The sequence below is a fragment of the Rattus norvegicus genome, chromosome 4 (assembly GCF_036323735.1).
Source record: "Rattus norvegicus strain BN/NHsdMcwi chromosome 4, GRCr8, whole genome shotgun sequence".
NCBI classification, from domain to species: Eukaryota; Metazoa; Chordata; class Mammalia; order Rodentia; family Muridae; genus Rattus; species Rattus norvegicus.
The window spans coordinates 134,065,893-134,137,760 of record NC_086022.1 but is presented as its reverse complement, the minus strand read 5'-3'; the positions used below and the strand labels follow the sequence as shown (position 1 = coordinate 134,137,760).

The 71,868-nt window shown below is 47.2% G+C and overlaps 2 long non-coding RNA genes across 2 annotated transcripts; both read right to left on the bottom strand.

Annotated features, from left to right (window-relative positions):
* Positions 1–20,995: 20,995 nt before the first annotated feature.
* On the bottom strand, positions 20,996–27,116 carry LOC120102350 (uncharacterized). The gene is made up of 2 exons (XR_005503774.2): positions 21,602–27,116; positions 20,996–21,426 (listed from the first exon to the last, which is right to left on the bottom strand). It is a non-coding gene; the product is annotated as an uncharacterized LOC120102350 (long non-coding RNA).
* A 15,121-nt stretch (positions 27,117–42,237) lies between these two features.
* LOC103692198 (uncharacterized) lies at positions 42,238–59,333 on the bottom strand. The gene is made up of 3 exons (XR_001837651.3): positions 58,938–59,333; positions 57,212–57,287; positions 42,238–48,179 (listed from the first exon to the last, which is right to left on the bottom strand). It is a non-coding gene; the product is annotated as an uncharacterized LOC103692198 (long non-coding RNA).
* Positions 59,334–71,868: the final 12,535 nt, after the last annotated feature.

Here is a 71,868-nt window from a genome sequence, read left to right as displayed (position 1 = left end):
CCTTCAGATCCAGGTATAGAACTCTCAGCTCCACCAGCACCATGGCTGTCTACATGTGGCCATGTGGATAATGGTTTAAACCTCTGAAACTGTAAGCCAGCCCGACGAGTTGCCATGGTCATTGTGTCTCTTCCTAGCAATGGAATTTGACTAAGACAAGAACCACGAGAAAATAGAGTAGGGCTGCACACTGTTGTCAGCCAGGAGCCACCACCTCTAGATTCCTACATGTGGTTGTCCCCTTCACCCTACAGGAGCCACAAGTCCAAGGCTTTTTCCACACTCCTGCTAAGAATGAAACGGTACAACCACTTTAGAGCAGTTCTGATCAATCTAGCAATTCTGCTCCCGGCACTTACTCAAGAGCAATGGCAATATTTCACAAAAAGAATTGAGTAAAAATGTATCATTGTCTTCATAATACAGAAACTATATTTTTAAAAAATGTATCCAGCTGTAGAAAATCAAGAACAACAGCATAGAAAAGCAAAACAATGGAAAAATACTTAACCATGAAGAGGAATGTTATGGCTACATGCAATGTAAGCGGTGAGTCTTAGATGTCAGACTTGAAGAGGGATTTCCGTTTTGTTTGCATTTCTTTTATATAGAATCCAAGAAAAGGAGAAACTCATCTGTGGGGACAGAGATTAGATGGTGGTTAGGGTTGGGGTGGACACTGACTTGGGAAGGACAATAGGGAATTCGGTGAAGAAAGTTTCCCATGTCTTGTTCTGGTCTCATAAGCAATGCCCCTTCTTTTGCAGTCTTTGTTTCAGATGAAGTCTGATGGGAGGGTTTTTCTTTTTTAAGAGTATCATGAGCCCAGGCTGCCTGAAATTTGCCATGTAGCCAAGGATAGCTGCTCCTCCTCTCTGGATCCTTCTCCCCTCAGTGTTAGGATTATAGGTGTGCGCTACAATGCCTCATTTTATGTTGTGTGATGTGAGTGAACCCAAGGCTTGGGGCATGCTAGGCAAGCATTCTGCCAACTGCCAAAAGTGAGCTACATGTCCAACCCTAACCAGACGCTCTGTCTGGTAGAGAGGACGCCCCCTGCAGTTCTACTCAGCAAACCTGACCCTTCCCCCAGCTTTCAGCCAGCAGGAGATGCCCAATGGCTTCCTCTCCCACAGCCTCCTTTGGGTTGAAGTATTTTAAGTGAGAGTGGAAGCTACTTCTGAGTCACTCAGCTACTCCCCATGGCTACAGACTCACGTGCCCTGTTTGCTTTTCTCTGGCGAATCTGCCTTTCATTTGGGGAGGTCCCTGCTGGGAATTTAGAAGGCTGGAGGGAAACTGAACACTTTGACAATGTCAAATTAGGCATCTTGAAAGAAGAGGCAGGCCAGAGGGCAAATTCCATAGTTCTTACTGTCAAGAAGGGCAGGATGGTTTCTGCTCAGCAGATTTCTTGTCTCCCCTTTCCTTGCCCTGGGATGTCACCCAGGAGCAGCACATGGTGTCTCAGGCAGAGGGTCCTGACAAAGCTGGAGCTAGAATGTAGCCAGAAGCCTTATCACACACAGAACTCAGGGGCACCAGACAGGCTCCAGGAAAATGGTTGATGGGTGTTTTACATCAAACTAAGTGGCCATAAATATTTAATAACACGGCCGCTACTTTTAAATATATCACCTGCTACTCGGCAATGGTCTCTTCTGGCTTCATTTAGATACCTTGTAAGAATCGGCAGGAAAATGTAACAAGCACTCTGCAAGTATTCCCTGAAGCACTCCTGGCCACGCCCCCAGCCCAAATCTTGCTAATGCTCCCTGTGGTCCCAGAGGAGATAACTCTCCCCCACCCCACCTGCCAGTCGCAAGTCTGTGGCACAGGATTGTTGCAGCCTAGTGTCCCCCTGCCTCGGACACCATGCTACCATCGCCTGAGAGAAGAGGACTAAGAGAAGATTCTTCCTGGGACAGCTGAAGTTTGGAAGTGCAAAGTTGGGGCCAAAGTAGCCAAGCTTCCTCTATGATATGGGCCAGGGATGGTTAGAGACACTCAAAATAGGAGAGAGGGAACTGCAGAGAAGCTAGCCCTAGCCCTCCAGAGGACTTAGCTGAGGTTGGTCCCTCCCTTAATCCTTCCTGCTATGCTTGTTAGAGCTGCACTTCCTCAAAACCCAGAAAGGGCCATCCTCACCACTGACTGAGAACAGCATAGCAGGCCTACTAGGTGACAGTCTGTGAGAGATTAGGTGGCTTGGGTGATAGTTCAGTGAGTAAAGCGCTTTCAAGGCAAACAGGAGGATCTGAGTTCAGTCCCTGAGTCCATGTTAAAAAGAATGCGCTTGTAATCCCTGTGTTGAGGAGGCTGAGACAGAGAGACCCCCGAGGCTTCCTAGAAAGCCAGCTGTAGTGGTTTGAATAAGAATGGCCCCGTAGATTCCTATGTGTATGCTTGGCCCACAGGGAGTGGCACTATTAGGAGGTATGGCCTTGTTGGAGGAAGTTGTCACTGTGGAGACAGGCGTTGAGGCCTTATAAGCTTGTCTGGTCAGTGTGTCACAGTCTCTTTCCTTCTGCCTGTATACTCAGGTAGCTCTCCAGGCTCTCCAGTACCGTGCGTGCACACACAGTGCCATGCTTCCCACCATGATGATAACAGACAGAAGCTCTGAACCTGTGAGCCAGCCACAATGAAATGCTGTCCTTTATAAGAGTTGCCCTGGTCATGGTGTCTCTTCACAGCAATGAAACCCTAAGACATCAGCCTAGCTGAACTGGGTAAGCTTCAGGCTAGTGAGAAACCTTGTCTTAAAAAAGGGAGGCATCTGTCTCTGAGAAACAACAGTTGAGGTTGTCCTCAGCCCTCCACATGTACATGGATATGCGTACATGGACTCCCACCCCGGCACATGGGAATGCACCCACACACATGACTATGCACACACACAAGGACTAGAACTAGGAATGAGAGACTTAGTTCAGGGTCTCCACTGAGCTGTAGGATCCTGGACAAGGCCTTAATCGGGGTGGATTCAGTTCTGGACTCTTTGTATGGTGGCTACATAGACCAAGTCTTTAAGTGGTTTTTACATCAAAAGTGTCAAGAATAATGATGATAGGGGAAGCTCATTAGGGTCATCTGCATTCTGGGGCTCTTGGAGGTTAGGACACACCAAGCGCATAATTTATGACAATGTTTAAAAGTTAAGCAAAGTTTAAAAGAAAAATAAGCTGGTATATTTATTTTTCTTTTTTTTTCTCTCCCTTCTCCTCCTCCTCCCCTCCCCTTCCCTTCCCCTCCTTGTGTGTGTGTGTGTGTGTGTGTGTGTGTGTGTGTGTGTGCATGCACAAGTTCCCATATGTGGAGAAGGTTACATAGTCAGATGTATGTGCTTGTGAATGGATGCCAGAGCAAGTGTATTCCTTGAGAATTGTTCTCCATTGTATGTTTTGAGGTAGACTCTCTCACTGAACCTGAAGCTCCATTACTGGCTAAGCTGTCCAGCTAGTCTACCAGAGTCTCTCCCTGCAGCTCCTCTACTCAGTGTTGAGAGTGCAAATGTTTACCACCCCGCTTGGCTTTTTGTACAAGTGGCAGGAATCTGAACCCAGGTTCTCAGGCTTGCACAGTGAGCACTCCAACAACCAGGCCGTTTCCCTGACCTACTCAGCTTTCTTAAAGAACTAGGTTTTGACAGTAAAACTGTAAGGTGGTTTATGAGTGTGTGGTTTAGATTTAGGAATAAGAGGAACATAGGCATAGTTAAGCCCAAGAGCAGAAGCTTCCTGGTCCAAAGTTAAGACAAGCTGAACAACTGGTCCAAAGCTATTGTTGTAGATGGGCACCAGGAACCAGAACCAACCCAAAGACTTCCCTGCATTTAGTCCTTTTAAAATCTGTTCACTTGTTTCCCACTTGCAGATTTTTCTGAAAGAAACAGCTGATTTTATTCTTATCTTTCCCCCACCTCACCCCTTTACCTTTCCCCTTACTGATCAGTGTCTTCAATAACCCTGTCTCTTGCACTTTCATATTCTCAGTCCTTCACCCTTTGGTTCTTTGGTCCCATGACCCCATGGCCACAAGATGTCTGCCGCAGTTCCTGGCAACACACAGGAACAATACACAGGAAGTGACAGCAGGCATCTGGAGAGTTCTTTTCTCTTGAGACTCCTGATGATGGCTAAGAATCTTTTCACCAGAAGTTCCAACCCTGGGCACTGGGCCATCTGTGAATGTTCTGACTGATCTTGGAAAACACATCTGAATCCAGTGTTTTCAGCTCCTTCCTAACCAGATGACTTTGCTGGCAAGAAAGGAGACAGAGAGAAGGTGATGGACAGACATACACCAGAGTCTCCCATTCCCTAAAAGCACCTTCTCTTGTCACCTGAACTTAAGGTGAAATGTTTTGTCTATGTCTAGATGTCATCAGCATCACCATGTAAAAGTCCAAAAGCTGACAGGCCCACAATGCTGTGTTCTCTACAAAGGGCCATTGATACCCCTCAGGCACGAACTGAGCATTTGCAAGTGGCTAGTCCCTAAAGAACTTTTGAAGGTAGATTCTTCTTGGGGGTGGAGAGGTGGCCCAGCACATTAAAAGCACATGCTACTCTTCCAGAGGACCTGAATTCAGTTCCCAAACTCCATGTCAGGTGACTCCTAAACAGCCCGTTTCTCTAGTGCCATGGATCTGATGCCGGCTTCTGGTCTTCACAGGCACTCACACACATGTGCACATAACCATACAAAGACGCACACAGATGCATATGAATAAAGATAAAATAGGTTCTTCATGATGCATCATCCTACAGCTTAAAAACAAGAGAAGCATTTTGGTTTTTTTTTTAGGCACACTGTGCGTCTAGAGACTGAAAACCATACTTTACCCTCCTCCAGGTCAGGTTTCTCTCTAACTGCTCTGTGGCCCTACCCATCAGCCTGATTGTCTTAGTCAGGGTTACTATTATTGTGACAAAATGGCATGACCAAACAGCAAGTTGGAGAGGAAAGAGTTTATTTGGCTTACACTTCATATTGTTAATCTTCATCATGGAAGGAAGTCAGGAGGGGAACTCAAGCAGGGCAGGAGTCTGTAGTCAGGAGCTGATGCAGAGGCCCTGAGGGGTGCCGCTTACTGGCTTGCTTCCCATGGCTTGCTCAGCCTGTTTTCCTGTAGAACCCAGCCAAGGGATGACACCACCCATGATGGGCATGGCCCTCCCCCATCAGTCACTAATTTTAAAAAATGCCTTACAGATAGATCTTATTGTGATATCTTCTCCATTGAGGCTCCCTCCTTTCAGATACTCCAGTGTGTGTGTATGTGTGTGTGTCCAGTCAACACAAAACTAAGCAGCACACTGACCTCCATATCTGGAGTTCTTTCACACAAGGGTCCAAGTCTCTCAGTAATGTGGCTGTTATTGTCTGTCCAATCACAATGTCTGGATCTATCACCCAGTCATGAAGAGTGGCAGGCTCCATTTCTGACTTTTCAAACACAACTCTAAGCTGTGTGTGCTTTTATGTGGTGCTGAATGTGAATCCAAAGCCTCATCTCTGCTGAGTGCATAGTCTACCACAGATACACCAGATCCACCCCAAGGCCTTGACTCAGTGTTTACCAACCTCTGCCCAGAGTGCTTACCATAACGATAGCTGACAGAGACTGAAGCGGCACGAGAAACACACCGACATGTTGGAGGAGGCAGGCTGATGAGTTGAGACTGATTGGTTGCAAGAAATGGGAAGAACTTCAGTTGACTCCATAACAAGAGGGGCCAGGAGAGGACATTTAACTAATCTGATACTAAGCAGCTTCCTACAGCTACTGTAACAAAGCGCCAAGCACTACATGGCCAGAAGGTCCATTTCACAGTGCTGGGTGCTAGAAGTGGAGACTAAGAGGAAGATGAGGTGATTTACTCTGATGTCTCTCTTCATGGCTTGGGTAATCTACATCTTCGTGTGGATTTTCTGTGTACACACAGCAAGGAATATCAGGTCTCCCTGGTGCCTTGGTGTCATCTTCGTTTTATCTTTTTTCCAATCTTCTTTTTCCTTCCTATCCTTTGTTACTTCTCTTCTTTCCCCCTCCTTTCCCAATATTCTCTTCTCAACAGGGTCTTACTATGTTGCACAGGCTAGCTTCAAACTTGTAACCTCCTCTCCTCACCTCCCAAATACTGGATTGCAAATGTGTGCCATGAAACCTGGCCATCTCCTTGTCTAATAGTTCAGTCATATCGATCACTCTATTAACCCAATTAACGCCATTATCTCTTTAAGACTTGCTCTCTTAATACAAGGGCATCCTGAGGCCCCAGCGATTAGGACTTCTATGTATGAATGGGTTTAAGGGGTGACATCCAGCCCACAGCAGCCTCACAGCTCTGTCATTGGTTCCATTATCAGGGTGACTGTCTTAGTTAGGGTTTTACTGCTGTGAACAGATACCATGACCAAGACAACTCTTATAAGGACAACATTTAATTGGGGTTGGCTTACAGGTTCAGAGGTTCAGTCCATTATCATCAAGGCAGGAACATGGCAACATCCAGGCAGGCATTGTTGTGCTAGAGAAACTGAGAGTACTACGTCTTGATCAGAAGGCAGCCAGGAGAAGACTTGTCTTTCAGGCAGCTAGGATGAGGGTCTTAAAGCCCACACCCACAGTGGCACACCTACTCCAACAAGGCCACACCTACTACAACAGGGCCACTCCTTCCAATAGTGCCACTCCCTGGGCAAGCATATACAAACAACCACAGTGACCAAACAGGTCTTGATTGGTGCCAGGGTGGCATTAGGGTTCTATCTTGGGCCGGACTCAGATTGCACAGTTCCCGTGCATGAGGGAGGAAGAAAACAAAGGCAGCAGGAATCAGAGTGGCTCAGTAGAGTCTGCTGCGTGGCCTCTGTCAAGGGGCCATAACTTAATTCCTGTTAATTGCTCCTTTTAGGATCCCAGGTTCACTGTGGTCAGACGGTCCAGTTTTGTTGGAGAAGTAAATATTCCTGGGATATTGCTAAAGTTCACACTTTTTACGAAAGCTGTCCCTACCAGATGAACTCTGCCTGCCAGCCCCACCTATCTGGTTGATAGATTCTGCTCAGGTAGAGCCCCTGCCTCTGTGATAGGGTCCACAGTGGGACTATGAAACTTTTGACATCAGCAAGATTCACACACCAGGAGGCAGACAGCTGGATTAATTTTAAGCATTCTATGCATACATACTCCAGAGGAGAAAGGCCATTATCTCTTAAGATTTGGTAGTTTATATGTTATCTTCATAAGGATGGGGAAAGGGATGTGGGCTCCTTAGAAGAGAATGGTTGGATGTTGGGGAAGATTCATGGACAGATACACTAGTGAACAGTAAGCTTTGTCTAGAGGTAGTGTCACCTTATACTCCACTGTCACTGAAGCCAGTGGTCAAAAATGAATCCTGAGAACAGTGGGATATAAACTTCCACTCTGCCTTTATCTGCATCTGAACCTCAGACCTAATTGAGAACCTCTGGGTTTGGCAGTCTCTCCTCTGATTGGTCCTTACTTTTCACCTATTTTGCATATATACAGCAGGCACTCAGAGCCCACCTGAGCCTCCAAAATTTCCTGAACTCAGCCTTCCCTGGCACCTGAGAGTTTTCTCTCATTTCCTACCTGATTCAATAAATCCATGTGCCTGGTAGAAACAAGGGAGAAACTTCAGACACCCTGATAAGCATCACCAGAGCTGGCAGGGAAAGGGTTCGGGATGTGTGAACTCCTTCCATCGTGTCTGATTTTAATGAGGTCATTTGGAGAATGCTGGCTGTAATTTGGCACCTTGCTCAAAATAATCATTGCACCAAAGAAGGGTGTGTTGAGGCTGGCCCTGCCTGAACTCCTTCTGAGCTCTGCTGCCAAGCCTCTCCTCCTCTTTTCAGAGGGAGCTTTCCCACTGGCCAGATGGAAGGAGGGGAGGCTGAGTCAGCAAAACCACGCTCTGCATGGGTTGAGCCACAAACCTTGGAACAAGGTCTGACAGCAACTTGCTGACTCCCTGAGGCAGTGGAGATAAGGTCATTTGGGACCCTTCCGTGTCCAATTTGTATTGCCAATGGGAGGCAACTTGGGACAGGTCTGGTAAAGCAAAACTGAGGTGACGAGGAACAAAGCTGGAACCCAAGGGACTGAAATTAGACATTTGGGGACAGTGTGGCTCTGAGAATCTGGAGGGAAGTAGCAGGTCTCATCAGATGACAGCATGTCTGTCATGGTGGGTCTCTAAGCCTACCTTATCAGTCATTCATCTTGTACTCCACTCTCCTTTAGGCCCCCAGGCACACGTGTGTACACACATGTACACACACACACACACACACACACACACACACACACACACACACACACACAAGGCATTCAACAGGAACGGCCTGGCGTTTCTTACCTGACCAGCTTACAGATCAGTTTGATTTTAGTGTGGGGCAGGACCTGGGGGCTTCCTCTTGTCTTCTCATCGAGCCACCAAAGTCCCAGCCCACCATCTGAAGTGGCTGCTTTTGTATTTAAGTAAAGTCTCCATCTCAGATGAGCTGGCGCCCTGGGAAAGTAGCTTTATCATTTGTTACTAGGAGATATAATATTGTGAAGAGGAACGTAAGTCACATGAATAGTAAGCAGGTTAACTCTCTATCCAGTTTGGCTGCTTTGGCATACCCCTTCAGCCACATGAATCTATTTGCTGTAGCTGTTCTCACTGACGCAGTGAGAATCCAAGAGATCAGCGGGGACAGCCGAGTGGGGAAGGAAACACATTAAACCACACCCACTGAACTATTGTGCTGTTTAAATCCATTCTAAAGACATGGTAAGACCCGTGAGGCTTTTCTCTCGGTCAATCAACCCCGCCAGGGCTCCCAGAACATCTGTGTCATTGGTAGTTCAGTGTCAAACACAGAGAGCAGCAGCTACAGAATAGCGACTTACAAGCTCAGACACTTCCTAGCCGCCGAACTCTGCGTCGACCTGTTTCCTGTGACTTTTATTTCCCTTTTCACTTTTATGATTCATTCACCCTTTACAGGCTGCGGTGTCTTCTGACCTTTTTCATTCGTTGGAATGGGTTTATGAGATGCCTGTCACGTGCCGGGAAAGCCGAGCATAGCGGGCAGCAGTCTTGCTTTTGAAGGATCCTGGTATTGCGCTGTGGAGGAGGGGAAGCAGAAGAAAACAAGCAAGTCACTGGCAGTTAAGTGTGGGCCCACCCAAGAAGCCACATTAAAGGTGGGGTTTAAATGTCAGGAAGGAGCTAGCTTTAAGACTGGGGAAGAAAATGGTCTAGACTAGCAGCTCACCACTAGGGCAATTCTGTCCGTCCTTCTGGATATCTGGCAGGGTTCGAATCTGTCTTTGGTTGTCACAACTGAGGATAAGAAAGGGCTGGATGATAGTGGCATCTCGTGAATAGGTGCCAGGGATGCTGACTAAATTCCCTAAAATATACAGGACACAGGATGCCCCTTGGCCCCCATGCATACCCGGTATAGAATTATCCAGCCCTCACTGCCAAGAGAACCAAGAGTGAGCGATTCTGTATTGGTCAAGGAAAAAAGATTCAAGCCAGGTAAATAAGAGGGAAACGTCAGGAAATAAGACGGAAGGGGTCTGAGTGTGTCCGTGACCCCTCGATATAGCATTGCATACTACCCCCAAACTCAGCAGCTTAGGACAATGAGTATTCATCTTTGGCATGCAGAACTCTGTGGTCCTCTGGACTCCTCTCTGTACTCCTTCAACAAACAGCTAACTGGGGGTGGGCTTGGTTCTGGTGGACCTGGAAGCACAAGGCCTACAGCGCAGACCCCAGCATGTCTACTTTTCTGCCTGTGTCACAACCCTAAGGAAGAACTGGCGAAAGTGTCACAACTGAGGTCTAAGTGCACACATAGAAGTCCACTCTGGAGTATATAGCCAGAGTAGGACTATTCTGGAAGGTGGAAAAAGCAAGTTCTGGGAGCCGTTCTCTGGGTGTGAGGAGGAGGAGAAGGAAGAGGGCACACAGGCTGGTGCAAATCAGGGAGGCACGGACTGTGGATTGTACTGGAGGTTCATGGGAAGGAAAGCCATTGGGTAGGTTCAAACTGAGGAATTACACAGCCAGCTTCACACTAGAGAATTATACAGTCCTATCGCACTCAATGCTTATAAACAGCTGCTTTGTGAGGGGTGGGGGGACTGCAGGAGCGAAGGGAAGACAGAGAGACCAGTTAGGGCACATCGCAATACACAAATAAGAGGAAGTTATCTGGGATTGGGGTGGGGTGGTGGAGATAAACAAACGAGCAGGTGCAGCATTTCTTCCAGGATAGAATCTTCCAGGCATCCTGAGAGACATGAGATGCAAGGAAGAGACAAGTAGTGTGAACCTTCAACCATGGGTCTTCCCCTCTCTAGACTCCTGGGTTCAATAAATCTTTACTCTGTTTGTTGGAGTTGGAGTTGGGGATTGAAACAGTCTCTTTATGCAACCCAAGATGGCCTCCTGCCTCTTGATCCTCCTAAATTTTCAGCCTCCCAAGTTCTGAAATTCCAGGCCTGTGCCATCGAATCTGGCCTGAACCTCTACTCTTTACAAGCCTCGCAGAGTGTAGCATTCAATTATAGCAACAGAAAACGAGCTAAAACATTTAGCTAAGAATTTGCTTTTAAATTTGGCCTTGAGGTACTGCACTAGGTCAGCTGGGTACCATTTTCTAAAGCCAACAACTAAAGAATGTATTGGGGGAAGTGCCAATATTTTGTTTAACTTAACAATGTCAATAAACCTATACAGAAGCACTGGGCTTTTTTGTCTTTTGTTGTGTGTGTGTGTGTGTGTGTGTGTGTGTGTGTGTGGTTGTTGTTTCTTTGTTTTATCTCCTTTCTCCAGAGCAGAAAAGAGAGCATTACAGAAGAATGGCACATCCTAGACCATGAATCCGCCAGTAGTAGAGCAAGTGGGATTAACACCTAATTAGTCTGTATGGGAACTACATCACTGCAAACTCGCCCTTTCTCTTCCCAGGGCTGGAGGCAACTTAAAAGCTTCTTCATTTTGAGACTTTTTTTTTCTAGCTAGCTCTAGTATTAGCCATTGACATAGGATGCAGACATTAGGTTGAAAGCAGAAAACCTAGACTGTTTTCCCAGCTCATCCACTAATGAGTGTGTATAACCCATCGCAGTTGAAAGTGTGCTTCCAAATGTCTCCAGCCCTTGGCTTCTGCCCCAAGGAGGCTGTGACTCTGTGTACCCACCTTTCTCTTCTGGTTTTTAAGGTGGAAGCATGCCAGGTAGTCACAGGTCTCTGATGGATGTGAGAGCAGCTGCTGGTTTCTGTTTGCTCAGCCTTTTAGTTGTTATGTGGGAGACTGCCAAGTTCTCCGCATGCTGGATCAGAAACCAACTATGCTTTTCCAAAAATCATTATTATTAGGTTTCTATCTGTTCCCTTCTCACCCATATACTAGGCAGAGAGACTTCCCATTTCCCTCTACCCAAGACTGTCCAGCACCCCCTTGCACATGAAAGAAACCAAGATGTGGGGATCACAAATGGACATGAGAGCATGGGTACACTACTTCATGTTGATTGTCTCAGCTATAAATGAATCGCATAATCTTGCCACAGTCCCTTTAAGTACATAAACACCATGGCAGCAAGGCATGGGGGACTCCTTTGGACTGCGTGACCCAAAGAAGAATTCACCAAGCCACAAAGACTACCGATATACATACAGTCGTCCAACTCAACAGACATTCTGCCTATGGAGTTTTTACATATGGTACATTTAACAACTGGGGACCACAGTTATTAAGTGAGGGAGTCCTCCTAGGGGCTAAGAAAGATAGGAAGGACAAGAACGGGACAGTTTTCTTTAATGTTCCCAGTAACCGCATATTCTTATGCTTCTCCATTATTGGAATTTATTAATTTTTAGATGAGTCACACTGCATGCATGCTGGCTTGTTTTGATGTTATGAAAACAAAGCATTATTCAGAAGAAGAAAATTAAACAACTTCTCGGTGACATAAAAACGCGGGAGGGTGTCTTAGGGTTCTCTAGAGTCCCAGAACTTATGGAATGTCTCTCTATATTGAGACAATTCATTGTGATGACTTACAATCTGTTGTCCAGCTAACCCAACAATTGTCAGTGTGAATGGGAAGTCCAAGAATCCAGCAGTTGTTCAGTCCCACGAGGCTAGTTGTTTCAGCTGGTCTTCTGTAGAAGTAGGTTCCAACAGATGGGCTGGCAGGTAAATACAAGCAGGCAAAAGAATGAGTCTTCCTTCTTCCAATATCATATGTAGGCCTCCAGCATTAAAGATGTGCACCACAATGCCTGGATCTGGGACTTACTTGTCCCAGGCTGACCTTGAACTCAGAGATCTCCTTGTCTCAGTCTCCTGGGATAAAAGGTATGTAGTATCTTCCCTGGGCCTAAGATTTTCATGGCCACTATGCCTCAAGATCTCCATGCCAAGATTCAGGTCAAAGACTTGTGTCTTCCAGCCTCAAGATCTGGATCACAGGTGAGTTTTCCAATAATGTAGTTCATTCCAGATATAGTCAAGTTGACAAAATAGGACTAGCCAATACAGAGGGAGAAGATAGGAAACCCTGAAGGTGCCATTTTGGTTCCTCACACTTCCGTCTCATACAGCTCTCTCCACCAAGTTAGAACCTATATTATTTTCTTCTGAAATAGGTTTACCCCTCTTAAGGGCCACATGAAGTGACACCTGGTAGTCTGGCCTGCTCCTAGTCCCCCCCAGCATCGACCCAGTGGCAGCATCTTTGTTCTCCATAGGGAAGCTATGACCAGTGCCTCTCACGCCTTAAAATTTGCATGGAATTAGCTCTACCTTTCTTGGCTGTTTTAGAAGTCAGTGGCTGATCTGATCAACAGACATATGCCAACCCAGGTATGGGAATGTAGCCAACATGAACCATAATCAGGCCTGGGATTTAAATGGCTGGGCATGGGAGGGAACTGTGCCCACTGGGTCAGTCACTGGCAGGGTCCCAACCTTGCAGCTATCTTACTAGGAAACAGCTGGGCTGCCTTTGCACTAGCCTCTGAGGAGACGCTAAGGAAGGTGTGTATGCACACCAGGGTTTTATTTAAACAGTGATACCAGAGGGCATGGGTCAGAGGAGAGAAGTGAGATCAGTTAAGAAGCATAGCAGGGTGCATGAAGGAATGGGTGCTGCTTGGGCGAGCTGGAGACACGAGAAGAATGTAGACGGTGAACAGAGATACTCACCCAGAGATAGTAACTCAGTTTTGAATCTACTAACTCAGTCACTCTCCAAGGGGACTTTTCCCAGCCCTCTATAGACTCAACAAGATCCTGCAACAGGATAAGCCCCCAGGGCGATGATTGTAGTGACTGCAGCTGGGAGCTGTTGAGAATCTCTGAAAACACAGGCGCTGTGCTCAGAGCCTGCCTGAGGATGGGGCAGGACGTGAGGTAGAAAAGAGCCTCCTTGTCCTGAATGCTGGCTACTGTTGCAGAGTCCCTTGGTTTCTTGTTTAGTGAAGGAAGCAATTCGGTTGAGAGATGTATACAGTTTATTCAGCAAACGAAGCAAGGCAAACACTTCAAAGAGAGATTGGCGTGCGCTGTCCGAGGCAGTGAGCCACTCGGTGGGTTCTGTGTTACAGATTTTAAAGACATTTTCATGAATTGTTATGAGATCTGTGGCATCTCCATTTCAAACCACAGTCAACTGGATCTTTCTTTCAGGGTACTTTTCTCGGTAACCTCCCCCCCCCAAAAGCAGGGAAGTGCCAAAACAACAGTTCAAGTAATATATAATTGTCTGGCGTTTTGAAAGTACAGAACCGTTGTCGGTGCACACATGTGGGCAGATGCCCCTGTGCCCGAGTTTCTGACACATTCACAACAGCCTAATAGATGCTTAACCACAAAGGGCATTCTATCCAAAGACATAGCTACCAAGGTGCAGTTTGAGTTTCTCTGTTACTTCTCAACTAACCCCTTACCAGCCTGCATCACCACAATTCACCTTGACTCAGCTCGATCTGCCCCAGCTGATGGTTTGAGGTTTGGTTTTGTCACTTGTACTGAGAAGAAATCTAATGACTGGATGGGGGCAGATTCTGTAATGAATGGCTGTCGAGTCCTCTCTGGCACCTATTATAGAATTTATAGAGTTTTCAAGAGATTCATGCTAGAACAGTGGTTCTCCACCTGTAGATTATGACCCTTTGGAGTCCAAGACCCTTTCACAGGGTCACCTAAGACCACTGGAAAGCAGATATTTACACAATGATTTCTAACAGTAGTAAAACAGGTACGAAGTAACAGCAAAAATAATTTTATACTAAGGGTCACCTCAGTATAAAGAACTTTGCTAAAAGGGTGCAGCATCAAGAAGGCTGAGAAACACTGGACTAGAATAATGAAAAGACCAGTATGACAGAAACTCCCGACAGGCACATGGTTTGGTGACAGGCATGGGGAGGAGGCTGTCAGAGATCCTGACAGCAACACCCTTCAAGGGAGGGCTTGGCTCCTCCCACTGGGCCTGCAAATAAAGGTGCCCAAGTGTTAGCTCCCAATACCAGATGCCTAGAGCTTTCCTGGTTTCTTTGCATTAGTCCAAAGCCTTGTGTCTACCTTTCTGTCAGTGCAAAACTCTTCAAACACAGTTTATTATTCCTTTATTCGGCCTCTAAAACAAACAAACAAACAAACAAGCAAGCAAACACCCAGGGCCTCATATAACCCAGACTGGCTTTGGACTTACCGTGCAGCTGAGGACAGCCTTAAGCTCAGGCTTCTCCTGCTTCCTCATCTTGAGGGATGCCATCCTAGGCGTGCACCACCACAGCCAGTTTAGACAGCGCCAAAGGTCAAACGCTGGGCTTCGTGAGCACTCGAGGCAAGGGCGCTGCTGACTGAGCCACAACTCCCAAGACCTCAGCCTGGTATTTTGACTCGTTCTGTCACTTGTCACCTGAGGATCCTGGCTCGTGCAGAGGTGCAGAACAAAGCTGTCCTTACACAAACCAGTGCTATCCCTTTATCTCACTTCCAGACACTATCGTTTGGGGAGGCGTCTGGGAATTGTCACCAAGTCATACGCTGTCTGTGATGCCAACTTGAACAGATGAGAAATGTGCTTCTACAGCTAACATGAGTGAAATTCCAGGCCCTTTGTTACTGGGCTATGTTCCTACTCACGAAGCACATTTCCAGGTTAATCTGTTAGAATTACATGGTTAATTGCCTCATATTTTCAACTCGTGTTATAGGCTCTATGAGTTAGAGAGAAATACCGTGTGTCATTTCCCACATGGGGGACAAACCCTCCTGAAGAGCAAGACACACAGAAAATGGCTTCCTCACTGGTATTAACGGCCAATGATAATTTGGGGCTAACTCCTGCATATAACTAAGTTATAAAAGAGCCAAAGGTCATGATGAGGATGGGACATGCAAGACTCTATGGGAGGAAGGGTGGAGGGTGAAGACAGAGAGGTGCCCCAAAGTTCCAGTCTAACTAAAGTACTATGTGTGCTCATCCAAAACAGAGACCGAAGATGCAGCTCAGTGGTAGAGGGCTTGCCTTTTATGTAACACACACACACACACACACACACACACACGCACACACACACGCACACACACATGCACACACAAATGAAGTTACAATACTGAGTGAGAAAGAAATATATGCTGGAAGTTAATCTTGTGCCAGCTACAGGAAAGCAAATTCAGCCAGAGAGGTGAGATCCGTGGTCATAGGTGGGAGTGCTGTATACCGTAAAGGAGGGCTGGGTGAGTCAGGGTGACGTCATTCCATAATATTGAAATGGCACCAGGAGACTCGGGGTGTACTGCCATTACGCCCCAGTGTAAACGTTTAGTTGACAGCCGGAAGTGGACATTGGCTGAGGAGCAGCTGGAACCTGAGATCAGCAGCTGAGCCCGTTGAAGGGGTCCTGATAAGTTGTAATAACAGAAACAGGCAATGGCCATTCTTTGTGAAATGAGTTTGTATTTGTGACATTAAGCCTTTTATTACCTATGAAGGGAAGTGGTTACATCACAAAGTCATTACCAAACCTAGCTTGGTGATTTCACACAATTCTAACGGATTGGGAAATCAAGTGCTACCTGGCTGGGTCTCTCAGGAGCTTGGAGTCTCTCAGCAGGCTATAGGCCAAATATCAGCCATCGTGTCCATGGTCATATGCAGGTGTGACTGGGACTGGTGGACTTCTTCCAGGTGGCTCACTCTTCTGACTGGGCCTCTGTGGTCTGGGAGCTTTGGTCTTTCATTGGTGTATTTGAACGTCATTGGGGGACGCAGGAAGTAGAAAGTTCAGGGTTGTTTATGACACAACCTTGGACAGCTTGTTCTTAGCTCTCCACAAGGCATGCCTATTCTGTGTAGAAGCAGAAGCTTGGGAGGCAGGAACTGAGAGACCGGAAAGTAAGGGTCAAGGCTACGCCGAATCTAGAACTTTGAAGAAAGATACCAGTGATTTCTCCATCTTATAGAAGTGGAATTGGGGGAAGTAACTAAATCTCCTCTTTCCATAACCCACAAGTGAGAGAGCTGAGAATTGAACTCAGGTCTGACCGTGTTGGGAAGCTTCCCATTGTTGTGAGTCTCTCTGTCTCTGTCCCTCTGTCTCTGTCTCTCTGTCTCTGTCTCTCTTTGTCTCTCTGTCTGTCTGTCTGTCTGTCTCTCTCTCTCTCTCTCACACACACACACACACACACACACACACACACACACATTCTAACATAAGTCAGTGTTCTCTGTAACTCTGGGCAGTGAGTCACGCTATTGGTATTAGCAGTCGTGACCTGGGCAGTTGCCATGCCTGGCACTGGTGGATCATTCACAGAGCAGCTCTTTGTGAATCACTGAGTAAGACCCCTTTTCACCTTCTTTCTTTTCCAGGAAGTGCTCACATCCTGTCATTTTTCTAATGAAGGTACTGGGAACTAGAAATGGTAGAGAGAGCAGACCAAGAAATGTGCTCTATTAAGTTTTTGGCTTGGGCTCCTGTAACTCAAGATGAATTTACAAGAAAGAAGCACATATTAACTTAGCATGAGGTTTGAAAGGCATGGGAGCTCACGAGGCAGTGAAGACCTAAAAAAATGGCTTAGTCTGGGTGCTCTTATACTTGGTTCAGTTGAAGAGTGGAGAGTCATGGGAAACTGACAAGATAGTGAAGGCAGAAGGTATCAGAGTGATCTGGGGATAGTATAGATCCTGACACCAATGTCTCAATGTCCCCTGTGACAGAGCAGATGGGACCACTGGGAGGGTATCCATCACCTTAAGGCCCTTAGGAGAATCCTTCCTGTACCCATCATTGTGCAACCCTTCCACTTAACATGTTCATTTAGGGGTCATATGCCCTGACTACTGTCTAGGGTACCTTGGGACTGTTGGGTAACAGGCTGGGGATACAGAGGCAGGAAGGCTGAGGAGCAGACTTGGGTGCCCCCAACCTGACCTCAAGCTGCAGGAGACACTCTTTCGGGAACTGCTATAAGTCTTTGATGTGAAGAGGGGAGGTTGGATGTTGAGCTGCTTAAGTTGTCTTTCCTTCTGAACATTTCCCTTCAGTTGCTAATCAGGGCTGTGCATTCCCTGCCCACAGCTCTTCACAGCTTTTGAAGGGTAGGATGTTGGTGGCAGCATTTATTTTGGAAGAACTTTAGACCTATAGAAAACTGGTTAACCATGCTGCAATGGGCGGCCATACTCACAGGTGTATATGGGCAGTATGACTAGTAACTGATGGGTTAAAAATATATCATGTTATGTATATTATAGAATATGATATATATGTATATATACATGCATGTATGCATACATACATACATACATACATACATACAGGGATCAGGGAAAATGGATTAGGATTGGGGAACATTTGAGGGAGGGGTGAAAATGCTCAAAATACATTGTAGAAAATTCTCCAAGAATAAAAGATGAGTTAAAAAGTTATAGGAAAAGAGCCCCAAATAATTTCCTGATGCCTTTACCCAGATTTCCTGTTTATTCCTACTTTATGACATTTGCCTGTGGTCGGGAGAGGGAAGGGGACAGACTGAGGAAAGGGGTGGGGGGGTAGATCTGTTATCCCTAAATATTTCAATGTTTATTTCCAAAGAACAAGTCTGTTTACATTAATAACACAATTACCCAATCAGAAGATTAACATTCAAGTAAACTCCCCAGTCAGGCTACCTCTCCAGTGCTGCTGTTTGTCTTGATTCTGTGACAGTTCCACACCATGCCTTGCTGTTTGTGGTAGGATCAAATCTTGTTCCATTCTGCCAAGCCGGCCCCCATCCCCCACCTCCACTCACACCCTTCTGGTTTTCCTGACTTTGTTGAGGCCTACTGAAGGTCTTTAGCATTCCCTTTGTGTTTGTAACCTTGGCATTTTCCCCAAATGCACACATTCTCCCCCTGTCACATGTCTGGCTGAGTGCTTTCTCACAGTGAGATCTGCCACAGGCATTGGGGATAAAAAACGTTCCAGAGTGGTGTGTTTGAGAGCGTGACCTCTGAAGTCAGGGGTCACGGTAATTTGTTGACTTAAAGGAGTTTTGTTTCTTGTGGTTAAGATGGAGCCCAGGGGCCACTGCACAGGCTGGAGCAAACTCTGTACCACTGAGCTATACCCCTGGCCTGAGATTTCTAACTGTAAAAGAGATTTTGAGATTTCCTGTTAGTGGTTTATTTAAGGAGCAATGTCAGGACAGAGAAGTGAGGAGTGGGCCTGATAACACATGCTAACCACCAGGCTCTCCGAGAGCCTCAAGAAGCATTCTCAGTTTACAGTGAGCTGTGCTAGGCAGTCACTACTGTGGACAGATGAGCGAGCTGTTCAGCTACCCCCAGCAAGCTCTCAAACACAGTCTCCACGAGCAGAAGACAAGCCCAGGACTTTGGGTGGGAGGCTGCCAGCTTTCTGGAAAAGGCCTTTGCTGCAGCTACTGTGTGGGCCTCTGCAAAGGCCTGGGTGATGGCAACAGCAAGGTTTCATGGGAGATAGCACAAACAGTAACAGTTTTAGACATTCTTTTGTTGTTTTTGTTTGCTTTGGTTGGTTGGTTTATAGTTTCAACACTTGTAAGGGAAACAAAATTTGACTAGTGTTCTAGATTGATGGCCCCCTTCCGACAGGACAGAAATAGCAGGAGCCACAAGCTGTGAGAAAATGCAGGCTTGAGGGGCATGCCCCAGGACTGAGCCACAGTGTGTGGGGCAGCTGGAGAATTCTGATGCTCTGTGCTGCCAACAAGGCCCCTCGGAGAGGCTGAGCCGACTGATAAATCACAGGGCTGACTAACATAGATCAGTTGGTAGAGAGCTCACCTGGCATGTGTGAGGACCAAGTCCAACCTTTAGCTTATCTCTAGAACTATGTAAACCAGGTATGGTGGTACACATCTGGAACCCCAACCTTGGGCAACGAAGGCTGGAGAAACAGAGGTTCTAGGTCATCGGCTACAAGAGCCTGTCCTCTAACCCCACCCCTCTCATCCTGCAAAGCTGTACAAAACCAGGACTCAAACCAAGGCCTGAGCGATCCCCAAGGCACTCTCTTTGTAGATCTGAATATAATTGTAAGTGATCTCAAAATGAAAAATTAATTTCATGGTCATTTAATTTCCACACTTTAAGGTCTGTCTCAGAATGGTATGGGAGAGATTTAATGCTTCTTCGGAAGGTGGATTGATCCAGGGAGCCAAGTCTCTCTAGCAGCTAACTTGCTGATGGGAAAGTGTCTGTGAGGACCTCTTCCTTACACCAGCCCTTGGGTGACCTGAGGAGCCCAAGGCCTCAGCACACTGCTGGATCCTTGATAAGCAGGCTCAGGCAATTCTCTTACTTACCCTGTCCTAAAGTTCACCCAATGCATCTTGTGATAGAATACAGACAGGAGAGGGTTCAGTCTCCCACAATGCACTGCGTCCACTTGTACCCTTTCATGTGTGCTAGGCTAGAAGTAAGCAAACAGCTCCGACCTTGGGACTGACTCTTCAGGGGGCCCAGCCTGGGGCAGGCTCCTGATCACTCCAGACAGAGCCTACTGATCTGATGCTGTCACTTGTCCCTTTCTTCCCCACAGACCACTGAGAGAAATTCTTCAGCCTCCTTGGTTTGTTTGTTTCTTTTGAGACTGGCCACAAACTTATAACTCTCTGTTTCAGGTTCCTGGCTGCAAAATTACAGCCACAAGTCACCATGCCAGCACACCTAGTTTAGATCTGTTCTTTTGTCCCCTGATATCAGTTTCTAAGACATCCCAGCAAAGGTGTCTGTGGTGGACCTTACTATCATATCCATCATTTTTAGCTCCTCTTCTTAGGAAATCTCATTTTGAAAGCTACGATATGCCTTCAAGTCATGTTAGAAATACCAATGATAGATTATCTACTTTTCATAGTATTATTTCTCATGAGAGGACCTTTGTTGAAGGTTCTGGTTGGGCCTCTTTGTAGTCCCATGGTGATACATTCTGTTTGGCCTTGTATTTTTTTGTTTGTTTGTTTGTTTTCCCAAGACAGAGTTTCTCTGTGTAGCCCTGGCTGTTCTAGAACTCAGAGATTTGCCTACTTTTGTCTCCCAATTGTTGGGATTAAAGGCAATCCTGCTTGGTTTTGCTTTTTTTTTAAGATTTATTTATTTATTATATAGAAGTACATTGTAGCTGTCTTCAGACACACCAGAAGAGGGTATCAGATCCCATTACAGATGGTTAAGCCACCATGTGGTTGCTGGGAATTGAACTCAGGACCTCTGGAAGAGCAGTCAGTGCTCTTAACCACTGAGCCATCTCTCCAGCCCTTGTTTTTTTTTTTTTTTTTTTTTTGTTTTTTTGTTTTTTTTTTTTGTTTGTTTTTTTTTTTTTTTTTGAGCTGAGGACCAAACCTAGGGCCTTGAGCTTGCTAGGCAAGTGCTCTACCACTGAGCTAAATCCCCAACCCCTTGGTTTTGCATTCTTATGGCCTGTGATTTACTGACAGCCAGAATAATCTCTCAGAACTTCCGTTTATCCATGCCTGTACAGCTGACACTCAGATAAGAAGAAGAGAGACTTTAAGCTGGAATTGCTGCAGCCTGGGCTTTGGGGCCAGAATGCCTGAGTTCAATCCCCATCTCTGCCACATCCTAGTCATGCGATTTGAGTATATAATGACTCGGAACCTTAGTTTCCTCCTCTATGGATGACCTCAATGTGTCATGGGATGAACTGAGCTCTTGCTTAGAAGTACTTGTGGTCCGCTCTGAAAATGTGTTAGTGACAGTGACAATCACAATGGCCACGATGATAGTGAATCTCCTTTCCAAGTCAGTGGTCTCTGCATTCGGGCCAAGCTGCATTTTCAGTCATAAATTCTCCATGTTATAGAAGTTCACTGCGAACCAGAGAGGAAGGGTTATCAACAGCTGGAAGAAGACCAAGCTGGCCCCAGCTCCACAGTGACAGACAACAGGTTGCTTGATCACTCTGGGGCGGGAGGCTCCAGGGTAAAGAGGAATACATAGGTTCAAAAAACCCCAGAAAAGAAACAAAACACAAAGGAAACTCACCACCGGCAAGCTGAATCCAATCAATGTGTTTCTGGATTGTATTTGTCCCACACAGCGGCTGCTGAGGAAGAAGTCCACATCGGAAAGCAAGGCGCTTCTCTAGCTCCTGGGCCAGAACTGATAGGAGAAGCCAGGGTGAAAATGGGCCAGGCCAGTCATGGCTCCCAGGGCAGGAGAGACAGAGGCTGTGTGTGAAGGTTTTGCCTTTACTTTGGCAAAGAGGCTTCTTTCTGTGGGGGTTGGGATGTTGCCCTTTTACTGAAAGGACCATGAGAGTACACTTGGGTTCCTCCAGGATAGCATATGTGCAGCTACCCGGGAATCATGCACTTCCACTAGGGATACTGGAAATTCTGGGGATGATTTAGCTGTCAGTGACGGAAGAACCTGACTCAGCACTGCACAACAGCCACAGGGACGCAGATTAATGGGATCTCTCGAAGCCTGAAGGCGCACGGCGGTGGGGTGCTGTGTGTTTAATGCACCATTGTGAGAGTATTAAGTTCAGGGGGCTGGTGGGTAGGAAGTATGCAGTGACAGCTAGAATGGAACTTCAAGACTCATTAAAGGGACGAGGGAAGATGGCAGCTATCTATCTCCCTCAGAGGAACTCAGAGAGACAGAAGGTCTTCGACAAAGTTTCCTGAAGTCTTCTCCGGACTGTCAGAGTTCTCACTAGTTTTTCTTGCAACAAGCAGAGGGGTGGCCATGACCTCTGAGTGGCCATTACAAAACAGACGGATGTGAGGGAGTGTGGTCTGCCCAAGTGCTGGCCTTGTAGACACGGGGCAACCGATCATGGCATTGAGGTATTTGTCTTCCCTGGCTCTCACAACCATCAACTCCTGTCTGAACCAGTCCAACTCTTGCTGCGAAATAACAGAAACTGGCTCTGAACTGAGCCGAAGTGAAGTGGGGACCAGGACAGACCCTGGGACCAGAGGCTGGAGCTGAGGAGACAGGCAGGCACCCAGCGAGCACTTGCAGTGGTGAGTGGGCAGCGGGAAGCACGGGGACTCTAACAGAAAGCATCTGTCTAGCATGCCACCGCTGCCACCGCCAGGAATAAATTAACCACCCTGTGGTTTTTGTCTCCCTCCCTGCAGATTTAGAGCCCAATTAACTCAGCCCTCTCGGGCATGTGTGCTGCCTGTTCACCAAGGGCGGCCAGGGGACTGTGGTGTGAGGCAGGGAACTGTGTTCCCCTAATACTGCACATGCAGGGCGGGAGGTGTGGGATTCAACTTGGAATTCCCCTTGGAGAAGGAAGAGAGCCGTGGTTAGCAGGCTCTGGAATCAGTTTGGATACCAAGCCATGAGCAACCATTTCCTCACTAAGTGGATTTGGGAAAGTCTTTTGAACTCCTTTTCTCAACTCCCTTGCCCATAAAAGAGCAAAACTAATCTTTACCTTAGAGTAACAGTACAAAGCTTAAGTGGTTACAGCCTTCAAAACATCATTAGCACCAACATTTGTTAGCTGGCCGTATTTCTGTGGCTGCTATAATAAATTACCTGAAGCCACGTAGCTTATGACAACAGATAATGGTGCTCTGTTCACAGGCCAGACATTGAAACCAAGGCACGGACAGGGCTGCTGCACTGTATGGGTGCTCTGCTGGAGTCCTGTTCATCGATTTTTCTGATGTCTGATAAATCTGGCATTCCTTGGCTTCTGGGCACATCAACTCAATCTATACACTTTCTTTGCCTGGCCTTTTCTGCCTGTCTTCCTGCCTGTGTCTCAGGATACTTGCAGTTTGCTTATGAATAACTGAGTCATCTACCGAGACCTACTCTTGAGATTCTAGTTCAGTCACATCTGCAAATCGTCTTTCCTTGTGTTAAGGTCACATTTACGAGAGCCAGGTGAACATATGTTTAGGAGGTTACTATGAAACCCACCATGGTAATGCTTGCTTTCCCGCTAAATAAATAAAGGTGTTAGATATTGGCTATCCAGGCCAGGAGGGCTCTTATGTGAGTGTTGTCTTCACTGGTGTGGAGGAGGGTGGGTGTTGGGAAGCCGTGGTTGATGCGGTCTGAGTCAGGCAGTAAACTTGTACCATCAATATGGTCTTGATCAGGGGCCAAAAGGGTGTTTTGGAGCTGAAGTAAAACAGACCAAACATGAGAAATGACATATCACTTCCAAAATATGTTGTTCTCTTGCTAGCAATCTGAGCTGTCACCTGAAGAAGCAGCTGAGTGATTGAAGGCCCTCCAACCTGAGAACGATGACTGAGGGACCAGAGGTGGTGGCTTCTGAGACATCCTCCATAGTGAAGCAGAGAGACACAAGCCCTCTTGAGCTGCAGCTGGCTCCTGTGCTGCTGAGAGAGTGTAGATGACCCGGAAGGGGTTGACATAGGGAGGAAACAGTTCAAAGACCCAGAAATTCTTGACTACCTCCTTGGTGGCAGCAGGAGAAAGAGAATCTGGAGCTGTTTAGCAAGCAGGCATAATCAGAGGTGGTGTTGAGATTTGGATATGAGTGTCCTCCTCAAAGACTCATGTTAAGAGGTTTATCCTCTAGTCCGTGATGCCATTTTGGAAAGTTCTAGAAATTTAGGAGCTGAGGTCCAACTAGAGGAAGTAGGTTGCTAGAGCTGTGTCCCTGAGGGTGTATCTGTTCTGTTCACCGCCTCCCACTCCTACTTCCTGTCTACCACGATGTAAAGATGTCCTTTCACTATATACTTCTACCATCATTATATTCTGCTCAGGCACATGGAGTCACATGACCATAGGCTGTGTCCCTGGAAACCATGAGCAAAGTAGACAATTCCTCCCTTCAATTGTTCCCCTCACCGTGGCAGAGAGTAGCAGAAACCTATGTCTACCCAAGGCTTGTACCATGGAGGCTGGTCCTGTCTACTATCACACACAGAGAAACACACACACACACACACACATGCACATACATACATGCACATACACGCATGCACATACATGCACACATACACATGCACATGTATGCATATACACACACACACACACCAACTCTGCCTCTTCCAGGCACACACAACCTTGGGTTTCTGCCCGGCTGAAAGTCTTCCGGAATAAGGAAGTGACTTGCACCATAGTGTTCTTTTCTCCTGTCCCCGGAGCGGAGCAGACTCTGAGACCCCATACATGTAAATACTGTTGATTTGGGAGCTGGCTCCAGGGAGGCTGGGCAAGAAGATGAGGAAGCAAAGGAAGCCAACTGTGGAGGGAGTGACATCTCCTCCAGACTGAAGCCCACAGGTGACCAGGAGAGAAAGGCCTGAGGTAGAAAACAGGTTTGGTAAGAGGTGCTCTGGGTAGGTAGGTAAGAATTCAAGAGCCAGCGAAGGTGCATGTGGTACTCAAGCTCTTGGGCTTTGAAAGCCTGAGTCCAGCTGATTCTGGAATTCTGCCAAGTTCCTCATGTCTCTGAAGTGTATTTTCCTCCATTGTCAATGGGAGAGGATACCATCTTCCCTTAACTGAATGTGAGACACTGATGTGTGTAGTGGAATTCTGGTTTCTTTAAACACACACACACACACACACACACAGAGAGAGAGAGAGAGAGAGAGAGAGAGAGAGAGAGAAATATTTTAAGAGTATGCTTGCATTTTAATCCCAGGTGTAGGATATGTGGCTTCTTCGGACTGTCTGCAGTCTGTCGCTGACTGTGATTTACCTCACGTTCTAGCAGAGGCATGGCTTTGCCAGCTGCAGATAGTTTCTGCGATTGTGTGACATTTGGAATTCTGGAAACTTTTCAGAGGGTGTATAAAGGCTGGGGCCTGAGAGGTTGGTTGGTGCTGGTTGGTCATTCAGGGGGGGTTGGTTGCATTTTGTTAGTAGCCAGGGTCGAAGAACAAACTAAAGGAAAGAAGTTAGTTTCGGGGGTGTCTATCTTTCTCTCCCCTCTTTCTTTCTCTTCTATCTAGGCTAGGGGGTGAAATGGGGGAAATAAAGAGTGGGAAAAAGAAGGACCCACAAAGTGGCAAAGACCAGCTACAGATGTAGGATGCACCATGGCCAGACCGCTTTGTACTCTCCTAGGATAAGCACAGCCCTGCTAACCAAGGTTCCAATCAGTGAACTCAATGAGAGGTCAGCAGAGCATGCTGGGTTACACACCCGTCGACGGCACAGCCTGAACTTGCCGCGTTTGATGCATCACTTGCTTTTGATCCACGCTGAAATCTACATACATATGAGACATCCATCTGTAACTAAGAACAGAGTCAGACATGTGCAGCCTGCTTGCCCAGGGTGGTTAAGGGACTGTGGGGGAGACAAGGAACCCTGACCCATGCTGCTGCACATGCAAGGCCCGAGGTGGCAGGCCCTGCTTAGTTTTCTCTTGGAGAAGAGGAGAACACAACTGTTAAGGGAGCGAGATCTGGGGTCGTTTTACTTCCCAGGTTCTGGTCTCCAGTGAGCTAAGACAGGAAGTAAGAGAGGCTAGTAACAGGGTGAGTACAGAGGGGACTGTCCTATGACCCTCTTACAGTGGTTAAAGAATAGCTTGCATCTCCCCATGGCTGCTACAGTGTGTCTAGCTTCACAGACCTTCCCAGCCTTTAAACTTGAAGAGCAAAAGAGAAGAGCTATGTGGAGAAAGCTTCTTAAACAGATCTAGCCTGGGGCCTGATCCAGTGTGGGTCTTATAGAAATCCAGAGTCAAATGAAGATTCTGCAGAGCAAAGAAAGGAGCTACATTCCACATCCTTTCAATCCCAACCTCCTTGGGGCGTTCACGCGCAGGCTGTCTCAACCAGCTTTCTCCAGGAAACAGAGCCAACCGCAAATGCCTCTGTGCTGTTATCCCACTGGAAAGTGCAATCCCAGCAAAGCTGGAGAGAGGACAATGGCACTGAGGTGTGCGTGAATGACGTGTGCCAAGCAGGCCAGAGGGCAAGCATCTCTAGTCACTGGCCTCTGACAGGCTGGCAGGCACCTTGGAACTGAGTGCTGTCAGAGCAACAGTTGTTCCTCAGCTCCCGACTCCTGGGGGCTAAAGCATTGTTGCATACAGTGGTAAACAAACCCCTCAACCTTCGGGTTGTATTTGTTGGCATGGGGCATCTCGTGTCCAGGTAGTGACAGAGGTTGGTGTGTCCTCAGGAGCCAAGCTTAGGGGCCAAGAAAATGTCTCTGTGCTCACTTTACAAGCATAAGGTCTTGAGTTTGACGGGGGAGGGGGGGAGGAAGGGAATGTTGGGTGTCGGGGAACAGGAGAGGGGGAAGCCAGGCATGGTGACTCATACTTTTAATCTCGGGGCTGAAGAGTGGATACAGGCAGATCACTGTAGCTACAAACAGTCAGCCTAACCTACTGGGAGAGTCCCAAGGTAGGGAGAAACCCTTTACAAATAAAGGTAAACAGCACCTGAGGAATGGCAGCCAAGGTTGACCACAAACTCATGGATACTCGCCCACACATACATGTGAACATATCAACACATGTGAGCACACACGCACACAGGCACACTCACAGTGTCCCGTTAACTTAGGGGAGAGTTGTCACAGGGCAAGGGGCTCAACCCACAAGGTTTGTTTAATGTTTCCATTCAAGTGTAGGATACAAAAGTTTTCCACCTCGCTGCGTTTTGAAAGCCTCATGAGACTATTTCCAGAACGTTCCTTATCAGAAAATACATCACTCTCCTCTGTGCGTGAGAGCTGATTTTGCATAGCTGCACGTTAAGAGTCCATCGATTGGCTGGCTGCAGGAAGGAACAGTCCTACAAAAGTAAATTGTTCTGCCAAGTGGTGCTTACCCATGCAAGCAAGGCATTTACAACTCTTAATCATATTTGAAAGAAACATTTGTAGAAGGTACATGCCCTGGGCACAAATAATTTGGTCACAAGTGACAAAAATCTACTGAGATTAGCTTAAGCAAAGTAGGGGGCAGATACAGATGACCGTGGAATCCAGGGGCTAAAAACGGTATTTTAAATGGTCAGGTTCTTTCCCAGGAGACAGATGGAGCCTCACCGAGTCACAGTACATTTGTGCTATTAGGAACCATGTAGTCATTGATTCTGTTTTGCGTCTGCTTTGTTGGTCTTCCTAGAAGTGCTGAGTTGGAACTCGGGACATTCTGTATGCTCAACAAACAACTTTACCACTGAGCCATAGCAGCCCTCTCCTTGATTAGCAAATAATTACCAATATGACTGGGGTTCCTGATCAATGCTCTGCGAGGGAAGCTGAGTTCAGGTGCCAGATGGGGCTCTAATACACTGTAAAATTCAACATTTGCATGTTGTTTTGAGTCCGTGAGAAATGAAGCCACCCCCTAATCCCAGGGGAGTAGATTAGGTAGTGGGGAGTGTATTATTGACGGCCTGAAGGCTCTCAGGAAGAATTCCTGACATTTAGCGAGCAAGAGCTAGGGGTACTTAAAGTCCTCCGGTACTGCGTCCCACAAGCGAACAATTTCCCTGAACAATTTGCACGTCCAGCCCCTCCTTCCTTTCCTCCCTCAGTCCACCAAATGCCAGAATAGTTTTAGAATCCCTGTAGGTCTTCATTTGCTCTGATGAATGGCCTTCTTTACTGAAACCATAGCTGCTTCTCAGATTCTTTCTGTGACCTATCTGTGGCTGTGGAGGATTTAGTATGGGGGAGGGGGAACTCTTTGCCAGCACTGCGTGTTGCTGCCCAAGCATTGCCATTGCCCCCTTTCTGAGTGCACAAAAAGCTGGGAGGAGTGTAATCAGAGATAGCCAGTGAGTTGTGAGCCAGGAGCCTCAGAGCTCCCAGGATGAACAATTACTTCACACGAGTGGCCCAGGAGGTCTTCTGGCCTGTGTTACAGCAATAGACACGACCAGGGAAGAAGGCAGCTCTTTCAGCCTGGATTCCCAGGATTCAGACCCTGACAGATCAGAACACAAACCCTTCAAATCCACCTGCACAAAGTCTGGTAGGAAAGTAGTCTTTTATTGTGGGGAAGAGTTACAAATTGTTTGTTACTCCAGCAACCCAGCCAACCTAACCGATACAAAGTATCTGAATTGTGGTTTGCCAGGAACTCTTCTTAAATTCTTAACAATAGAATTCATTTAAATCCCGCATGCCTCCTCCCCTCCCCCCATCACGGGCAGGGAAAACAGAGGTCATGTAAGCTCAGGTGTTGTTATTCAAGTACACACACCCTATTTTGGGATAGGTTGACCTGCCTGTAAGCTTCGGGGATGTTCCTGCCTCTACCTCCCCAGAACTGTGTTTTCAAGCCTGTTCTATTCCAGCCAGACTTTTCTTTTTTACAGTTTGGATTCTGGGACTTGAACTTAGGTCCCTATGCTTACAAGCCAACCTCTGTACAAAGGAGGCATCCTTCCAGCCTAACAATATAATCAAATGTTCCTACCACCCTGTGAAATAGCTAGAACTGCTCTTGCCTTACATAGATGAGAAAAGCTGGGACTCACAGAGTTAGCAGTCTAGGGACAGTAAGCACTGCGCTGGGGTTCAAAGCCAGTCATGCTGGCCCACAGGGCTACTCTACTCTTTGCGTCAAGTTTCTGTTTTCAGCATTCTCAAACCAGGTGACTCTGTTCCTGTTGGCTATTGCTTATTGCTGTTGTCTGTACCTGCCACTGGCTGCACCCCTCCTTTCTTCTCTTCTAATATGCCGTTTCTAATCCATTATGGATGAAGCAACCAGATAATTAGGCATGTTACGCATGTTATAATTTGTGGCTAATTGAGCTTGGCCACCTTGATAGTTGCTCTGTCCCCGCACCAGGCCTGCTCTCTCTTGTAATCCTGTGGTTGGTGGCTGCTGTATCTGTCTCCCCCTCTGGATGGCATGTGCTTTTGTGGGGTGCTAATGAGCTTAATTCACCTTTGCGTCTGTCTGTCCCCTTCCCCCCAGCCCCTAGCGCAAAGCTTCACATATGGTAGGTGGACTAACCAATATCGGCTAAGACTATTAAGTAATTAGGTCCTGAGTAATAGCCGGAGAGCTCCTGTAAGTTAATTAGATGGGCTTTACAAGTAGCCTTTGGGACATCTGTTTTAGCTGTCTGGAGGCCTTTGGGACTTTCTCAGTTGTGTCTAGGATGCTAAGACTATGGGACAAGGCAGCCGATGAGTTCCCTCCATTAGTCAGCTGGTATATGTTTGCTAGGATTTGGAACTATTAAAAACAACAGCTGATTATGCTTCCTGAGTATCCACTGTGCCCAAGATACTATCTGAAGCACTTTGTGGCTATTGATTCGTTATTAGCCACACGGCCATCCAATCAGACGGACACTACTGAATCATCACCCTGTTTGAACACTAGGGAAACTGAGGCACAGAATAGATCTTCCCTTGTGACTCCCGAGCAATGAAGTAATTAGGCTGCCTAAGTACTGGGGTGAAGAAAACAGGGAAGGTGCGTCCACCCGCAGAAGGCTAATATAGTGGGCAAGCCAGATAAGATGTGAGCAGGCTAAGGCATGCTGGGGAAGGAGACAAACACTGAACTGTCACTAGGAGGGTGTGGTGACACAACACAATGGCAGCTCTGGTGGCTGGACTCAGTCACCACCAGTTTGCTGGGACTGAGAGTGAATGTAGGAGATGTGGCTCTCTGGGTATGTCTGTGAGAGCATTTCCAGAGGGGATTAAATGGAGGACCTACCCTGATTTTAGAAGGAAAAGGGGGCTGAGAACGGCATTCATCTCTCTGCTTTCCAACTGCAGATGCATTGTGGCCAACTCCCCCTCCCAGAAGTAGCTCGGAGGTACATCTTGATCTACAAGCAGAGAGAGAGAGGGGGAGAGAGAGAGAGAGAGAGAGAGAGAGAGAGAGAGAGAGAGAGAGGGAGAGAGAGAACACCCAGGCCTGGTATGGGCTTTTGAAACCTCAAAACCCACCCCCAAATGACACACTTCCTCCAACAAGGCCACGCCTTCCAATCATTCTCAAATAGTGCCACTCCCTAGTGACTAAGCATTCAAATAATTTAAGTCCTTGGGGGCCATTGTTACTCAAACCAGCACATTATGAATCCAAATTACTATGCAATATAGAGCCTAAAATACTAAAGATTTTATGTCCTATTCTCTCCTAGAGATCCTGGGGGTCAGGAAGGAGGGCCACCAAGATGTCCTCTGCAACTGCTTTCCTAAGAGGCTTGGCTGGGGTGGAAGGTCTGTTTCTAGGATGGTTCAATATCAAGGGCAGGGATAAAATAGAGCAATAGATCACTCAGATGCCTGTGAGGGATGGAGAGGGCCTGGTTATAAGGTCACGCCAGGGCTGATATCAAGGGTTGAAGTCTAAGGAGCAGGCTGTTGGAAAAGGAAGGGTGCAGGCAGTCTGAAACCCCAGGAGCACAGGCTGCAATTCCACTAGACTGCTTGAAACTAGCTTGCCCTGGGCAACATAGGCTACCATGCTGGGTCTCTTGTTACAAACCTAACCACACAAACCCTATTGCCATAGTAACTTTTCTATTGCTGTGGTAAAGCACTGTGATCAAGGGAAAGGGTTTATTGGGCTGACAGTTTTGGAGAGTGAGCCTGTGTCTGTGGAGTATAAACACTTGCCCAACTGCTCAGGGCTAACACCACTTGGAGATTGGGGTGTTGTGCCTCCAGCAGGGCACAAAGGAGCATTCCTTTTGGTTTTTTTTTTTTTGTTGTTGTTGTTGTTGTGGAGCTGGGGACCGAACCCAGGGCCTTGTGCTTGCTAGGCAAGCGCTCTACCACTGAGCTAAATCCCCAACCCCACAAAGGAGCATTCTTTAATTGTGCATCTTTTGGTATTGCTACTCAGTCTTCCAACAAAGAAAACAATGACTAAGAACCACCATATTGTCATGGGCAATGCTGTCCTATCACTAAGACATTTCTTCAATTAACCATGCTCACCCTGGCTATGAGGCATCAGTCAGTGGCTTCAACACAAAGCCTAGGATGAAGGGTTTTGTTTGTGTGGGGTCTGGAGTGTGTGCTTCAAAAGTAACTCCATGAAGAGTCCAGACAAAGCAGTACAGTGCTTGGACTATCCCAGGGGGGCTATCATGTGTCATTTTGTGGCACAAAGATGGTCTTGCCCAGAAGAGATCTCGGTGGGCACACAGCACTCTCCACCTGCCATCAGAGTTATCTCTTCTTTAACAAGATTGGGTGGGTTCAAACAGCTGTGATCGGTTCATGCACAGATGCTCAGGGCAGCATCACTGACAGGCCACCCATGCATCCCATTGGGTGAGTAACAGATAAAATGGGAGCAATATACACAATGGAATGCAATTCGTATTTTTAAAAGGAAGGATTGTCACTCGTGGTACATGCATGAACTTTGAAAGCATCATACCAAGAGACAAACTAGTCAAAAGAAGGCAAGTGGGACATAATTCCACGTATGTGAGTTACCTAGAGTGACCTGGTTCAGAGAGATGGGGACCAGGAAAGTAGTTGTCAGGGGCTAGAGGCTGTAGAAATAGGGGTTCTTTAACAGATAGGAAATCTCCAACTTGCACGTTGAGAAAGCTCTGGAGAGTAGATGTACAGCTCAATGAATGAGCCCTGTGATACTTTGCTACACATGAAATGGGTAAAGTGGGGACTAGTGAGAAAGCTCAAGAGGTAAAGGCATCTGCTGCCAAGGCAAGCAACTGAGCTCAATTTCCAGACCCCATATGGTAGGCGGAGAGAGCCAATTCCTCTGACCGCCATACATGCTGCATGGTATTCTTGTGCCTATAAGTACTCGCGCACGTGCTCTCGTGTGTGTGTGTGTGTGTGTGTGTGTGTGTGTGTGTGTGTGTGTGCGCGCGCATGCATTCACACGTATATACACACACACACATGCACACACAGAGAGAGACAGAGACAGAGAGACAGAGAGACAGAGAGATAGAGAGAAAGAGTTCCATTTTGAAAGCTTTTCCAAATCTTGATTTTTCTCTTTCGTCTCTTCAGATCTTTCTGCTTAGCAGCAGTGGGGCGTGTGTGCACATGTATACACTCATGTGCACTCCTTGGGGCCTGAGAGCAGCAGGCAGGGCTGCTATGACACTCTGAATAGCCATGGACTACCAGATAAAATGCCCTTGATCTGACAGGTGCACTTCCAACCGTCAGACCGAATCACTCGACAATCCAACAGCCTCCAGCTGATGGATTTGCAGAAGTACTCAAAGATAATTGGCATTTTAATGGGAAAGTGCCATGTTCCCACGTGTCAGAATAGCAATAAGATACCCCAAGGGCCATTAACACAGCTCATGGGTAATGAAAGCTGCTCACCCATCAGTCCTGGGATCAGAACCCATCCCACGCTTGAAGCAGAGCTTCTGAGGGTGCCTGGTCCTTGCCAGCCACTAAATTGCAGATCTCATGATCAAATGATGCTTCCCATCCACACGCATGTGCCAGAGGCACTGAAGAGAGTTGCACTTCTGCCTGTCATTGCCTTTTTCCCCCCCACCTTGGTGGGGCTCAGGTGATTGAGAGCCACAAGAACAGAAGGAACAATTGTTGATAAACTCCCAGAGCCCACAATTCAACAGGCATTTAATCCTGTGCATCTACCCTGTATGGAATAGTTGTGGACATCTGGCATGGTGTGCCTGGGACCCCTTGGCCACATTTCAGCCACCCTTCACCCCTTACTAAGCATCTGGTGTCTATGTAATTGTGTGACTGATCCTTTCTGATGCTTAATGAGTTTGTTATGCATCCAAGTGTGACCTCACTCTGTCTTGGCAACTGATTCTCGCCCTCATCACAGGGATGGGAAGTGGAGGCTGGGAGGGAAAGTGGCTTGCTGAGGTTACTCAGAAATGAGAAGTCAAGTGGGTGACTACTTACATCCCAGCTCAAGGCTTTCCCCCACCGCCCTGTGATGATGGTAGACACCAGGATAGACTTGCCTGGGTTTAGGGAAGCATTATTTACCAGTGCTTCTGTAGGCACTGAAGCATACCTTGGGTGGTGGGACATTTGACATCTGGGTGCTGGGCATAAGAGTGAAGGAAACAGGCATGTAAGTCTCTGGAGTGAATAGGAAGGTCTACCCTTACCTGCATGGCTACATTCAATGGCCAATGACACATGTAGAATATGGGAGAGGTTTAGACTCTTGTTATCTCCCACCTGATGCCCTTCTCCTGCCCTTTGGACATCAGGTCTCTGACCTTCAGATGCCGGCTTAGCCACATTGGGCATTCACTCATACTGAGACCTTCAGATCTGGGCTAAGCCATAATATGCTACCGGCCTCTGGTGTCAGCTTGCAGAAGTCTGTGGTAGGCTTTCCTTCTCAAACTGTATAATCAAGGATGCCAGTCTCTTGACTAAATTCCTCTCATGTGTTTGTTTATCTTCTCAGTTTTCTTTTTCTTTCTTTCTAATGAATTCCCGACTATCTATCTATCTATCATCTATCTATCTATCTATCTATCTATCTATCTATCTATCTATCTAACGAATTCCTGACCAAAATGGCTATTTTTTATGCACTCCCTAAACACTAGTGATGTCTTACATTTCTGTACCTCTCATGGAAGTATAATATCCATTAAGAGGTGAAATTTGTCCCCAAAATAGATCTTTTAAAAATTGTGTACAAGTGCCTGCGAGTGTGTGTTTGCTTGTGCGTGATATGCTGAGGGTTACAGTTGATGCTTTTCAGTTACTAAGATTTTCAAAAGGTTCGGGAATTTTTGATTTTCGTTTCTACCAAAGGACCTGTCTGCCGCCATTTTAGTCAGGATGTGACTCTGAGGTAAAGGTCAAAGACTGATAGGAGATCTCAGGTGGAGGTGGGTGGAAGTGCCCCGTGGGGCTCACCTTCAGTGACAAGTTGGAAGAGCTAGGCTTATAGTAGGAAATGGATGGATCCTTTAGCCAGGGCCCTGAGTCAACTGTGTAATGAAGGGACCATATAGAACTGTAGGTATGATGTAGGAAGACCAGCAAGGGATGGAGAGATCATGACAGGAAAAAGCCAGAGGTGTTAGCTCCTGTAGATTCAAAGGAAACATGAGCAAAAGGTTTGGCCCTTAATGGTTTTCCTGGAGACACATATCCAGCCTGGTGAGTGCTCATAAAGCCATGGGAAACACCAGAGCTCAACTCTTACCATCTCCTTTCTTCGTGGTGCCTCTACCATTCATCCCAACCCACACACAAAGGTCAATGGAGCCCCCAGGTGTGCAGTGCATGGGGACAGCCTCCCTGGGCAAAGAGCATGGTCACGTGTAAAGAACAGTTTGGAATAGGAACAAGAAAATCATTTGGCTCATCAGGCTAACAAATTGGGGTTGTATGCAACGCTGTCTTAAGACTAACTGGTGTCCTGAGAGACCACTGTTGGGGAAAATGCTTGCTCTCCGTTTGTGTTGTGTTAAGTGAAGAGAGTCTCGGCTTTCTTACGTCCTTCACTTGCAGTTTAGAGAGAATAATTAGCTGGTTAGAAGGTGAATGGTGACAGAACAATTTAGCCCAACCTGGTCACAGCAATCATCCTTGTGTTTAATCCGGCTATAGTACCATGGAGGTCCTTGTAAGAAATCCTTGCCTGCTGGGAGAAGCACCATGATTCTCCAACATTGCCAGAAGCTAGGTGCACATGGCACAGTCTGGGATATGATATTAGTAAGGCTGTAACTGGCCCTAAAAAATGTCCAAATTTGGCTTTGTTAGCTATAATTGATATTTTATCATACCAGTTGTACATTCTTGTTACTGTACAGTTTCCAGCCTTAAGGGGGAAAACAAAAGCTGTATATAGTTAACCTCAAAAATAACTGCTGAGATCCAAGCATAAGGCAAAGAGCTATTTGGTCCTAATAGGCAGGAACCGGGGCTCATTAAGTCATTGGCTTTCCCAGCCTCCTTCCCGCCCACACTAGCCTGTATATGCAGAAGGTGGAATGACAGATCACTCAGGGGTCCCTGAAGTCATCTAGGGGACAGTGGGTTCCTTCACTTCTCCCAGAATGGGAGGATGGTACTTCATCCTCACAGCCACACAGCGAGAACTTCAAAAGCTCTCCATGGGATTGCTCACACAAGGGGATAACTCAGAAAGAGAAAGTGGTGTTGTCCTCTTCTTACCAATGAGAGTTTCAATTTGGGACACCTCGCCACTGACCATCCCTTCCTCAGGGAAGGTCTCCACAGCCAAGGACATGGGGCAGCCTGGGGTCAGGGTTGTCTGTCTCTTGAGCTTCCCTCCCTGCAAACAGCACTGTAAAGGAACAGCTGTGTTACTCTGTGCACCTGTGAGACACTGGGCGAGGCTCTGCTGGGAATTTATTATCTTCGGTGGCATTGGTGGAGGACCTCTCGTGGCATGCAGCTGGGCCTGCTGCTTTGACGGGAAGGTGCAAGGCAGGCTCAGCTGGTAGTATCGATCACTTTGTCTGCAGTTGCCTTCCCAGGTTGGCTATCCCAAGAGAGATTTTTTTATGTGGCAGCTCAGGGACCCTTGAGAGCACAATGGCCCTGCAAGGGCTTTGAAGAATTCACCACAGAAGTCCCAGAATGTCCCTTCTGACACTCATTCTGTCAGCTAAGCTTTAAGGAGAAGAGAAGGCACTCCCTCCCCCTCCAGGGAAAGTGCAGTGGACTCTTCATCAGTCTTTATCCATCCCTGCGGCATTGGACGAATATCTGGGCAGAATGTATGTTTAAGGTCAAGGGAAGCCCTCTCTCAGGAACTCCGGCATTACTTAGTTATCTGCCCCAGGAGAGGGCAGGTTGGCTGGAAGCCCAGATGAAGGCATTGCCAGAGAACTCAGGAGAACCTCAGAAACGGCATCATCAATTGAGGTGCAGCAGTCTCTTCTTCCGCAGCCTGCCTCTCAAACCAAAAGCACTAAGGAGGAAGTCCAGGAGTTGGAGAGAAAGAAGCTGGAGGACAGACCACAGCCCTTTCCAGGTGTGCTTCCAGGGCTATGAGATGAAATTAAATTGGGATGCAGGTTTGAAAGCTTAAACTTGCCTAGATTGAGCTTTTGAAGTTAGAAAGTGAAGGGTTTTTCTGGACTCTCAGTAAAGGGGATCAGACAAGTCTAGGGAGACGGCTTAGTGGATAAAGTGCTTTCTCTGACTGAATTCAATCCCCAGAAGGTATAGGGGTGCATATCTCTAAGCTCAGTTGGAGAAGCAGAGACAGGAGGCTCCCTGGGGCTTGCTGACCAGCCAATCTAGCCAAAAAAAGAAAGCTCTATGTTTAGTAAGAGACCCTGTCTCAAAAAAATATGGCAGAAAAGCAATTAAGGAACAACACTTGACTTCCACTTGCCAACCTCCACACACATATGCACACATACACTGCACATATATCCTGACACATGTACACAAGCACAAGTGTATGTTCCTTTCAACACCCTGTGCACACATGTATATACTGCCCCCCCAAACAGACTCTGTCTGTGTCTGTCTGTCTGTCTGTCTGTCTCTCTCTCTCTCTCTCTCACACACACACACACACAGAGGTGGGATTGAACACGGAGCAGCTACATTAGAGAAGGTCCAACAGTTTGTGTCTTTCTTGACTTCAGAGTGTGTGGCCCAGGAAAGAGTGGCCCAACACACTCATTGATGGAGTTTGCCAAGAGACAGGCTTGTAAGGTTTGGAGATTAAAGATGCTAATGTCTGAAGTACATTACTTATGCTTCTTCAGAATGATCACTATGCCCCTCCTCCCTCTTTGCCCCTTTTCCCTCGCTCTGCAGTACAGGCAGCAGCACAGGTGTTGGGGAAGCATAACTTTCCCTACCTCCAGAAGTTCACTAGCTAATAGCCTAAGAATTGAACTGACAGAAGGCGGGCTGGGCGGGTGGATTGACACATGGGTTTTATTATTCATGTGCATGAGCATTTATAGACAGGCAGTGACACTCTAAGGAGCATTTCGGGGAGAACTTTTATTCCCTTTTAACAAGGAATGAATGCTTTGGGGCTGAGGGATGATACATTGTGAGAAAAGAGGTATAAAACAGAGAGAGTGGGATAAGGGATGTATTAGATCTGTTTGTGGGACTCATCTTGGCTTGGACCCCTCATCTTTTCACTCTGCTCTTTTTGTATGTGTGCATTTGAGATCTGTCACAGAAAGGAATGTGGCCTTCAGGCTGCACTCTGGTGTCATCAATCCCCCTATGTTTAAGACACTGCTGAGGGTAATGTCCAAGTCACAGTAGGACCTGCTCTCCCTGTTTGAGGCTCCAAAGGCATGTTCCTTCCCTTAAGGCACAGGGTACTGGGTGTTAATAGTGTCAGTCAAGGATCAGTTGGGGTCCTGAGCAAGGAATTGACATTTTCAGTGTGGGTACCTGGGTACCTCTGCAGGGCAGAGGACAAATGCAGAATCACCGTGGTGGGCATTCAGAAGCCCAGAGCTGGCACTGAGAGCTATGCTTGAAGGAACACTTAGAAGACAGGGACACTTGTGGAGGTGACTGTGACTTGGATGGGTACTGTCAATTTAGGGCCATTCCAGGAGAGGAAGTAGATAAGTTGACAGAGCCCAGATCATTGAGGATGAAGTCTCCTGACCACTGAGAAGGAAGGGGAACAGGAAGAAGGGGGTCTGAGGAAATGGTGGGAAGCACTAGCATTATGGAGGGAGTGATAGTCTAGATGATCGATTGCCACCAAATCAGCATGTGGTGAGTTCAGATGTGGGGCTGAGCGTCTCCAGGTGTTTCGGCACCTGTTTCTCACAGGTGTGTCTGTGAGCTCTACTAATACTGCCCCGCTCACAGGTGATAGCATCACCAAGAAACAACCTGCAACAGTGACCTGTCCAGGACCATGTAGCTGGGAAGACGCACGAGAGCATCTAAAGCACATGGGTAGGCTCCGAGGCCTGGCCCTTGACCCTGTGAGGCAGACCTCCAGTCCTCAGAGAAACAGAGTCCTAGGCCTTGGTTATTAGCACAGGCCCAGCACTCCTGGACTTCTTACGCCAGCTCTGAAGAGGATTGGAGGCAATTGCTTCTTGTTCACTCCTCAGAATCCCGGGGATGAGGGAGGGATGATCAGGCTCTGAGGAACAGTAGTAAATGAGCAGATGGGCCAAAGTAGAGGAAAACACTTTTGAAAATGTAATTATCAAATGACAAATGAACACAGCTCAAAGTTTTAGTTAATTAATTTTTAAAAAAATCAATTTTTTACTTTAAAATATTAATTTGTGTGTGTGTGTGTGTGTGTGTGTGTGTGTGTGTGTGTGTAAAGGTCACAAGACTACTTGCAAAGTCTCCCACTATGTGGGTTCCAGGGATCAAACTCAATCACAGGGACCTTTATTCACTGATCATTTCATTAATTCACCAAAACATGGCCTGCAAATGAATAGTGAGAAATACCAAAATGGACTTGCTAGTGAATGTATAAGTAAGCAGAAGTCATCATAAAAATTGCCACTTGACAGAAGGTTCAGATTGGCTGAACATCTCTGGCCCTCTTTCCATTTACCTACAAGCAAGATATAGATGTGCAAAATATCTTCCCCTCCCCCTGCCAGGAAGGGCAAGGGGTCGGCACCGAAGATGACCTCAGATGTCATTCACAGAGGAAGGCTCCAGAGGCAGCCACCAGCCAACATGCTCACTGGCCCTTAAATCTATGTGTGTATATGCATGTGCATGTTTGTGTACATGCAGGCACTGCCGTATGTGTCCCTGCATGTGGAGGTCAGAAGGTAACCTCAACCTTCCTTTTTTGTTCTGAGGATCAAACTCAGGTCCTCATGCCTTTACAAGAAGCACTTTCCCATCTGAGCTCTCTCCCTAGTCCTCCTTTATTAATCTTCTTAAAATCTTTGTCTCCTGGAGAGCGGGGGCCCTTGACTCTTGTCATGTCACTCTCTAAAACGTTCCCACCCTTTCTGAGGTATTGCTGAATCAACCCTTGGGGTCTATGTATTTCTAGGCTGCTTCCCCAGGTCCATGAGAGCTAAGCCAGGCTATGAATGCAGGCCAGGCTGCTGTTAATATGCTTCCATGGGTTTCTGCCCTTTGCTACAAGTGACTGGGTCAGTAAGAACTTGGACAAGGTAGTAAGAGCGTTTTTCTTCCTCTACGGAGGCAGCACACTGTAGGATGATGTCACAGGTGAGGCAGGTACAGGATAGAAGGAGGCCTGTCATTGGAGGAGAAGAAAGGATGGGCAGGAGAGAAGTTTGAAGGAAGAGGAGGAGACTAAGGGGAGAGGAGGAGAAGGAGAGAGGGAGAGAGGGGAGAAGCCATGGCAGGTGATGTTAAGATTCTGTTCTGTGTATTTACAGGTTGTTATTAATGTTCTCAAGGGATGGATAGTACCGGGCTTTGTATGTTTAAGTGGGCAATTATATCTTACCAATTGGATCTAAGATTATTGTGTTGTGTGTTCTTTTATGTGAGGGTTTGAGTGTAAGAAAGTGTGTGGCTGGGCTGTGTTTCTGCCAAGATATCTAGCAGATATCTTGGGGCACCGCAGTGAGGACCCAGCGGGGTAAAAGACCATCATTACTTTTTTATTTTTATATTATTACAACAACAGCACACCCTTTTCTACAGAGGCCTTCTTCGCTGTACACACTCATTGTAGTGTTATCACTCCCCCCTTAACACAATTTTGAGATAGTTCACAGAACAGTGGCAAGGACAGCCCACCATGGATAGAGACCCCTCCCCAACACTGTGTCTCAGTGTTCCCCTGAAAGGCATCCCCCTGTATCAAAGGTTCTGGCCAATCTCAGCAGTTAAGCTGACAGTCATATAAGGGCTTATCACCCTTCCGCAGTGGGAAGTTGGTGACATCTGGTAGCTAAAGGAAATAGAGGTCTTCCTGGCTCTCTGTGGACACAGCCCACTGTGACCTTTTTCTCTCCAACTTCCCCTCCCTTAGACTTTCCCTTCTAAGAACAATCTTTGGTAGTGATGTGAGCATGCTGTACATGCTCATGCACATGCTGTCCTCACACACAGATACACACATGCACATACAGACATACATGTGCACACAGATATATACATGCACTCACACACAGATACACACACACAGAGATATACCCAAATGCACAGATACATAGACATACACATGCTCACACAGATACACACACACACACACACACACACACACACACACATGCCACAAAGATACACAGACACACACATGTTCACACAGATACACACACAGGCACAGATACACAGACACACACACAGGCTTACACAGATACGCAGACACACATGCACTTCTCTTCTTGGATGATAAACCTTGATAACTAATCCATCACTAAAGAAAAAGACCCTTACTTCCTCTTTTTCTCCTGAACATCATGAGAAAAACAGCAAGAGGATGGGGAAAGTTCATTTTAGTCTATTCTTTAAGGCAGCAAAGAAAATGAAAAGACACACAAAAGAATTGAACTTGTCTGTTAAGTTAAATCTTAAGTCCAATTAACTGACTAAAATTAAAATTCTATACCTAAACTCTCGCTCTCTTGAAGTCTGTGCTCAATGTCACCTTCTTGACGAGCTGTGTCCTCCCCGCCTGCCTTGTCTCACTGAGTCCACCCACCATCCCTCACAAGCTCTCCCTGGGTTTGCCCGTTTCTTTGACTTGGAGCACACAGATGACTTACTGAGTCCCTTATCCATTAACTCTTTGGAGTCAGAGTCTTTTGTCTCTCTTGCTCAACATCTTATGCTCGGGGCACCTACAACAATGTCTATCACATCAAAGATGCTCAGGGAAAGAGTCTCTGGGTGGACAGATGAATAAAATCTCCAGAACCATGACTAGTCTTCTACACTTGGTTCTCCAGCGGAACTTCTGGGGGTCCCACATCCATTGTCTGACCTCTGAGGGGACCTTCCATCTTCTCCTTCTTTTTAACATCTCGTTTGGTCTCTCGCTTTGAAGGCTGCCTAAATTTAGGGAGCAGGAGATAGACACGGAAAGTTCCAGAGCTCTGATGAAAGAATCAAAATGCTGGAAGTTCCTTTCTCTGAGCGCTAAGTGGGTTGGTGATCAAATGTTCCCAGATGAGGAGGTCGGGTTTCATAGGACCCAAGGCCTGTACATTGCTGTGAAGAGAAACAGATTTTATGGGGGAAACATTCCCAGAAAAGTAGGTATGAATGTGTTAGCCAGAATGAGAAATCATACCAAGTCTTTCACTAGAGCATGGGGACTCCAAGAGGCCTTTCCTTCAGCATCTCTTTAGACAGTTTGCCAGGGGCTCACACAGATGTGCCGGTTCATTATAACCAGGCCCTTCCCATTGGTCCCGAGGACCATAGCTCTGTACTATCAGAGAGCTAGTTAGAAATGCAGACACTTGGGCTGGAGAGATGGCTCAGTGGTTACGAGCACTGACTACTCTTCCAGAGGTCCTGAGTTCAATTCCCAGCAACCACATGGTGGCTCACAACCATCTATAATGGGATCTGATGCCCTCTTCTGGTGCGTCTGAAGACAGCTACAGTGTACTTATATATAATAAATAAATAAATCTTAAAAAAAAAAAGAAATGGGGCTGGGGATTTAGCTCAGTGGTAGAGCGCTTACCTAGGAAGCGCAAGGCCCTGGGTTCGGTCCCCAGCTCCGAAAAAAAGAACCAAAAAAAAAAAAAAAAAAAAAAAAAAAAAAAAAAAAAAGAAATGCAGACACTTGAGTGCCACTCTAAACCCATTAAGCCAGTGATTCTCAGCCTTCCTAATACTCCCTCAACCCTTTAAAACAGTTTCTAGTGTTATGATATTCTTTAACCATAAAATTATTAATGTTGCTATTTCATAACTGTAATTTTGCTACTGTTATGACTCGTAGTGTAAATATCTGATATACAGGATATTTGACACAGGACCCCCAAAAGACAGCTCGACCCACAGGTTGAGAACCGCAGCACTGTCTTTGCAGTGAGGTCCTATGGCCTCAACTCTTAGACACAGCATGACTCCGACCCAGCACCCCGTGGAGCCACACCAACATCTACCTAGTATGTGATTCCAGCCCCCCAAAGCCAAGAGCTCTGCAGCTAGCTTCCTTCCCATGTGGGCGAGTCTGCCTCCTCTCCCCAATGGCATAATAAGTATCTCTAATGATTGGGTATCTCTAATGCTACAGGGTGTCAATTTGCCGAGCCCTGGCCGGAGCTCTGAGAAAACCTGGGAGACATGAGATGCCCTAGTGCCGATGTCAGAGCCAGGAAAGAGACGTGAGCAGTCTGTGTTGGCTGACTGAAGCAATCAGGGAGGCAGGAGGTGGACGAAGCCACCTGTGCCCGCCCACGGCTCCTCAGACTTACACATTTTGCATGTTCGCCTAAGGACTGTGTGCAATGGCCGGGGCCTCCTGCCAGTCCCACTCCCCTTGAATCTCTCAGCTGAAAACTAACGACAGCTCTGGGAGTGGCCCATGTCCTGCACTGGCTCAGGAGTTTCCCAGTGGAATTGAGCTCTCACAGTAGTAACTTTCATGAGAGAACATCTAGTGGCTTGTCCTTCAATCCCCACCGTAAGTAGTTTCTGGAGTCCTTTCCAAATAACCATTAGAGCACACTCTGCATCTGAGGCTGTGCCACTAGGGAACACCGCCTTGGTCTAGATGGAGAAAAGGTGGCAGCTGATATCCCAAGCTGCCTTTCCTACCAGGAACTGTAGCAACCTCTGCCAAACCGAGCTGGTCACCAATTTGTCTCTGAGTAGACCAGAAGTTCAGAACAGTGACTTGGACCACTTGCTGTCTGAACCCTGGCTTAGTCCTGCTGCAGAGCTGACAAGGGTTTTCCTAAGCTCAGTGGCTGGAGGCAATAGGGTGGAAGAGGGCACACTATTGACAACCCCAGTTAAGAACCTCAGGGCTGGAATTTGCTACCTACTGAGTAAGGACAAACAAAACCGAGGCTCTCCACGATCCACCTGCAAGAAAGAACAAAACCCCCGTCTCCACTTCACCCCTCTTGACAGCTGCCGTGCCTGGCTTCCCTCCCTTATCTAAAAATCCATTTGCCACCACTGTCTCTGCAAGATGGATTGTCTGTTGACTGTTAGCCTGGGTCCATACGCATATGCCGGTTCTTTAAAAAGGAAGAAAGGTAGAAAGAAAGAGAGAAAGAAAGAAAGAAAGAAAGAAAGGAAGAAAGAAAGAAAGAGAGAAGAAAGAAGCCACAAATATCCTGTTTTGGGGATTGCAGAGTGCCCTCTTGTGGCCAGAAATGTGTCCGTGCTGGCTCCCTTCCAAATTATCTTATCTGGAAAGATCTGGATGGGATTGGAGAAGAGGGGCTACAGGAACCTTCTAGAGAATCTGTCTTGTTTTTGTTTGTTTGGTTTTTTTACAACATAAGTAAAGTTCAGCATGGTTTTACAAGGCTGCTTCTTGCAGCACATTTGTGAGCACATCTGAAAAAGCTTTCTCCTGTATCTTGTGTGTATATGTCTATATTTGTGTGTAAACACATGTTTCCATATGAATGTGTGTATATGTGTTTGTGTCTTCCAAAGTCAGCCCCTCGAAAAATGCCGACGAAGCAGTCTCTGGGAGGGTCCTTGAACTACACCAGCCCTCAGGAAGAAGGCAGAGGGCAGGCAATTATCAGGGAGTTAATAGACGCAGTGGGCTGTTGCTAAGCACAGAGAAAGAGGCAGTGGGGTATTTCGGTGTCTTAATGGTCCTGGTTACCTGGAGTCACCCATTACTTAGCAGGGTGGTCTCTGAAGAGAAGCAGCCCAGGGTCTAAATTTCCCATGCTGTCTTCACTCCTCAGGGAAGAGAAGTGGCAGCAAGTACCAATCCCCCTCTGCTAGGGAGTGTGGAGAGAGTTGGCAGGTGCACTCACATATCAGGTGTGTGCAAACAGTAGAGAATGCTTCTGGAGCTGTTCAGGCTAGAAGGAGGAAAGACTGGCTGTGTTGCTGAGCCTTCAGGCTATGCAGAAAGCTCTGAGGTTGCTACAGTGTATCTATAACAAGAGAAACCCGGAATGCTGGCAGAGAGCAATTCAGGAGAGAGCGAAGATGAAAGGCCTGTTGGGGGTTCTCTCTCTGCGTGTATTAGTTTTCAAATATGTCTTCAATGAGCAGAGTAATCTCTCCCAAGTTCTGGGGAGGGTGACAGGCAACTGGCTCCTGTCCCCGTGCTGGAGCCCCATGTGTATAGACATAGACATGTGTGCTCTGTATTTGTTTGTAGAGTGACTGTGTTAGGATGGAATGAAAGAGATTTCAAAAGGCAAGGGGAAAGAGAGAGGTCAAGATAAGAAAGCACTATAGAGGGAAGTAGAAAGTGCAGAATGTTGGGGGACAGCAGAAGGCTCCTGGAGCTCAAGAAGAAAATTCCTCGAGTCAGACAGGAGGGAATAATTCTGAAGGTTGCCAAGGGGTTTGTTCTAGAAGCCGAAGAACAAACAATCATAATTTCCTAGGCCAGTAAAGTATTCTCTAGGAAGTGCCCCAGAGTCCCACACTCTTTTCCTTGACTGGTATTTTATAATGTCCCTTCACTAACAGGAAATGAAATCTCCTTTAAAAACAGAAAGTGCCTACTCATGAGTTTTAAAAATAGATGTAACAGTCCAACTCCAGGATGAAGGAACTGAAGAAGTGCTATTTATGGCCCTGTATACAGAGGCTCGGATGCCTGGAGGGACATCAGGAAAGGGTCAGGTTCTTATCCGTCCCAGTGAAAACAAATGGCTACAACTGTACAACACACACAGCCCAGTTCCACTGCACCTCACGTACTTGAAGAGTAACTGTAAGGGAGCAGCTGTAAGTGTGACAAGTGACACACTTGACGACATATCATGATATTTTAATCCCTTTCAAACAGCTTTTAGTAAAAACTGGGCACGGTGGCGCGCACACACACACACACACACACACACACACACACACACACACACACCCCTGTAATCCCAGTATTTAAGTAGAAGTAGAAAAATTGTGAGTTCAAGGCCAGCCTGGGCTACATAGCAACTTCCAGAACAACCTAGGCACCATAGTGGGACCCTATGTCCCATACACAAAACACACAAACAAAACTAAATGCATGTGTCCCCTTGGCTTACACAGTAGGTATACTTCTAGAAGTTTCCATACATACTAAAACTGTTGAAGAAACATTCTTTGCCTGTGTGTAGGAGAGAAGAGGAGATGGGGCACAGGAGACAGCTAGTGTCTGATCCATGGTGTCTGAACCCCCTTCTCTCCCCACAGGCTGAGGCCTCAGTCATCTGAATGCTTGCCTGGGCTGGCCACACAGTCTGTCTCCTTCCTGGGTGGCTCAGATAACTGTGTACATTCTCTGCCACTGCCACAAAGTACTTGACAGAATTCCGCATCAGAGGAGGAAAGGTTTGTTTTGGCTCAGTGTGAGAAGCTGCATCCCTGCTCAGCTGGCCCATTATTCTGGAGGACATAGTGGCATCGCATATCATGGCAGGGGAGATGTGGCAGGGAGAGCTTCTCTCCTGGTGGCCAGGTAACAAAGGAGAGCAAAGAAGGGGCCAGAATTCCATTATCCCCTTCCAAGCCATACCGGACACCAGCAGCCACCTTCCTCCCACCAGGCCCTACCTCTTCTCCATCCAAGTGCCTGACGAAAGCGTCACAGGTTTAGAACCAGGTCTTAAGCACAGGGGCCTTTGAAGATCCAAAGTACAACGGCCCCACAACGGGCAGGTCAGCGCTGGCTGTGGCAGGCAGCTTCAGTTCTAGCTTCCTGCAAGGCGGCTAGAATGCTGCCACAGCATGGCCACTGGCATCCCCAGAGTGAGCCTCTCAAGAGATTAGAGGCACACAGAACTATTCTTTTCCTAATTATTTATTTGTTTGTGTGCATGTGTGAGTGTAGGAGCCGCTGCATACATGTGTTTGCCTGTGCCCACAGAAGCCGGAAGAAGGCCTCAGGGTTTCTCTTTCTTTTTCTCCTTTTGTTTTGAGGAGGGGTCTCTAGGCTGGAAGTCAGCCAACCCAAGGAGTCTATCTCCATTGTCCTTAGAGCTGGAGTTACAGATGGATGCAGGATACTGTCTTCTTACGTGGGTCCTGCAATCTGAACCCCCGCCCTCCTCCTGTTTGTACAGGAAGTACTCCTAACCACTGAACCATCTGACAGAACCATTCTTCATTGCTCAGCTTCATCTCTCTACCAAATGTTTTCCCTTAGATGAGAGCCTCCATGACTGTTTATGACCAGGTAAGGAGGTTAGGCCTGCGGTTTGAAGGAAGGGGTATCAATATATACTGACAATCATATTACAAGCATCATATATACATGTACAATCATATATTACAAACATCGTGTCCCAGAGAACCCAAAATTGAGTTTTCCACTCCATGAAATCTGCTCAGAAACCACAACTCGGGCGCGTCTGGGGAGACAGTGGATAAAGTTGTGTTTGCTGCACAAGTATGGAAACCGAAGGCCAGAAACCTCATCTCCCCAAATGACCAAGGCATGGCATTGTATGTCTGTGATCTCAGAGCTGAGAGCCTGGGGGATGGAGAAAGACAGAAACTGGGGGCTCCATAGGCTAAAACAGCAAGCAAGCCCCAGGTTCAAGAAGAGACTCGGTCTCAAAAAATAAGGTGGAGAGTGATAGAAGACACCTAGAATTGACCTCTAACACACATATGTGCACACATCAGGGACACACACACACACACACACACACACACACACATGCTGAGCTGTGCAATGAAATTCGGTATCTGGCACAACGTCACGTACCACGTCTTCCTGACCTCCTGTACGCCCATCCCTGCTTTATCAGATGCCAGGAATGCTTCTCCATCATTGTGAAAGCACAAAGTACAACCACTTTCCAACAGTCCCCTCTTTGTGAGCATGGTTATAATGGTGATTGAAAGTGGAAATTTGGGACTGGAGAGCTAACAACTGGAGCCAGGCACAGGGACTCCCTAGCAGGTCCGGGAGTATCTCCCAGGCACTTTTAAGTTGTACAGTTATCCTCCACTCCTCATGCCCTGGCCCTGAACCACCCTCCTCTGGCTCACCACACAGGCTGAGCTCCCTCTAGCTTAGTACCTTTGTTCCAGCTGTAGGCGTGTAGAACAGTCTTCTCTCCCTGTACCCTGGTTTCTTTATCCCTTTCTCACCGTGACCTCCTTCATTCCAAGGTGTCAGATCCCTTTGGAGAGCAGCTTGCTTGATTAGGGCAATTGGTGCAGTTTACCTCCAGGTTTGTGTGATTGCTCTGTTTTCAGCTTCCTCAGCACCACCGTAAGCTCAGTGATGGACGAGAAGGGGAAGAAGGGAGGAAGGAAAGGAGGGAGGGGGGAGGGAAGAAGAGTTTTGCATCAGCCCCACAGTGGGGCAGCCTTAGGTACCACAGACAAGTTCGGTCTTCCCAGAGTGAGCAGCTTCGTGGTGGCAGGAAGGAGTGGGAAGGCCCAGTCCCTATGAAAACATTGGTGAAGATATATATCTGGCAGTGCCTGCGCATGCATAAAGAGGCGTATTAGCTCCCTGGTTCGAAGTGGAGAGCCACAGCTGCTAATAGTGGTGTTGCTAGGCTGTTCTGCCGGGCGTGATTTTCTGTTTCAATTACGCTGGTGTCCGTGATTTAGCAGCCAGGCTGGCAGAGAGTCACTCCTGAGAGGTTGGTCGTAACTGCCAATAGGAAAAAGACGGCCTGAGCTTCCCACCTCAATCTCTCCCTCTCCCGCCCTCCCTCCTCTTCATTACCTCGCTCTTTCAGCTCACTTTCTCTTCCCACTCCTCCCGATTCCCACTCCAACTCCAGCTCTCATATCTACTCCATCTTCTCTTGTCCATTCGGACATTCCGGTTTATGCCCTGGCCCAAGCCTCACTGTGGGTGAACTGGGATTTGGAGAATTGCGATGACTCTCCTTGATTGTCAACTTGACCACATCTATACTGACTAAAAACTCAAGTCGCCGGGCACACTGAGAGGGATTTTTAGTTAATTGGACCATTTGAAGCAAGAAGACCCACCCTAAATATAGGCCATATCTTCCTGTGACAACCTATATAAGGGACAGGGAAAAAAAACTTTCTAGCCTTTTGTCAGGCCAAATTCTTCAGGATTCACTTCATGGACTGAATAACTACTAGATTCTTAGACTTTCCATTGAGAACAGCCATTGTTGGACCAGCTGAACCACAGCCTGTTAGTCACTGTAATAAATCATATATATATATATATGTATATATATGTATATATGCATAGATGTCTATGTACATACATGGTAGATAGATGCATAGATACATAATTACATACATGATAGATAGCAGATAGATGCCTAGATGCCTAGATAACTACATGATAGATAGATAGATGATAGATAGATAGATAGATAGATAGATAGATAGATAGATAGATAGATTTATTCTTTCAGTTATGTTCCTCTAGAGGGATTTGTGGAAGAACTGGGAAACCCCTGGACATTCACTATTAGTCCAGAGTGGGATTCGTTAGTACATTTTATCTCTGTGACAAAGAGCCAATGGAAAATCAACTTAAAGGGGAAAAGGCTTGTTGGGTCCTGGATTCAGAGGCTTTTGTCTATAGCCCCTTAGCTCTGCTGCTTCTGATTGGCATGGTGAGACAGGACATCATGTGGGTACATGCACTTGGGCCGGGTGCCTCATTCAGGGTACGAAGATGACAAAGAGAGGGAGACAGGCAGGGTTCAGGAACAGACAGATGTTTAAGAGACATGCCCCAGTGACCTGCTTCCTCCAGGGAGGTGCCCTCTCTGCAAATGATATTATCAATGGGCCCATCCATTGATGGGGTTAGTGCCTTCACAGTCCAATCAATATTGCTACCATTTGGGATCGAAGGCTTTAAGCCATGCTCCTCAGTGGGACACTTCACAGCAAAGCCACACAGTAAACTGGAACGGTCTACAGACATAAAAAATGTTGTCATCGCCATTACTCTACAGAGAGCAATCGTAGCACCAGACAGTGTTTAGGCTTCCTGCCAGGGGGTCCCAGCACAGTTTCATTGCAGCCTCTCAGCAGCCTGGTGCCTGCTCTTGTCATAAGTGCCCCCACTTTACAGCTGAGTGCAGCCGAGACTGGGAGAGAGTTGGCATCAGTGAAGCATGGGCTTGGCCTGGATCCACCTGATGACCCAACTGGAGTTACGTAACTGGTTCTGCTGTACCCAGCAGCCATGTCTGATGCTTCATCCCCCTTCCCCCACAGCACCCTCTTCCCCCACTGCAGTTCCCATCACCACTCTGCCTATGCCTGAAGGCTTTGGGGTGAATTACAAGATGTGAAGGGAAGAGTGAAGAAGAGAATGGTGATCTAACCCCTGGAGAAGCCCTCAGGGAAGCGGGAAGAGATGGTCTTCACTCCACCACCTTACTCTGGGGACCTCAGAGGAGCTATGAGATCTGTCTGGCATCTCCTACCTGGTGGGCTGGAGAAGTTCCACAACTAACTTCCCAGCATCAAACTGTCACGTGCAGGAAAGGAGACTTAGCAATAACAAGCCCTTGCTTTCGAGGCCTCCAGGCTTAGTGTTCATCCTTGACTCATGGGCCGAGCATTCTGAGTCTAGTGCCAGCTTCCAGGACTCGAGGGGCAGGCACGGTGACAGCAGGAGTGATGGGTATGTACATCCTCTGCCCTCTGAACTCCACAGTAGGTAACGCCCTTGAATTGATAGGCTGGCTCTGTCCCCCAACTTCCTCTTACGCCCCACTGCCTATGGCACACCTTTCCAGCCCCTGGTTGAAAGGCCCAGAGTCACTTTGTTTCCAGGACCCCTCAGTAGCGCACCCTACCCCCAGTCCCTGTGTCCTTGCCGTTCATTCTAAACCTTCATTTGTGCCGTTCCCAGCACCATGCACCAGGACTCCTTCATTACCCCTAACCCTCTGTCCCTCTCTTGCACGTGAGGGTACATGGCCCATATGTAGGCTCATTTAATCCCACAATACCTTTGATAGTAGCTATTAGTCATCCCATTTATAGATATGAAACTGAGGCTCTAGACAGTGAAGGGGTGCTGCTAGCTCTTGGGCTAACCTGTGAATTAGAAAGCGGTGCCGTATCTGTAGAATGCATTCCAAAATGTACCCATTCTCCCTCCACACACACCATGAGTGGATGAGTTATCAAGACAGAATGGCACATGCTTCCTGGCTCTGGGGAGGAAGCCCCACAGGGCAGAGCAGGTGGGTTTTCAGCCCTTACCTTCTAAGCCAGGTATCGAAGAGAAGAGACCCCCTATGCAAGCATGCATGGTCTCGGATGTAAGGAGTTGGCCCCTCAGAGTCAGTACAGGACACACCCAGATATCAGATTCTCAGCCAAAAGGAGAATTGTTACTCTGGAGCGGCAAGCCAAGTTTGGGGGTGGGGCATTGCTGCCTCTGGATTGGGCAAAGGCAGACAGCAAGCAGCAGCAGGTGTTTTTTGCAGGAGTGGGTTTTTAAAGAAGAAAAGGGGGTTTCTGTGCTAGGAAGAGTTGGTAAATCCTAATTGGGTGTATTAGCCAAATAATGAATTTGATTGTTGGGTCTTAGGGATGTCAGTGGCCAAATAAGGGAATGGACCTTGAGGACCACAGCACTTTAGGAAAGGAATCTAATGGTTAGGAAGGGAGAAAGAAGGGTAAAGGGCAAAACCTGTCAGCGCCATGTTTGCTGTGCTCGGGTCTGTTCAAGAACTCTTCATTCCCACCCTTTTTTAAATTTTATTATTGGCTTGCAGGTATTGGGTAAGTGGGCATCATTCTCTCTGGCTGCTTCCTGCTGATATTGGGATGCCATTGTTAGGAACCCAAGGGGACTACATTGTTGGTCAGGTCTGGGAAGAGCAGGCAGTGTCAGTTACTGTCCAGGCTCTGAGAGACCATCTGGGGCTGTGGGACGGTGTTGGGCAGTTAATGAGGCTGGATCGTCTGGGGCTAGCCGCTTCAGGGATGTCTAGGATGCAGTCTATGAGGGAACATCTGAGCTGGCGAGTTGCTGGAGTACTTTGTAGTTGATTTGAGATCAGTTAGGACACACTAGGGAGGGACAAAGGACTGTAAGGTTAAGGAGTTTGGGGGGAAATATATCTTGGATGTACATTTGAAGCTTTTAGGCTCATGATCTTGGTAGTTGGGTGAGGGAAGTTCCAAGACCAAATAAAGAGGGAGAGGACCAGGGACACGGGGAGAGATCCCACCCTCAGGAGTAAACAGATGGGGAAACATTGGCTGTAGTTGACAGGAGTACTTCTCTAGAGTCCGTTCAAACTGTGAAAGGTGGATTCAAGTTGATTTCTTGAAGCTTATAAGAATTTTTTTAAGTTTATAAGAGATAAAGGTTTTAGATATATTAGCATTAGATAAGTTCCTGCCTTAAGTCACAAAAATCTAGTAGCGATAGGGTTGGGAACTGGACCCAATCCTTTCCTTTGTCATGTCTGTGGTGGTTTGAATATGCTTGACTCATGGTGAGTGGCACTATTAGGAGGTGTGGTCTTTTTGGAATAGGTTTAGCCTTGTTGGAGGAACTGTGTCACTGTGTAGGTGGGCTTTGAGGTCTCCTAGTGCTAAAGTTTCGCCCAGTTCAGAAGACAGCCTCCTTCTGGCTGAGTGCAGAAGACAGTCTCCTTCTGGCTGAGTGCAGAAGACAGTCTCCTTCTGCCTGCCTTCAGACCAAGATGTAGATCTCTCAGCTCCTTCTCAAGCACCATTTCTGCCTCCATGCAGCCATGCTTCTGACCTTGAGGATAATGGACTGAACCTCTGAAACTGTAAGCCAGCCTCAATTAAATGTTGTCCTTTGTAAACATTGCCTTGGTCATGGTGTCTCTTCACAGCAACCAAGACACAATCCCTTCCCCCTCCCACCCTGTCTCACCACTGCTTACCCTTCCCTCCTTCCTCTCCCCTCCCCTCCCTTCCCTCCTTCAATGCTGTATTGTGTTACTAGATAAAGGATGTGTCCGTGACATTGCTTATTTAGGTGTCTGTGCATGGGTGTTTATGAATGTGTATTCTTTGTACATCATGCTGTGCCTGTTCTTTCAGTAATTGTATATGGGATGAATGGATGAGAGAATGAGCTGTTTCCTCAAATGCATTATAAGCACGACAAGCAGGGGCTTCAGTCGACATTAGTGGACGCTTCTGTGTTCCTATGTATTTTAGTGACTCAGTAAAGATACCTTGTCAGTGCTGAGGGTGGTTTTATGCTCTGACTGCTGCCAGAGTTTGTCACAGGGTTGCATTGAGACATTTCCATGGAGCCTGACTGAAGAGAAACACTTCTCAAGAGAAAGGAAAGGGCATCCATCCCTAGCTGAGGGAGATCTTGGTGAAAGGGACATGCTGGATTTTAAGACAGTCTGGAAATCAGCTCTGACCGTCAGAAGTGTGTTCTAAAGAGACCAGCTAAAAGTCATCCCAGCCTGAGACCTAGCTCCACCAGACCTCTGTTTATAGAGAAGAACTGGAAGCCATCCACATGAACCGAAGGCACCACAGGTCCCTGGGAGTACAAGGACAGGAGCAACTATCCCTGTCCTTCGACTTAAAAGGCCTGTCAGAGGTGTCCTATAACTAAACCTGCCCGCAGCATGCAGCTGGAGTTCCAGCTCTGTGAACGTGCGGGCATGGAGGGAGTGAAGGGGGAGCAAAGGATGACCTGCTTTACAAACCAGCATTCTCCTCTCCACTTCCATCGAGACCTCAGCTGCAGCGGGCAGACTGGCCACAGCTCATAGAGGTGCCTGCTTTCAAAACACTTTATAAGCTTCAAGTCTGTCTCACAACACTGTAAGCTCAGTGCATTTTACATGAAAGCCTCGACTTCTCTCAACTATAGAAAAATCGACCTTAAGCCAAGATGATGTCACATACCCTCATACCCAGAATCTGAGGAGGTGAACCAAGTTGCGTGTTCAGAAAGGGCTTTCCCCTCGCTGGTACTGTGGAGTAAGACCTGCTAGTTCCAGTCACCAGACACACCAGCTCCCTCCACCACTATGAAGAGAAAGGATAGGCTCCCTCTCCCCCCCCTTCCCCTCCCTATCCCTTTCTGTCTCCCCTCCTCCACTGTGACTGTCTGCCTGTCGATTTTATTATCCTAGTTACTTTCTTCTTAACAAGGCATGTAACTTCTCAACCTGATTAGAAGATTAGCCCATTATTAACGTAAAAGCAAACCCAATCCAGTCTATACTAGTTTAATCAGGAAATGGGACTGTACAAGGACATGAAAATGCCTGTGAGAACTCAGAAGAGAACATAGGTGTGGTCCTCTGAAGGGACCAGAGTGGCAATTAGAATGTCTCCATTAGTTTTCCTCTCTGCTCCTCACTCCTTCAATGCTTCTCCCACCCCATCTGTTTCCCTCTCTACCCTCCCAACCCTCTTCCCCTTTCTCCTCCCCCCATTTCCTCTTTTTTCTCCCTCTCTTACCCTCTCTTCTTTCTTCCCCCTTCATAAAAAACAAAACAAAAAACAAAACACCCCACTCATCTACCAAGAGCACAAGTGAAAGATCTAGACATCCCAAGAGAGTAACCCTCTCCCTTAGTCCCATTTCATGGTTCTGCCTCACAGCACATTTTAGTGAGTGAGTGAGTGAGTGAGTGAGTGAGTGAGTGAGTGAGTGAGTGAGTTAGTTAGAGACAGGGTTTCTCTGTGTAGCCCTAGGTGTCCTAGAACTTGCTCTGTAGACCAGGGTAGCCCCAAACTCAAGAGATCTACCTGCCTCTGCCTCCCAAGTGCTGAGATTAAAGGTGTAGGCCGCAGCTAAGACTGTCACCCCACCGATCACCAGGTTGATTAGGCTGCTCTGGCTACCTAGGAGGGTATCCCCTTCCACCCTCACTGCTCCACTCTATATGCGTGCCTCCCAAAAGCTGCTCCCTTGGTCAACTGCATACTCAGTCAAAGAGAAAGATCTTCCACAAATAGAGGAGGACTGGTCTTCCATCAAGGATATACTAGTAGCTGTGCTCCCCTGCTACAACCTCTAAATCTCAAGACTTTTATTAGGAGACCCTTGAAATCTACTCACTTCTAGTTATGAGAGGGAACCACACATCAACATGTTGCTGGACTAAGCAGTGCCATAGTCTGAATTTGAAATGTTCCCTCATAAGCTCATGTTTTGAAAGCTGTGGAACCTTCAGGACATGGAACCTTGCTGGTAGAGGCAGGTCAGTGGGAATAGGCATTTGATGACTCTGGCCTGGGCCCTAGTACTGGCCACTTTTTCACTATGAACAAGCCCCGCCCACTCCAGCACGATGGACTGAGACCCACTGAAACCATGAGCTAAAATAAATCTATCCTCCAAGCAGATGTTTCCGTCCTGTATTGTGGACAGAGGAACTTGAAAATAGCTATTGTGGACGTGTTCAAATGAGCAAACCCTTTAAGAGTGCCCAGGATGGGTGACACTGAAGCAGGGACAGAAGCCACCACTGTACCCTTCATCCAAGCCAGCTCCTTTAATGCACATGGACCAAGGGTGTTCTGAGAAGTTGGCACAGGGAATGGTACTATGAACAGGCCATGAAAAATTCATTAAATGCCCGCCTCTCTGTGAGGAAGCATGCCAAACTTCATTCATATGCATCATTAATTCAGTCCCCGGCTGGACTCTGGCTCAATGCTTGCAGTCTTTGAGCTTGGATGAGCAGTCAGACCACGGTCCTCTGCAGGTGATCTATGCTGATGCTGCCTTTGCTCTGGCAGAGCCTCCTTTCAAAGTTATTGCCAGTTAACAGATTCTCCATAGTCCTAACTACCCCTCGGAGGACATTTGGGGCCCCAGATTCATAGTTAGCACCTTTTCCTGCTTAATTACAGCGGTATGGAGAGCTCCACACCCCTCTGTTTGCTTTGCCTGTTGAGTTACTTGCTCAAAGCCAGGGCCACCTTCTTGGCTCTAGGAAAAGCTGGAGAGGGAAACCTTTCATCACAGAGCAGAAGTTGTCTACCTCAGGGAGAGATGTTTAGGAGGAACAGGAGGGAGAACACCAGGTGGGGGGTGTGGACTCTTGTCTCTCCAGGCTGTAGAAGGAACTCTTTTATTCCTACAGCGAAACTAGTTCCTATCTTTAAGTTATTACTATGCACCTGCCATTCTTTTTTATGGTGACCATCTCTAAGAGACCACACCTCCTGTGGCCCTGCTATTTGTGCATGGACCCTTCCCACAGTGAACCAGATCCAACCTTTGTTTCCGACTAGTAGACATCTGCAGAAAGGACAGCATGTGACCCCGAGGTTAGTAAAAGACATTGTGGCTCCAGCCTCAGCCCCTTGGTTAGCTTGCTCTGGGGGAAGCCAGCTACCATGTTGGAAGGACACTCAAGCAGCCTCCTAGAAAAACCCATGTGGATAGAAATGGAGACCAGCGTAGCTAGCTGCTAATCAGGATGTGCTGGCTGCCTCAGTGGTGGGTGTTCCAGCCCATCAATTCCCAAGAGACCTCACTCTAGTTTTTGTGCCCGAGCAGAGATGAGCTGTCTCCACTGTGCTTCAGTGGGCTTATCCACACACCTTAGAACACAGTGTCTTAGTGAGGGTTTCTATTGCTTTAAAAAAACACCATGACCTGAAAGCAAATTGGAGAGGAAAGGGTTTACTGGGCTTATAGTGTCATGATGTAGTCCATCACTGAAGGAAGCTAGGGCAGGAAGCTGGAGGCAGGAGCCCATACAGTGGTCATAAAGAAGTGCTGCTTACCAGCTTGCTCTGCCTACTTTTTATAGAACCTAGGACCATTAGCCTAGGGTTGGTACCACCCACAGTGGACTGAGTTCTCTCTCATCAATCCCTAATTAAGAAAATGCCCTACAGTGGGATCTTATGGAGACATTTTCTCAACTTGGTTTCTTAAACCTCTTTTTAGATAACTGTAATTGAATGTCGTTGACAAAGACTCGCCAGAACATGCAGTAAATGAGCATTGGTGATTTAAGATGTGTTTGGAGAACTCTGTCATTCAGCAGTAGCTCACTGGCTCCCTCTGTTGTACTTTTTGTTTTTGTCTTAACGGTCACAACAGGCTATCAGGTGGATGCTAACAGCCTTCTTCATTTTACAGGCGAGGAAACTGAGGCTCAGGTTTTCCTCTTGCCACCTCCACATAGCAAATCCTAGATCAATGGAGACTCAACTGTGCTTGGTCCTCACCCTTCCGATAGCAATGGACCTATAGTTCCCCATATAAGAGCGTCTTCTTCCCCTCTCTGTGGGGTAGGTATCTTAGGTTTCTATTGGCATGATAATTACCATAACCAAAAGCAACTTGTGGAGCAAAGTTAACATATTTCATCTTCCAGCGTCTAGTCTATCCTTGAGGGAAGCCAGACGAAGAGTGAAAGCAGACACTGTAGAAGGACGCTGCTTACTGGCTCTCTCAGCCTGCTTTCTTATTCCACCCAGGACCACTCCAGGTGGGCTGGGCCCTCCCACCGTCATCATTAAAAAGGTTCTCTCCCTAAAGGACCTTAGTTTGTGTCAAGTTGACAAACAAGTACCTGGCAGTGAGCTAGAGATGTCATAGCTGTAATTCTACAGTATCCTCTGCAACTGTGGGGCCTGCATGCACCCCGACCTTGGGGAAGATCGCCTTGAATCATGCTTTACACGCTCTTACGCATTGTCCAGCAAGGAAGCCTCTCAGCTGCCCATATGGACACCTACCTTACAGCCACTGTCCTTTCCTTGTTAGACTCCCCAACGATGACTCCCAGTGACCTGTCTCCATTCACATCATTGTCTAGTGGTCAATTCATAGAATGGACCCGAGGCCAAAACAGAGAAAAAAAATGAAGGGTCAGCAGGTAACACCACTTGCCACCAGGCCTGAGGACCCAGGTTCTGTTCCTGGGACCCGCATGGTAGAATGGAAGCCCCGACTCACAAAGTTGCCCTAGAGCCTGGCCCAGCTGAGCAGTTTTTCAGGCAAATTCTTGAACATCCACACAACAGACCTAAACCCTGCTAGGGCCGTGTGGGTCCTCGGCAGCAGCCATACAGAAGCCCAGTTTCTAGCGGACTTTTGCAAGGCAGGGAGAGTAGAGGTAGATAATTGGAGAGATAGCTGGGTTTAACTTGATGGCACGCTGTATAGAGTATTAAAACATCATGAATAATTTCATGTGTAATTTCTGTGTTTTATGTACCAATGAGGAGTTTTAATTAATAAGATTTAGGGATTATCTGTCTTTAAGGGTTAACCACATATCTGAGCTCTCCTTTCTTGTAAATCTTTGAGGATTCGTTAATTAAGTGGGGCAAGAGAATACTACCGGATGTTGGCTATGCTTTCAAGTTTGCCATCACGTCACCGGTTTATGCTGAAATGGGCTTCATGCCTTCAGACCAAAGCGATAAAGTAAGTCTGGAGCCTGCCCCTCATTGTGTCAGCCAGGGGTCCCCGCACACCTGGAGGTTGTGAGCTGCTGCAGCCGAAGCCCCAGAGAGCAGCGACAGCAGGTGCTATGTAGATTCACAGGAGTGGAAGTGCCCGGGTTCAATTCTTTCCCCCTCATTTGATCTCTTAAAAACACCAGCCTAGATATGAAGGGAGGGGCCTGGTCTTATTATAGCTCGTTCTGCCATGTTTGGTTGATATCCCTGGGAGGCCTGCTCTTCTCTGAAGGAAATGGAGAAAGAATGGATCTGGGGAGAAGGGGAGGAGGGACTAGGAGAAGAGGAGGAAGGAGAAACCGCAGTCAAGAGGTAATACATGAGAGAAGAATAAATTAGGAAAAAAAAAATATCAGTGACTTTATCAGTCCCCATGGGCTGGACCAGGGAGCCAGAGACTCTGGGGAAAATCCACCTGGATCTGGAGAAGCCCAAGCTTTTATCCGTCCCCACAGAGCCTAGAGGTCCATGGCCCCTGGGCTTTGCCTTCCTAAACCAGGAGCAGTCTGGCTTCTAGCAGACAGGACCCCCTCAGCCTGTCTTTTTCTTTGCCAGTGGCCTCCGGTTCACACCTGCCTCTTCTTTTACCTCCAGAGCTAGTCTGGGATGCCTTTGCCTTTGCATCAGAGAGGAACGAATAAGCAGAGAGCAAAGTAGCAACTGAGAAATGTATCTGCCTAATAGAACCTTCTAGTAAGTTCTCTTCTCCACTACCACCATCCATCCACAGGCTGCCTGGGTAGGGTGAGGGGTGAGTGTGTTTTATAGCCATGTATACCTGAAGAAATTCAGCACACAAAAGTCTTCACAGACCAACAATACACATTAGGTATTAAAAGCGCAACACATCCTAGAACCAAGAAACCAATTTTAACCCAGTATTTTTCCAAAAGCAGCATTCGCATCTTTTAAAACCACCTATAAGCACCTGATAGAGCACCCACGTTCTACAAAACAGTTTGGAATCACCATCCAAAATACGCAAATTATTGCCTACCTTAGGATTTTTTTTTCTTTCTGGAGACCGATTCATGGTGGAGATCTTGCATTTGTGAAATAAGCCAGACAAGGCCACTGTCCTCTGCCTGCCAACCTCTTCAGATGGCTGAAGAGTTAAATGAGCGTAGGAGTGTTGGGTGGAGCATACAACAGTACAGAAGTACAGATGTTGCTTATTACTGCTTGGAAACTCTCAGTTGCAGTCTTGTTTATAAGCATTGCTCAGAGGGGAGCGTCTAACATCTGCGGCAGGTGGGTGCCAGGCGTTAAGATTCAAGACCTGCCAGATGTGTCAGTTAGGACACCGGAGGAAAGGGGGAGTCAGACGCAGATGGGGCAGTGAAGCATTCCAGTGCGGTATTAAGGCCAATCTCAAAAGCGCTCTGGATCTGGGCTTCAGAACTACTACCCCTTGTGGAGGCCAGGGGAATGGGTCATTCTGACGTCATTGGATTTCCTGGATCCCAGATAAAGGAGAGATGGTCACGGAGGGGGCTTTCTATTCATCAAAAGTGATCTTACCTACCTTAAGCCAACAACAGTTGGTAGAGTAGATCATTCATTTGTGAAAGGGGACCTGGCTGCTACCCCATCGGGTTCAAGGAGATTGAAGTTTTAATTCTTGATTTCCTGAGACTAGCGATTAACAATCCAATCACCGAGCCTTTATTGATTTGGAGAGAAGATTAATGTCTTGCTTCTTGAAACTGACCTTTAAGTACTAAACAGGCAATATACAGAGAGACCTTGCTATGGATTGATGAGGTTTGTCCCCATAGACTCGTGCGTTCGTCACCTGGTCCCCAGCATAGGAGCGGGAAGGAATCAAACCTTTAAGAAGCTCAATACACAGTCATTAGGTTGTGGGAGCTTATGAATGGATGGCTGTTGTGTTATAGATGTAGGTCAGATGTGGTAGGCGCTAATTAGCATCTGTGAGAGTAGTTGCTATAAAAAGAGTACGTTTGACTCCTCCCCAGACTCTTTGCTTTCTTGCTCATCATGTGACTCAGCTGCGCATGCTCATTTCCCATCTGCTTCTTGGCCCTGCTGTGATGCGTGGGGTACAAGCTACCCCACACTTTCTGGGCCTTCCAGCAACCAGAACTATGAGCTAGATAGGCTTCTGTGTTTCAAAGACTTCTGAGCCTCAGCTATTTTGTTACAGAAACACATAACTGGCAAAGACAGACACAAATGTAACCCTCCCCTTGATGTATGATAATTAGGGAAGGTCAAATGTCCCTAAAGACATAGTCTATCTTTCCTCTCAAGAATCCAAAGGATATCTTGGGATCCTACTCCTAACATGACCTTCTGACTCTTCTTTGACCTTCATGCATTGTTTGCTTGGGTCTCTTGTCCTTGAAGCTTCTGTAGTTGGTTCAACCATTGGGGGTTGGGTCCACTAAGAGATGTTTTCTTCTTCCAGCTATTACGACCCCTGGCCAGGGAGAGTGGTCATGCTTACCCAAGGCCAAAATTATCAGCTCTACTCGTGTTGATTCCAGGAACTGCTCCTTCCCCTCACCCTGTCCACACATGTATGTGGGAAAGGAAGGCTCCTTTCTTTGGGAGGAAGTGTACCTGGCTTCATTGTTTCTTCTGGGTTTCCTTCCGACCTCCATCTCTAAGTTGAATCTTCATGAGGTTCTCGTTAAGGACCAAGTCCCTGGCCATGGGCCTCCCGATGATCCTGATACTTTACACTGTGAATGTCATGTGTCCTGGACTTGAGAGTTCAGAGTGGAGCATCCTAAAGTGTGGCGCTTTCACTCTCTGCTCTATTACACTTTCTTTCTTTCCTTTTACAGATCCTTCATTTTTATCATGTTTATCTACATGCATGTGTATGTGTCTGTGAGAAGACATGGCACATGAGACAGGGGCCCATGGAGGCCTGAGGAGGATATTGCAGCCCTGGTGCTGCGGGTACAGGTGGTCTTGGACCGCCGACTGTGAACGTTGGGAACTGAACTCTGGTCCTCTGGAAGAAAGGTCAGCGCTTTGCACCGCTGAGTCTTCTCTCCAGCCCCTTCCTTGCCTTTGGCCTTCAGCAGTGCTTCCTGGCCATTGTAGAAGAGTGGTACCCATTCACCATCACTCAAAGGCTTTCTCCACTACCTTCCCAATACATCATCCTCCACAAAGAACGAAGAGAGTGAATGCTTAGCTCCGAGCCTCAGTTTCCCCTTGGCAAGACGAGAATAGCCCATAAATGTTAAAGAAGGTGTCGTCGTAAACACAAAGAAATTAAAGGTCGCAAAAATTTAGGTGCTTGCTCACAGTCACCCACCTATGAGAGAGCGAGGCCTGAAGGGAAGAGTATCTAATAAATATGGAGCACTTGATATTGTACCGCACGCAGCCTTCCAACTTTCTAGTGTGATAAAATCCAGTGTCTTCGTAAAGAGTCAGGAACTGAGATGGCGGGGGCTGAGTTTGTTACTGTAGCAAAGCACGTGAGAGAAACTATTGAAAAGCAGCAAAGGTGTTCGGGCTCATGGTCACTGGGGTCCCTTGCTCCTGGCCTCCTGCACCATGAAGCAGAACATGCTAACATATGAAAGAACAAAACTGCTTACCCATGACAAATGGAAGGCAGAGAAAACCATCAGGAGGGAGCCAAGGACAAGATATTCCCTTCCAGTAAGCCAGTTCCTTCAAGCAGGCCCCACTCCCTAGTTTCTATTACCTCCCAAGAGTGCCATCAAATTCCAAACCCAACATTGCATTACCCTGATGAGTAAGTCAGAGCCTGTATGAGCCAATTGCCAAGAACATATGCCTTTTGAGTCTGTTTTTGTGTATGGGGTGGGGTGGGGTGGGGGGATGGCATTTTTTCATTTGTGCATTTGGAGTTTGCCTTTGGCTTATAGAGACAGGGACTCCTGAAGCCCAGGCTGTCCTTGAACTCGCTGTGTAGCTGGGGATGACCTTGGATTGTTTTTACTTCTCTGCCTCTACCTCCCTAGAGTAAGGATTACAGGCGGAACCTACGTGTGTTGGGCTGAGGATGAAACCCAGGGGCCTTTGTGCCGGTTACGCCAGCACTCACCCAATGGAGCCCGAGCTGAAGCTCCCCTCAGGTTTTTTCCATTGGATTTTGTTTCACAAGGGCCCTTAGTGGGGGAACACATCACCTCTAATGCATAACAGATTTCTCACAATCTAAGAAAACATGGGAGAAGTCTCCTTTGGCTTTTCTTCAGGATCTGGGCTGTATACTTCCCTTGTCATTGGCGTTATGACTCCCGGAGCCTGTTATTTTACAGACCTCCCCTATGGCTTTGCAGCCATTCCAGGGTCTTTACCTGTTTTCCATACGACAGAATCTTATGAGGATCACAACTGGAATTGTGCCACGTGGAAATGAGCCCATTTCTAAATCTCCAGCTTTGGTTTCTTGCCTGCAAGATGGCAGAGAGAGGGGGCAGGCCACAGCAGTAGTTTGTCAAGATGACTATTAGAGGCCTGAATAAACAATATTGACAATGCTTTCTGCAGAGAAGCTTCTCTGTAAGCCCTACATCCCATTCCTCCCCCTCCAGGGTGTCCCACCCACTCCCCAGGAATCAGCCAGGCACCACTGTCTTGGGGAGAGCAGTCCAGGAAAAGGGAGGAGACCTCCACGTGTCTGCAGCTTTGGTGTGCCTTTTTGAAGGCACGCTGCCTTACACATCAGCTGAGGTGTGGAAGGAAGTTATGTCAGGCCCTGTCACGCGCTGGGCACCTTCTCTGAGGTCAGGACACTGTGAGCAAAGCCTCAGAAATCCCAGCGTGCAGCTCAGCAGCGTGCTGTCAGAACTGACAGCCACCATCTGATGTGAATTACCTCCAGCTAGCAAGAGCTAAGCCCTTCACAGGACTTCACTTCCTAAGGAACTCAGAAGCGCAAATGAGGCTGGGGAGAAAAGCCGAGCATTTGCAGGGATTAAAGACATCGGATAGCGCATTTCCTGGCCCAAAGGACCCAGCCATGCGGCTGGGGCAGAGGTGGAGGGATCTAGAAGTGGTTTAGTTACAATGATAACCTATTTCTGTTGGCTGCTTGTGTGAAGTCTAAGGAAAGGCTAAGCTAGATTATCCTTAGATACAAGCCAGGCACCTTCAGAAGCAAAAGCCTGGGCTTTCTACAGGTTTCCCATTAAAGTAACTAAACCCCTTCTGTGTGCTCTGCTCTCTAATCCAGAGAGAAAGTGAAATAGACAAAGGACAAGAGGCCAAGCAGAGATCATCCCTGGGCTAATCAGCCATAGCCAAAAGGAAGGAATACAGAGGGCAAAGGGCCCTTCAATGGGGTTCCTTTTAGAGACCGGAGCCTAAGGGTTGGACTTGTCTCTAACAACAGGCAAGTTATACATAGCAAGCCTGTGCCTGGTTCCCAGTGCCCCACACTATTTGCATAGTTTTCTGGGACATCTTTGCACCCTCTCACTGTGCCAACCTCTGTCCTGACTCGGCTTCTAAAGGCTCCATTCCTTCTGCGAGGTTAGTTATTTCTAGCCTCTGACTCTCGGGGCTCCAGTTCTCAGTTAGATATCAGACCACAGCCCCTGGGGCTGGCTCGCAGTTTCCTTTGCAAGGTGACTAGAATGGTGTCGTTGCTTCATGTTTATGTCTTGGATTTCTCATTTTACATTCTGTTCCCATTGTCAGCCATACTGTCGTGAGCAGGCAGGTGTTTGCTATATTTTATGTTCTCTGGAGTTAGATTTCTGTCACTGTGATAAAAATCCCTGAGGAAATCCAGCTTAAGGGAGGAGAGCTTTGTTCTGGTTCCAGTCCATGGTCCCCTGGCCCTGTTGCTTTTTCTGTGGAGAGTCAGAAAACATCATGGAGGAGCAAACAGAGCTGTATGCCTCATGGCAGCTGGGAAGCAAAGCAAAGGAGAGGAAGGGGCTGAGGTCCCAGCATCCCCTTCAGAGATATGCCCTCAGAGACCTATTTCTCCTGTATGCTTCACTTCTGAGACTCCACCATCTCCCAACAGCATTGCAGGTTAGTGACAAAGCCTTCAACCTGTGGCCTGTGGGGGACATTTGAGATCTACAGCATAACATACAGAATTCACAAACCCTTAGAAGACCTTAGTCTTTGTTTTTCACAGAAGGGCAGAGGCTCAGTGAATACAAACTCTGTGTGTGTGTGTGTGTGTGTGTGTGTGTGTGTGTGTGTGTGTGTGTGTGTCTGTGTGTGTGTGTCTGTGTCTGTGTCTGTGCCTGTCTGTCTGTGTGTGTGTCTGTCTGTCTATGTGTCTCTCTATGTGTATGTTTGTGTGTGTGTCTCTTTGTATGTATGTATGTGTGTGTCTGTGTATGTGTCTCTATGTGTGTGTGTGCTTGTGTGTTTGTGTCTGTGTCTGTGTGTGTGTCTATGTGTTTCTCTGTGTGTGTCTGTATGTTTGTGTGTTTCTCTCTATGTGTGTGTGTGCTTGTGTGTGTGTCTCTTTGTATGTATGTATGTGTGTCTGTGTATGTATGTGTGTGTGTGTGTGTGTGTGTGTGTGTGTGTGAAGTCACACAGCTGGGGAACTGAAGAACTGGAGCTGTTAAGGTCAAATCATGGCAGCCCTAACAAGGCAGGATCAGCAGACCCACTAAAAAGAATAGTGAAAAGCAGAGAAAGGAGGTTGATTCAATGTGGCTACCTGGGAAGGGGACCAAATGACAAGGTCTCATGACACTTCCTCAAGACCTTTTTTGAGGTCCAGACCTGACATTTAAGTTTAGATAAGAAATAAGCTATGCATAGCTGACTAGTTGTCCCAGGTGTGGTCCTGCCCGTCATTGGCCCATCATTGTCTGAGCTCCAGTGTCTCGAAAGGTGGTCTGAAAATGTGTTAGGATTGTATGTAATCTCTTCCTGGGAGACACGTTCCTCCTCTGGTTGGTACTAGGCCTTAGCTGATCTCCTCCCCCAGCATCTCCACAATGGTCTCTTAGGAGTTTAGAAGGAGGGAAGTAAGGATCTCTCTGTAATCCCTTCCCTCCTGTTGGAACGAATCTCTAAGAACCCATTGTTCTCTCTTTTTACCTACCCTGTCTTTGTAGAAACCACCGAGGCCTCGTGCTTCTAGAATCCTTGGCCCCCATGTTCAAGGCTTTGGCTCAGTGAGGCTGGGCAAGGCTTTAGCTCTTGCAGTTTCTAACAAGCATCCCCCGGGTGACTCTAACACACATCCATGCTGGAATCCCAGAGCCTTGGGGTATCTGGTTCCTATCTGATTTTTCTGCTTTGACTGTGGTTACCTGGAAGGGGATGGTGGAGAGAGAGCTGTGGCCGACAGAGAAGAAAAGCTTTGCCGACCTTTGTATTCAAAGGGAATAAAAGGGATCGTGGTCCAGGAAGGCAGCCTGAGGGTGGGAATTGTCCTTTGAATTGCCGGGACAGGGAATACATTCTCTTCTGTTTGCTTTGGCAGCCTCACCAGGGCCGGGCCTAGGAACAGGTGGACCTCACAGGGAGGCTTATGGGCTCCAGAATTGGCTTGTAAATAAGTCATATGCACAGCTGGGCCTCCGGCCTCATAAATATTGACCAGCTGTGATTAAACAGTCCACTCCGGGCCACATTATCTGGTGGGAAGGCTCCTTTATTGTGCTATTAAATAAGCATGAGGCCGCACCTGCTCTATCTATCTGACCATCCTGTGGAGGAGGATGCTCTGGCCAGGCATCACGTAACCAGATAGGTAAGAAGAGCCATTGATTTTATTAAGCAAGCTTTAAAAAGATTTATTTCATCACTGCACACGCGTCATGTTTGTGTGTGTGTGTGTGTGTGTGTGTGTGTGTGTGTGTGTGTGTGTGTGTGTGTGTGCACACATAGAAGCCAGAAGGTGTTGAGTATTTTCTTCTATCATTCTTCTCCTAGTCTTTGAGGAGGCCTCTCCTTGAACCCGGGCCTCACGTTTTCTAAGATGGGAATTGGACAAGCCCAAGTAACCCTCTCATCCCTGTCCCCCTCAGAGCTGGAGTTCCGGCTATGCAGGATCCCCAACTTATGTGACTGCTGAGACTTGAACTCCAAGTCCTCATGGCACAGCAAGTGCTCAGAACTGCAAAACCATCTCTCCAGCCCAAATCATTTAGCAAGTTTTTTAAGATTTAAACTGAGAATCTCATACATGAGTACAGTGTTTCCATCATTCTCATCCCTACCTCTCCAACCTCCAGCTGCATCTTCGTTCCCCTCTTTCTTTATTACTGTTATATATGTACATATGTATACATACACACACACACACACACACACACACACACACCCTTCTAAGTCTATTTAGTGTTGCTCATTTAGATGTATATGTGCTTCAGACTGACCGCGTGGGATTGGATAACCTATCAGGGGCTTCTTTCTGAGAAGACTGATGATGCTCCCTCTCTCGATGGCCATTCATTAACTGCCTGTAGTTCTGTATCTAAGGGGAGAGACTTGTGAGATTTCCAACATGCATGTTGGCCTGTGTCTCTATGCGAGTTCTGGTCAGGCAGCCCTGTTGTTGTTGTTTCCTTGGTGCAACTTCCATATAATAAGTAGAAGATGCTGTCTCACAGTAGACATCTTGCTTGGCTGCCCCTTCTTCCTCAATGGTCCCTGAGCCTTAAGTATAAGGTTGTGATGTAAATGCATCAACTGGGGATGGGCCTTCCTCAGTCTAGTGTCTGCGCTTTGACAGTTGTGGATTCTGTAAAATCTTCATCTGCTATATAGGGAAGCTCTTTTGTTTTCTTTTTTTGTTTGTTTGTTTTTGTTTTTCCAGATAGTGTTTTTCTGTGTAGCCCTGGCTGTCCTAGAACTCACTCTGTAGGCTGGTCTCCAACTCTGATCTATCAGCCTCTGCCTCCCAAGTACTAGGACTAAAGACATGTGCCCCCATGCCTGGCCAAGAGAGGCTTTTTCTTTTTTTTTTCTTTTTTTTTTTTTGATTAAGCAAGTTTTAGATTGAGCATTTACTGTACACAAGGTGTTGGACTAGGAGCTGGGGGCAGGGTGGATGGTGAAGATATTTTAACTCAACAGAAGACACACTTAAAATAAGTTTCCTTCCCTAAAATTATCAAAACGATATTTTAAAAAGATGGCAAAGGAGAAGGAACCAGAGTTCTCTTAGTGGGGGAGTTTACTTGAAAATGTTGGGGTGTGAGTTTCTCACAGGTAGGAATGAATGAAGACAGACAGACAGCTCTGGTACAGCAAGGGATTGGATTATTCTCTTCTGCCTGCAACTGAAGCCCGCCTATAGGCAGTGGAATGGGAGTGTGTGTGTGTGTGTGTGTGTGTGTGTGTGTGTGTGTACGTGTGTGTGTGTGTGTGTGTGTGTGTCCTATAACCATCCTGTCAAGAATGAAGATATTCAAAGGAGAGACTCTTGTGCTCCTCCCTTTGACTGTCAACTATTGAAACAATGGGACCCAAGGAATTGGAAAGTTCCCAGGAACCTCACACAGGAAGCCTGACGCCTGTCAGAGGAAGAGCTTGTCTCCTGCAAAGAGATTTCACACAGTTCTGACAGTTTGTCAGGAATAACTGGAGCTGAGACTACTATGACATGTGGGACCACACCATGACCAACACTGTTTAGATATGCACACCCCTTGTCTTTATTTAAATCTAAACCTTGTTCCAAAATCCGAACGGGGTCTTGGGATGGGGGCCCTGTTTTCCTCTTCCCAGTGTGGCCACAGTGAGTAAACCTCCTTTCTCTGCTTTATACTGTTATGTAATTGGCATACTGAGGAGTGGGGATTGAGCCTAGCTTATTAGGGCTACCTAAGATCTAGTCTTTCATCCTAATGATGTCAGTAGCAAGCAAGCTGCCGGCACACCCTTATGGGATGCTATCAGGATGGGAAAACTGCAGCTGACGCTTTGGGCATCCTGTGTTGACTGAGTTGGAGGGCACCTCTGACTTTCTGTAGCTGGACTAATCCAGAAGTAGACAGGAAAGGTAGGGAGAGGCTCCCAGTCCCAAAGTCCATAGTCAGAAAAGATGCAGGTTTTCCCGGGCTGCACACCAGAGCCTCACCTCCAGGACTAATTAACAGATGGCAGGATGGCTTCCTGGGCTGTGTTCTTCAGAGTCAGGCTTTTGTTTGACTGATACTTTTGCCATCATCTGTCTACGTCTGTCATAAGCCTGGCCTAGCAATCTGCGCAAACTGCAGGGCTCGAAAGAACAAAGGTGCGTGCTCTCCTGGGTTGGGAGAGGAAGATATTTGCTGACCCATGTTCTTTCTTGTTGCTTTCAGCCACCCTTTGTGCTTCCTGCCTCTGTTGAGGCAGGATTACCTCTGGATCACCCTGAAGCCTTCTCGCATCTGTGTCTATGACTCTCCGTGTGTGTACCCATGCAGATGTGGTTGCAAGGAAGTGGGGAGGTCAGAGGTCAATCTCAGGTGCCCCCTGCCCCACTCAGCTGCCCACCTTGTCTCTTTAGACAGAGCCTCTAACTGGGACCTGTCACTCACTGATTTGGCTAAGTTGGCTAGTCAGTGAGTCCCAGGGATGCACCTGTCTCTACCCCCTCAGCACTGGTCTTCCAAGAACACGCTTCCACATCCAGCTTTTTACATGAGTGACGGAGACAAACTTAAGTCCTTAGGCGTATGTGCAAAGCACCAAGCACCCTAGCTACTGAGTCATCTCCCCAGACCCATCTGTAGACCGCTCTGTTCTTATAGGGACACTAGTCTTACCGGACTAAACCTGTAATAATGTCCTCAGTATGATGCCACCTGTGCTGTGGTCTGTGTGTGTCCTGTGTAGGCTACTGTGTGGGAACCTTCACTCTCAGTGCAGTGGTGTGAGAGGTAAGGCCTCCTCCAGGATTCGGTTCGAGGGACTGAGTCCTTCCCAAATGTGAATCAATGCCTTCACTGTGGCAGTGGGATCGGCTAGTTGGGAATTTGCCCTTTTCTCTTGCATGAGGTTGTCCTCTCCTTCTGTCTATTTCTACCATGGTAGGTCCACACCAGATGCAGCTGCCCCCCGCCCCCCTCAAATTTCAGAACCACACCCACATCAACTTCCCTTTATAAACCACCCAGTGTTGTGTTGAAAATGGACCATGACTGTCTGTGAAGACCCCCCTACCCCCTGCCATCTCCAAATAAAGCCACATTCCCAGGCACCAGGGAGTGAGGGCATGCATATGTTTCCACTCCTGAGCACCCCCACTCCAGGACCTGTCTTAGTCACTGTTCTATTGATGTGGAAAGACATCATGGCCAAGGCATCTTTTTTTTTTTTTCTTTTTCTTTTTTTCGGAGCTGGGGACCGAACCCAGGGCCTTGCGCTTCCTAGGCAAGCACTCTACCACTGAGCTAAATCCCCAACCCATGGCCAAGGCATCTTATAGAAGACAGCATTTAATAGGGGTCTTGTCTACATGTAAGAGAGGTAGTCCACTGTCATAGTGGGGAGCAGGGCAGGCATCGTCCTGGGTAAGTATCTGAGAATTATACATCCCAATCCTCCAGCAGACCGGGATGAGGCAGAGGTGGGGGGCCTGGGTCTTGAAATCTCAAAGTCCATGCCAGTCACACACACCCTCCAACAAGGCCACACCTAATTTTTCTAAACGGTTCAACAACTGAGAATTAAGCATTTAAATAAACCTATGGGTAAGGATGGGGGTGGGTTAGGGATTTTCATTCAAATCACAACAGTTTTTTTTTTCTTCTTTTTTTCTTTTTGAGGTAGGATCCTTCAGTGTCGCTCTAGCTGTTCAAGAACTTGTTATGTAGACAAGGCTGATGTAGAACTCACAGAGCTCTGTCTCCTGCTTCCTGAGCACTAACATTAAAGGAGTACACTACTACCGTACCTGGCTTTGGCAAAAAAGGTCTTGAGCTGTACTAGAGTAAATAGGAGGTTGTAGGTTGACTGGATGAGGGAGTTCATCTATGCAGCTTGAACAAGGGTGCGGTCCATGCTGAAGTAGGACTTTGTGGCAATGCAGTTCAATCCATAACACTGGGCTTGCAAAGTGGGCAGAGAGGTACGTTCAGTGTTCCTGTGGCCTTTGGCAGGATCAGTCGGACCAGGTTTTAAGTTTCCGGGACAGTCAGTCATGGGTAGTTCTCAGAAGGAAGAAGACTTTCTCTAAGGGGTTTGTAGTCATTGTTTTGATTTATGGATTTTATTAATGTCAAGGAGGGGAGCAGTTAGCAGGAAGGTACTGTGTGGGAGGGACTGGGAGGCACAGCCAAGCTAAGCGTGCAGGAGGGCCCTGGTGGGAAGATGTTATTTCTTCAATGTCTCTCACGGAGGCGTTTATTAGAAATGGCAACAATGTGTCCCACCTGATTATTGTCAATACAGGATGCTGAGAATCCTGAGGAGATGGATGTAAGGGTTCCCACAGCAATAAACAGCGCGGCTTCCATCCCTATAGGAGTGCAGCTTTGTACAGCATATTCACTTGTTACTCTGTATGTAAAGGGGATGGGCTTGAGGGCCTTCTGTGGATAGCGAAATCCACCTATGCTCAAGCTCCTTCCAACAAACAAGGCAGTGTTAGCCTAATCTAAACGCATCTCCTGTGCCTTTTCAATCACTTGGTTCCTCACAAAACCTAATAAGAGGCAAATGCTGTATGAATGGTTACTATACGGTGTTGTTTGGGAAATGGTGCCAAGGAGATTGATCCATGTCTAACACAGGCACAGTCTTTTAATGAGACTTGTCAACCTGCACTTGGGAGAATGGGAAAATGTGGAATCCATGAGAAAGGAAGGCTGTTGTGGGAGGGAGGCTGCCCTCCAGGGTGTTATCATCTTGAAGTGAGAGCATCTTTGATGGCTTGCAGGAGACCCTCACAAGATCAAGGAAGCTGGGTGTGGTCATAGAACTCTCAGCAGAGATCCCAGCCACTCCCTCCCTCCCTCTGGCCCCTGCCCCCAGCTGCATGCAGTCTCAGGAGGTGCTAGTAGGCATGCCCAACCTTTCTATATGACTCTAGACCACACAGTCGTTATAAAAAATTTCATAATGTTCTAAGTAACTTTTAAATTTGGTGGTGGGCCCTGTTAGTCACTGTCCATGTCATCATCAGACTTACAGGTTGGACACACCTGTCAGGAGAGCTAGAGTGAAGAGAGGTGGGCAGCTAAGGGCCATTCCACCTATGAGGCCTTCAGTGGTTTAGCATCCATGCTGGGTGGGATGTCTCAAACAGGGCTGTTTGGGGGGGCTCATCAAACTCATTGACTCACCAAGCAGGACTCGCTTTGGACAGTCATTAGTGCCCTAGCTGCGTTAGATAGACGTTTGTTCCATGTGTCCCCAGGAAAAGAAACACAACAAGGATCACTGGTATCAGTTTTTGGGGCTCCACCATAAGGTAGCGAAGTCTATGCTTCAATCCACCACATTTCACTCTCACCATTGACTTCGGGTTCAAAACCCAGGTGATGATAGGCCGTCCCTAGAGTTCTGGGGGGAATCCGCTGCCCACTTCTTCCTGGCTCATCCTGGCTTATGGTTATGCTACCCGTAGTTTCCCTCAGTCCCCACACGGTGCTCAACCTTTAAGGTTTGTCTGTCTTTTAATTTCCTTTTCCCACATGGTCATACTTTATGGAAGATTAAAGCCTAATTACTTAATCTTACTTTTACTCTTTGCCTTTACTCCCTAAGTCACTCCCAAAGTAAATATGGAAGATTAAAGCCTAATTACTCTACTAATTACTTAATCTTAAACCAGTCACATCTATAGAGAACCTATTTCCCAATAAGTTCAGGGTTAGTACTGCCGTGTGTCACTGTGGAGGAAGCAATCCAACCAAAGCACTGGGTACTGGGTGGTGAGTGCAATAATGGGGAAAATAGAGAGGAACACCTAGGAGATGGTTTGACCTCCCGGAAGAAGGGACACTGAGGTTGAGAGGATAATTTAATTAGAGTTACTACTGCTGTGTTGAAAC